General features: G+C 37.3%; 1 protein-coding gene and 1 long non-coding RNA gene across 4 annotated transcripts; one reads left to right on the forward strand and one right to left on the reverse strand.

Annotated features, from left to right (window-relative positions):
- Positions 1–9,062: 9,062 nt before the first annotated feature.
- Positions 9,063–17,286, reverse strand: LOC143443792 (uncharacterized). 2 transcript variants are annotated; one of them, XR_013113083.1, is made up of 5 exons: positions 17,210–17,286; positions 12,574–12,660; positions 11,131–11,225; positions 9,513–9,597; positions 9,063–9,415 (listed from the first exon to the last, which is right to left on the reverse strand). It is a non-coding gene; the product is annotated as an uncharacterized LOC143443792 (long non-coding RNA). The 2 variants fall into 2 exon arrangements; XR_013113082.1 differs by having other exon boundaries at positions 9,513–9,657.
- A 12,877-nt stretch (positions 17,287–30,163) lies between these two features.
- On the forward strand, positions 30,164–60,577 carry Zbtb41 (zinc finger and BTB domain containing 41). 2 transcript variants are annotated; one of them, XM_034513372.2, is made up of 11 exons: positions 30,164–30,271; positions 30,984–32,219; positions 38,454–38,661; positions 39,007–39,076; positions 41,002–41,149; positions 46,083–46,212; positions 47,597–47,692; positions 48,995–49,101; positions 50,629–50,734; positions 51,888–51,976; positions 55,993–57,734. In XM_034513372.2, exons 2-11 carry the CDS (start codon positions 31,103–31,105, stop codon positions 56,646–56,648), a joined length of 2,727 nt encoding a protein of 908 aa, XP_034369263.1. In that variant the 5' UTR covers positions 30,164–30,271; positions 30,984–31,102; the 3' UTR covers positions 56,649–57,734. The 2 variants fall into 2 exon arrangements, with proteins under 2 accessions (XP_034369263.1, XP_076797399.1); XM_076941284.1 differs by lacking the exon at positions 30,164–30,271 and adding an exon at positions 30,293–30,376 and having other exon boundaries at positions 55,993–60,577.
- The last annotated feature ends 565 nt before the right edge of the window (positions 60,578–61,142 follow it).

A 61,142-nucleotide genomic window follows, 5' to 3' on the forward strand; every position in this document is an offset into this window, starting at 1 on the left:
ATGGCAGGGGGGTGCGGGTATTCTAGAGGGGGTGACTGGGAGTGGGGGCAGCAATCAGGATGTAAAGTGAATAAATAAGGAAAAATTTAGTGACCCACAGGAAGGCAAGAAAAGAAAACAGGAAAAAAAAAAACAGCAAAAAGCTAATTGCAGACGTAAGTATATTAAGCTGGGCAGTGGTAGCGCACGCCTTTAATCCCAGCAGTTAGGAGGCAGAGACAAGTGCATTTCTGAGTTTGAGGCCAGCCTGGTCTACAGAGTGAGTTCCACTCACTGCCAGGGCTACACAGAGAAACCCTGTCTCAAAAAACCAAAACCAAAAAAAAAAAAAAAAATTAAGACCTGCTCATCCTGGGATATCATGCATGGCATTAGGAATATAGCCAGTTCCCAGGGCTAGTGAGGTACTGGGTCTTAGAAATGTCTACTACTGCCCCTTTCTAAATAGCAATAAATATATACTATGGAAAATTTCACACATCAATACTCGAAACACAATAATAGTAAGAAAATTAGAAATGAGGAAAAAATAAGCAGACATCAGTGAAACCGAAAATAGAAATTTGATGACAAGATCTAAAGTTTTCAAATCATCAATGTTGTTAAACGTCCTCCAAGATCTCAGGCACAAAAAGAAAGACATCAAGTGTGAATATAGGGAGGAGGTTTTAACTAGAGGCCCCAAGGTAATAAAGAGAAGAATGTAAACAACTGTATCCACAAATTCATTAACATACATCAAGTGGTCCATTTCTTTATGTACAGAAATCAGAAACTCACAGAAGCAATACAGAATAATCAAAATACACCTTGCGGTAATCTGAATCTTGTATTCACATTAAACACTCATTAAAGCGTTCGCCTCTTGTTATCCAATGTTTCCCTTTATTTCTGGCTTTCCTTAGCATGACGGGCATCGGTGAACGCAGCCCTTCAGGCTTGGACTTCTGAAACCATGAGCCTTCTCTTCTCTTATTCTTTAGTATGTGTTACATCACAGGTATTTCATTTTAATAACACAAAGATTAATTAAGAAAAGATACTGTCTGATAAAGAGAACTGTAATCTTAAAACTGCCTCCCTTTTTAACATTGAACAGAAAATTCTAGTCAGTACAAGAAGGCAAAATAAAGAAAATAAAAACTGTAACACACCAGACACAACAATATTTCTCAAGGTCACTCCACATGTTCATGGTTATTACAGTGCAGTTTTATTTTTCCCTAGTACTTTTGTTCTGGAACTCATAAGAACACACCATGGGCTAAGATTAAGAGTTCCATGCTTGTCCAAAGCCAACACTGGAGCAAAGATGACATAAGGTAGGCTATTCATATATAATGGGAAGATCAAGCCTAACCCGAATCAGACAAAAAGATCAAGATTTACCTGTGGTCTCAGTACTGTGACAAGAACACTCTTAATAGATGGTGAAAGGTTTTGATTTAAAGCCCTAATCGTTAATTTTTTTTTTTTTTTTAAAAAGTCTCTTCTTTTGAAGCAAATGTCTCTTTTATTCAACTAATTTTAGGTAAAATAAAACATAAGTAAGATCATTTTGTTATTTTTCTGTATTGTCTATTATCTGGGAGACAATAAGAGAGAGGTACCCAGAAGATATAACTCAGCAGGCACTGAGGTTATGGGGCTGCCTTGTATGGGGTGGAAAACACATTACTGTGAGTTTGTGTTTATCAGTGTGTTTCAGAAAAAGCTGTTTTTTTCAATGTGTGTCCAAGTATAAAATGAACCATGACGTCTAAACAGATGATAGGGAAAAAGCACTGGGTTCAGGTAAAAGGAATAAAGGATTGAACAAAGGTTCTCTCTCTCTTTCTCTCTCTGTCTCTCTCTCTGCCTCTCTCTCTCTGTCTCTCTCTCTGTCTCTCTCTCTCTCTCTCTGCCTCTCTCTGTCTCTCTCTCTCTCTGCCTCTCTCTCTCTCTCTCTCTCTCTCTCTCTCTCTCTCTGCCTCTCTGCCTCTCTCTCTGTCTCTCTCTCTCTCTGCCTCTCTGCGTCTCTGCCTCTCTCTCTCTGCCTCTCTCTGTCTCTCTGTCTCTCTGTCTCTCTCTCTCTGTCTCTCTCTCTCTCTGTGTTTGTGTGTGTGTGTGAGTGAGTGAGTGAGTGAGTGAGTGAGAAAATTCTGCCCATTCATTTCTTCCTAAACATACTGCTCAGAATGACATCACTTGCCTTTACTATTAAAAAAAAAAAAAAAAAAAAAAACTTGTGTTTTGTAAAAGTGAGTTTCCTAGAATTTAGAAGTCGTGTTTGACACATACATGATAATTGAATTAAACAATTTACTTACTCTCAGTGTCCAATGTGAGTCTGTTGCAAAGAAGGTACACAATAAATATTTACACAATAAATGTTGGCTAAGAGACTTTGAATCAAGGAATGACTTACTAAGAAAAAAAAATAATATCTAGAACTCACAAATGGTGGACAATAAAAGAACTTGTAGGTATAATAAAGATGGGAGGCAGAGTACTACATTCGGATGACATTTGGTTTAATTGCTAATGTATTTCCACTTTCTGGAAACGGTTCTTGGATTATACCAACTTGAGAAAAAGTGGTCATAGTGGGCTAGTTGGTTTCAAACTCCATTTCCTAGTTACTTCTCATTCACCCCTCTTTACAAATCTCTCTGAAACTTAGATACACACAACAATCATTTAATGTAAGATTTGGTGTTCTAAACCACCCCAGCTGATTTGACTGGCTCAAGCCTCCACTGTAGTCAGAGGGTGGTTTAGCTGGGCACTGTCAGCCTGAGTAATCTGGCTCATATGACTCTTTGGCAGCCTATTCACTAAGCCACGTGGCTAACCAGACCCTGTGTCTGCCCTCATCTCTCGAGTTAGACATGAACTCTATTAAAGATAACCCGAGGATTACAAAACATGCATGAAAAGCCACTCTGTATGGGCAATTTACAAGCAACTATGGTCTACTTTTCCATGATCGTCAAGTCTAATTATCCTTTTGGTTTACTGACTTTTCTCATTTCTCGATTGCCACTTGGAGACTTCAAATTGCTCAAATGATCACTGTAGCTTAATTACCAAGACCTGAGTGGAATTTCTTCTTTAAAACAAGGTCCACAAAACATAATCTGTGTCAGAAATGTAGGGATAGAAAGCTTAAGCTCCCTCCTAGGTCCTTATTTCCCTAGTAGGGACACAGTAGTGCATGTTATTATTGATTTAAAATATGTACTGTGTTTTGCAAAAGTATGTACTAATCATATCTGAGCTGGTTCCTCAGTTGTGGCTTCAACAAAGTCTTTCTTCTGTCAACTCTAAACCTACTTAGGCATGTAAGATAGGAAATCACTAGATTTCTGAAGCAGGAGCCTAATTCTGTGCCACAGAAGAATGAGTTGAACACAGCTATTACCCACCAACAATCTTGCTGATTTTCTCATAGGATGTTTTAAACTTATTCCCTAATTTTGTGAGGTTGGACACCTAGGACCAACAGTAGCTTCACTGGCTTTGGGAGATGAGAACCATGTTCCTGTGATTGTAAATAACTTTCCTCTCTACCTTCATGGTTTCTCCACGCTCACAATTACTGTATTGCTACTGAATTGGCTGACAACAGGAAAGGACCAAGAACATGACAAGTCACTCTCTCCGTTCAGTCCCTCTTCAGCAGTGGTGACCATTGAGAAGTATGACACTTATCATTTGTGGTATAAAAAATTTACAACACACTTAACAGCTTGAAACACCAATTATCACTCAGGAGTTAAGCATCAAGAGAAGAAGTCTCAGTCTAGAACCTGAGAGGTCCTTTTCAAGTCCATTGGGATAGCCTTCACCTATCATAGCATGGATTAGTCTAGTATTCCGCATGTATCCTCATAACAATGAACTGTATTCCCTGAAGAAAGTTATATAAGCAAGAATAGGAAGCCACAGTGCTGCTTACAAGCGAATCCCCAAAAGTGTTCATCACTTTCTTCTATTATTTTCATTAATATTAGGAGGAGGCTTGGGCTTTGTTTGTTGAAGACTGTATCAAAGAACTACTGGCAACTGAGGAATGCTGCGAGCAGGAGAAATAGTTTGCCCCAGGGTTGGCTAACTAATAACAGGTGATCAGCTCTGAGATTTCATACATATAGGTAACATTATATAGGCTGCTCAGGATGTGTATATATACATATATATATATATATATCACATAAATCAATGATTGAAAAAAAGAGATCATGGTTTTGAGAGAGAGCAAAAGGGGTTAAAGAATAAAATCAAAAGAATGGAGGCTTTGTAATTAAACCTAATTCCAAATATTAAAAAATGTGAAAAGCAAATATGGGATCCTAACTTCAAACATGCACACAATTGATACGAGTGGCACATATATCTTCAGGCTGTATACTGGGCTCTCATAGTTGTATTCATAGATTTCTGTTCTGTTTCCCTTACTCTGGCCACTTGGGTACCTCTGAAGAGGAGGAAGAGGAAGATGAGAAGGAAGAGGAGGATGAGGAGGAAGAAGAGAAGAAGGAGGAGGATGAAGAAGAAGAAGAGAAAATGAGGAGGAGGAAGAAGTGGGGGAGGAAGAGGAGGAGGAGGAGGAAGGGGAGGAGGAGGAAGAGGAGGAGGAAGAGGAGGAAGAGGATAAGGAGGAAGAAGGAGACAGAAGAGGAAGAAGAGGAGGAGGAAGAGGAGGAGGAGGAAGAAGAGGAGGAGGAGGAAGAGGAGGAGAAGGAAGAAGACAAGTAGCCTTGGGAACCTCTGGTGGTAAATAGGAGGTAATGGAAAGGTCATGTATCCAGGAAAAATAGAAGCTTGGAAGATTCTTGAGAGCCCCTACCATCTCGAGATGATCTATTGTGGGTCTGCCTGCAAACAGACCCTGCCTTAAATAGCTAAAAGAAGAGGGAGAAAGGGGGAGGGGGAGGGAGGGAGCAGAGAGAGACTGGGTAATTTAACAAGACTCTGCCCTAAATTAAGTAGCAAAACGATGGAAGAGAAGGAGGCAGATAAAGAGAAGGAGAGTTGGAGGCGAAGTTGGATGGCAGAGCACTAGCCTGACAGGCACTAAGCTCAATCCCAAAGGCCTTTTCCATTAGTTCTTCAGGTCCTTGTACACGTTCATTTCTTGTTGCTGCTGCTATAAACTGTTGTCAATAGTGGCTTGAAACAATTTTAAAAATATTCTCACATACACCTGGAAGGTATACTCCAAAATTGTCTTAATGGACTGAAATGAAAATGTTGGGACTATGTTCCTTCTGAGGCTCTAGGGTAAACACACTGATGCATTTGCATTCATCCACTAGGCCTTTGCATTCCTCCGACCCAGTCTTCCATCACTGAACCCCAGCTTGCATTGCCAAGGCTCCCTTTGATACCAATCCTCCTGAATCTGTTTTAAAGACTACTGTCATTCCCCGGGGCCACCCAGATAATCCAACCCCCTAAGGAGTATTTTGGCATGAAGGCTGTATAACCTCAGGTTCTAGAGACTAGAAGGTCAGCTTTGGGACTATTATTCCATTGCGCCTCAAATAGCACCTACTATTATCCTATGTGACCTACAAAAGAGGTGCTATTAAATGTTTCTGGGTCTCCGAGTAACATGTTCCCAACTGTGAACAGGAAATTTTCATTCTCCATCATGGACACTCGAGTCTTGTGGTGTACCCCATGCTTCCCCTGACCTTTTAGTCAGTTCTTTCATCTAGACGTTAATTGCTCTGTTTCTCTCAAGCTTACTCTGGATCAGTGCTTTCTCCTTGAAACGAACGCCAATCCCATCAGCAGGTTTTCACCATTTCCAAAAGTTCTTTCTAGGCTGTCAAATACTGGTGCGGCGCTCTAATAGTGGACTCTGTCCAACTTTGCAATAATCTTGCTTTGATTCCAGCCTCCTTGGAATCTAGCCCCATGCCGACTCTCCTGGCAAAGGACCAATGGAACACCATCTAAAGGAGTCTGGCAGCAGACAAATGGCAGCTGTGCTTTTCAAATGCTAAATGTGCTTCTTGAAAAGAATCAACACCAAGATGAAGGTGAGGCAGTACCGTTCAATATACACGGAGCAAACATCTCATTTGAGAGTCTTATGTATACATACTGAAAATATAAGTATTTATTTAAACTCTGTCATTGAGTTACACCACCAGCCCCATAAATTGTAGTGTTTAAGGTTGTTCTTTGGGTTATCATTCAAGAAATACCACACATTGAATAAAGCATTCCTCATGTTCCGTACATTGATTTGTCATGTTGTATTTTTGTTATCACGTGTACATTTTAAAAATGCTCTGTAGGGTGTCATACCTGAGGACCTGCTGAGTGACCTTCACACACCCTCCTGTTATATATATGGGATTCTGCTTCTATATGAAACGCTCAGGCCTCTCCCTTCTTCATCCTTACGTTTACCATTTTTAACTAAAATTGTTTTCTTGTTCAAGTCTTCCAGTGGCAGATGCTGCAGTGCTGGAGCTAGGCTCCCCATGGGTCTTTGTAAGTTATTCAGGTCCTGCATTTGACACAGGATTCATTAGTTATGGGAGTTGGGCTGTTGATAGGCAGGAAAACTGATCAGGGATAGCTTATCTTCCATAGTTTACATCATCCATACATTATTTTGCCTCCAGTTTTTCTTTCTTTTTTTTTATTTTTTATTTTTTTGGTTTTGTTTGTTTGTTTGTTTGTTTCGAGACAGGGTTTCTCTGTGTAGTCCTGGCTGTCCTGGAACTCACTTTGTAGACCAGGCTGGCCTCGAACTCAGAAATACGCCTGCCTCTGCCTCCCAAGTGCTGGGATTAAAGGCTTGCGCCACCACCGCCCGGCCCAGTTTTTATTTCTACTTAAGCACTGTCAGTGCTTTGCTCTCTCGGATTTCTGGATCTGAAGATTCTCCTTTGCTGCTTCAGACCATTTTGAAGATGGACCATGAAGACTGACAGGTGATAAGAGCAGAAAAGTAGAGTAGGCGCTGTCTTTTCTCTTGCACTTGAGGGCAAGCTCACAAGTGGGCTGCTCCCCTGGAGTATGGGGTGGAGTAAGAGAGGATATCAGAGATGAAGACAAGAGCCAAGGACCCTTCTCTCTTTTGATGAGAGATTGGGTTGATGAACATTCAGAACTCTAAGCGTTGTGGCAAGACTTCCCACTTCTCATGTACTATAGATGTGTCACCTTGTGCATATGAGTATTGAGTCTACTCAGTGAATTTGCTTTAGGCCTGAGAAATACATGGGTATTTTCAACAAAGTTGCACCTGGCAATCAGACCTAATACTCATTTTGTAGTTACCATTTCATAGAGGTTAGAAAGATCGTATTTGTGCAGTGGTAAATTTAAAAAATACTATTTTGGAAAACTTCTGAATCTGAGTTACTTACCTACTAACATGGAGGTGGCCTTTTATCTCATGAAAGCTACTAAGTAACTTAAATACTGAAATTGGTAAATTAAAACTGCTAGATTAAAAACTGATTTTCCTTATAAATTTTTTCCTTAAAAATTTAGGTAATAGTATTGTGTCAAAATCTTTTCTCATATTTTGTAAATGACTAAAACAATTATGAGACTAGTTTTAGGGAGGTTTATAATTTAAAAAATAATAAAGTAGAAATCCCATGTAATTACTCAGTATTGGAGAGGCTGCCTGAAATGCTCCAAAAACTTTTGTGAAGAAGCTATCAAATCTGCTCTTCTCTTAACAGGTACCAGAATCAGCTCTAAATTCTTGATAATATTATATTTTATAGTAGGTGTTGTCTATAGAGGCCAGAAAAATCTATTCATAGCAGCAAATACTTACTTGGAAATAGTAGACAAGTATTTTCCTTTTTATTGTCTGTTAATCTCCTAAATATGTTGTGGTGTGTTTATCTTAAGAAGAGAACAACATCACAGAGCTCACCTGCTAATCTGGACTGCTAACGCGGCACACATTTATTTCACTCAGGTCTGGAGGCTAGTTCATGAGCAAGTGTCCAGAGGGGCAGAGTTCTTGATGGGGTATGGTCCTTGGGTGATAATCTTGTTGTTGTTGTTGTTGTTGTTGTGTCTTTGTAGGTGTTTTTAGATATGGTGGCCTCGGTTATAATGAAACTTACTAAATGTCAGAACACAGTCGAAAGAATTGTGCCCAGTGCCTTGGAACCTGGGAGAGAGGCTCCAGGACAAAAGGCAGAAAGCTTCAGATGGATTTTTTTCTCCTGGGTTGTTCTTGGAAATGATTTCATGCCTCCTATGACAAACATTTACATTCAATTTATCAGACAGGTTTCTTCTTGTTGAATGTCAGAACATAGCTATAGAAACTAACTTGGTCAGTGTACCCTGAATCTGGATATGCCCTTCTGCCTTGCTTTCATGCTTTCTCAGACATAATTTATAGTAGATGACAGAAAAATGAGTTTAAATTGGTCAGTCTTTAGAAAGTAACGAGAAAGGGGCTCTGTTAGTATTTACTGTGTACAACTGATGTTTATTTATATGTTTTTCTGAACTCAAAGAACCTTAGTTGGATTGTTGCTTTCTTTGTTACATTTGTATATGAAAGTATACTGAAACTGAAGTGTGTCTACAGCTTGAGACTACCCACTCCATTCTTGCAGACACAGATCTGCACAGGTCAGTAAAAGCTGACACTGTGTAATCCAGTCTAGCCTGAAACTCGAGGCAATCGTTCTTCCTTGGTTTTGAAGTATTTGAATTATAGGCCCATATCACTATACACTGATTTTATAACAACACTAATCTCATCACAGAGATTCCATAGTCATGTTCTTATCTAAAATTATTTTACCTTCCACAACATCATCTCACAATGCTATCCCATTGGGGGCTAAATTCTCACCATATGGATTTAGAGGTAAGAAAAAAAAAAACCTCATCCAAAATTGTAGTTTTCTGTTGACAAAAGAAGAAATATAATCTGGCCTGAATTAAAGCATTTTAATAACTGATGTTTGATAGCTGATCACACTACCAAGGTTATCATTTCTTGCAGAACAACTTTTAAAATTAATTTTGAGCTATAGATGCGAATAAGCTTTAAAGAAAATTATTGTGCAAAATGAGAAAGCATATTGTTTATTTTAAAACATTAAAATTAAAGATATCTTATGATCTCATGGCAGAATCACTTCCCTTGAAGACAGCCTATGGTAAAGCAAGAGAAAATAGGCCCTGAAGCCTTACTTGGGTCTGTTGATAGAATTAGATACAGCTACATGCAACATCAAAATAGCAAGCAAAGACACGACCCCAAGCAAAACAAAAAAATTAAAATCGCAAAACCCAACAAAAAGAAAACCCTTTTTTAGATGATTAGGGTGGCAGAAATGTTTTCCCATCTTGCTTTCTCATTCTGTCCTTTTGTGCCAAGCACCAAGATGGCAGTTAAGCCCCAGCTGCTCTCCATCCCCTTCTGGAAGGCAGTAACAAAGGATGATTTGAAACAGGCACTGAAGGGGCACAAACCACATTTTTAAGGAGATTTCCTGGAACTCCCACATGACACTTACAGTGGACGTTTTATTGCCGGCTTGATTACGTGGTCATGCACAACTGAGATGGCGAAATTACTCTTTGACTCCGCGTGACAGGTTGCTGTAATAATATTGGTGCTCAAAGTAAGAAGGATGGAGTGTAGGCCAAAGGATATATGAGCTGTGAAAAAGAATATAAAACTAACTCCTTCTTCTAATTTCAACTTCATTATAGTTTATGTTAATTCTATTTTGTAGTGGGTGTGTAAATTCAGCTCTCTGTGTACTGAAGCAGCAAGAGCCATCTTTGTATTCTGAACAAATTCCAACATGTGCTATTCTTTTGAAGAAGTAACTGAAAGTTGGAGGTTTTTTTTAATGCTGTCGACCATTAGTGGAATCGAAATTAGCCATGAGTAGTCAAAGAACACATGCTTCATAGTGACCCACATAGGAAAAGAGATTTTAAAATGTTTGTTCTTCGTGAAAGGGGTTTTATAACCTGAAATTTTCTTCATTTTTCCTTCTGCTTAAAGCTATATGCGAGCATTTTTATTACAGTGTTGTATAAGAGGTAAATTGTATTGTTACAATATACAGTATTTTTTAATACTACTTTCCTTTTTACTGTGGAAGAATCAAACAAAAAATGATGAGTTAATAATAATCTGCCACAAGATGACTTCTTTATTTACAGGGTATCAGCTTAGGCCAAGCAGAAAATACACACACATGCAGATGCACCCATGCACACACACGCACACGCACATGCATGATATTTGGAAAGGTTATCTTTGGGAAACGAATTCACAATTTAAAGTGCCTACCTTTTATATCTAAAATAAACATTAAAATTATCATTTGAGCAGCATTGGTGGACATCAAGTGTGTTAACACAGTTGTTCAATGATGATGAAGTCTGGGCCCAGGGCCATGTCACCTGCATTGAACCCTGGTGCCATTTGGTATGGAGTTGGAAAATGAGTTCTCATTTTTTATTATCCATCTGTGAAATGGGGAATACGGTATCTACTCTATAGACTGTGATGAAGAGCAAGTAAATATCGGGAAAGTTAAGAAACATATAACTGCTAATAGCCAGTGCTCAATAAGTACTATTAGCAAAATTCATAGTTTGTGCTTGTAATTGTAGCGGGAAATACAAAAAAAAAAAAAAGCAATCCATGCTGTTGCTCGCAAGCACCGGCCTGTTTTCATCTCATAGAGACTCTCTGACTCCAGAGCTCCGAAATCTCTCCACCCAGCTCGATAAATTCCCACTGGCAGGTCGCTACCACTCCAGCCCCATGTTTCCGAATTCCCAAGGCCTTTTGGGTTGCACTTCTTGCAAACCCATGCTTTGCCACCGTACCTTTCTCCCTGGAACCCAGTTGAGTTGCTCCGTGAAGGAAAACACCACACAAACTTCGTTCAGAATCAACAGGTAACTAATGGCTTGGCGCAGCAACTAGCATCCTAATTTGTAAACTATACTAAATTTAACTCCTCCGGTGGCAAATCCTGGCGGATCCACCATGTAATCCAGGGGCCTCTTGTTAGCTACACATTGTCCTCTAACCTGTCCTCAACCAAAAGCATCTGGCTCCGGCCTCCCCTCTTCCGCTTCTACCAGAAAGACCCGCCTACTTCTCACCCAGTGATTGGCTTCTAGAAATCTCTATTCATTAGGGAAAGTTTCTCAGGAAGTCTCCAGAATACACGTGATTCACTCCTTGGCCCAGGCAGCTCCTGTGGGGGAAGCGGAATTAGCATCAAAATACGAAGAGCACCAGGGCTAGCCACAACATGTAATAATCTCAATACTGTTTTAGATATATATATAATAAAACTAAAATTTTCAATTATATGTGTTGATTAGCTTTATGTTTGTTTCATTCACATTTACTATTGGACTACATATTATTGGTGTAATAACGCAAAATTTATATCTTATACAGACTTTATAAAATACTCCTAGACTACTAAAGACAGCATTTATCAAAACTTCACAGTATTATAGGTGAGATTATACCAACATCATGGCTATTTTGTATGCATTTTATAGTATTGACCCTGAAATGCCTGAACATGGCATTCAAAAAATAATAAAAGAATAACAATTGCATTCAGTTTATAAATTACTTTATCCTAAATAAATTATGAGTTTTTTTTTTTTTTTTTTTTTTTTTTGTATAGGAAAGCCTAATTTCCAAGTGGTATATTTTAATTTATTTAAAGGTATGTGAAATCTGCTCAGTATTCTTGATTTGTGTTTTGGAAATAATCAGTTCTCCGATATCATTTATTAAGGTTCCTCATTATAAGAGCTATGGAAATGCTGATATGCTGGCAAATTGCACCCTCCAGTGGAAATAATGTTTATCCATAAAGATGAAACGTGTTTCTACACTGCTTTAACATCTGCAACTCTCCTTCTGGCCAAATCTAACAAGAGTATATATGACTCTTTTGTAACTTGAAAGAATTTACTCCTATCCACACTTGTGTACTTTTGAGGATCACAGGAATGGCTCTGAGTTTCAAACTGTACTGTGTTGATAAGATGCTAAACGTTTGAAAGGTAAAAGAGCATCAGCAATTTTTTAAAGAAAAATGTAGGATAAATTGGACACACCTCACATATTGAGCTTTTTAATAGAGTATAATTTTTCCATAGATTAAAATTGAATTATAAGGATTTTTCATTGTAGATCAAGTTCTTATAAGAATTTTATAATTATAAGAAATAATTATACATATATTTCTGTGCTCATTAAACAACAGAACCCCCCCAATAATATACTCAATTATCAATTTAATATGATAATATATTAGTGATGTCATACACTTATCAAGATTCCTGGCTCTTATGTCAAGGACATCTTTTGAAGTTGCTCTCTCCTTCCATCTTTATGTGTGTTCCAGGGATTGAACTCAGGTCACCAGGCTTGCAGCAACTTACAATACAATCACCCCTCTCCCCAAACTAAAGCTGATTACTGCTGCCTCTCTCTTTCACGACATGCTCTCCAAAAGTATCTACCACGCTCCATCTACATCAGGAATTACTTTACATACCTTTACATACCTTGCTCACCTCAGAAAAAGAAGGTAAAGGTGGTCTAGGTAGGCTGGTTTTTATTTGCATCCTCAGCATCGTTTTTTAGAAGACAGTGACCTTCCCCTCGTAGAAAATTAAGATAAGAAAAAACTCTTTATCTCATGTGATCACTTTCCATAATATTTTCTATTCTTGACAAGGAAGAAGTAAATCTTCTCAAAAAACAAGCATCCATAATAATTAGTATACACCTTTGCTTCCTAGAGCTCTTATAACCCATTGCCTAATTCATTCAGGACCATGTTGCCTTTCCTCCTTGCCTAGTAGTGTAAGCAGTCACTCAGCCACCATGGGTGATTTGCTCTTACGTTCGTCCCAGTTAAATGGCTTCTGATTCAGGGTTTTCATGTCTCTGGTTCTGTTGTATTTTTCCTTCTGAGCTCTTAACCTTTCTTCTAAGATTTATATCACATGTTTATATACTAATTTACTTAGTTTGTAGTTTCTTTCCCCCTGTTTTAAACGTGTAACCGCTGTCTCCTATACAGTTATCTTTGGACCTATGTTTTGGTTTTAATGAGAAATGTTCTTCACAGGCTCATGTGTTGAATACTTTGTCCCCAGCTGGTGATGCTGTTTTGAAAGGTTGTGCAGACTTTAGAAGGGAATTTGAGTGAAGCAAGAAAGCCTTCAGAAAGCACTGCTGGAAGTTATTCCTAACTCCCCCACTCTTGCTCTGACTCCTTTTAGGAACAAGGTATCTCCTGCCCCAGCCACGTTCTGCCACCACCTCAGCCCAAGAATCATTATGAAAATACTGATTTATAAGAGAGGAGCTGAAAATATTTGGAAGTGAATAAAATAAAAACATTACACTGTTCCATTACCCAGAGAAAAATTCTTGTCTATAATTTGACGTAACTTCTGTGGTCTACTCAGTGAGTTGTTTTCTACACCAGTGACTATATCACATGCCATATTGAGACACAGGTTAGCTTCTCACAGCCATCTGTCCATGGTAAACTACAAGATGGCGCCATAACCTCAGAACAAAGGAAACATAACTTAAATAGTTGCTGGTAGACTTGGCCAAGGTTGACAAGTAGCAAATCAAGGCAATATCAAAAATGAATGAAGATGAATGACCATGATGTGTGACTGACTTCCGTGGATAAACAGTGGCAACCATTTATGCAGTTGTGCCAAGAGGAAATGAAGAAATGTGTGAGGCATTTGAGTGTCAACTGGTTCATGCCTTGAATACTCAGAAAATTAATGAATCTTATAAAAGATTATGTCGGCGCAGCGGCTAAGACGCTCGCCTGCAGAGGGCGCGGGGCCCTCTGCCGTCTCTCTCTATCCGCGCGTTCGAATCCTGCTTGTCCTGTTTATCTCCGCCCGAGTCTCATGGGAAAAAAAAAAAAAAAGATTATGTCAGTCTTTGTCCAATTCCTGCCATACTTTTCATAAAAGGCCACTATATCATGCTGCTTAGTGGTATCTTTCTCTTGGATTTCTTTCAGTCTTGTGAGGTTTCAATTTTCTAAAATAATCCTACTTTTGCTTTGCTCTCTCCTATATCTATTTGTATTATTTATTTCTCACTAATACAAGAGAGTGAATACAGAAGCCACTGTGTTTTTTTGTGTCACTTTGGTGACAAATGATTTTCTGGCACCTCTCTGAGTTAAGCCCATCTGAGCTGAGAGAGGCTCCATTGCTCACATAACACACACACACACACACACACGCACACACATGCACACACACACACACATACTGTACACACTGTAGTGGTTTGAATATGCTTTGCCCATAGGAAGTGCTACTATTAGGAGGTGTGACCTTGGTGAAGGAGGTGGGTCACTGTTTAGGCAGGATTTGAGGGCTCCTAGTGTTCAAGCTCTGCCCATTATGGAAGAGTCAGTCTCCATATAGCTGCCTTCAGATCAAGATGTAGAACTCTCAGCTCCCTCTCCAGCATCATGTCTGCCTGCCTGCTGCTGCCATGCTTCCTGCCGTAATGATAGTAGACTAAACCTTGGAAATTGTAAGCCAGCCCCAGTTAAATGTTGTCCTTTATAAGAGTTGCCTTGGTCATAGTGTCTCTTCATAGCAAAGAAAACCCAAATAAACACACACACACACACACACACACACACACACACACACACACACGGTACGGGTCTGGCACAGCCATAACCACTGAAAACAGTTGAAGCCAGCACAGCTGCTTGACACAGTTCCAGCAAAGCTGTGCAGATTGCTACAGTCACTGTCCTCCTATCTCTAACTCTTGGGTTTTGGGCTCTGTCTCTTGCATTATTGGGGACTTTCTTCATTATGATTCAATGTATATCTTTCCTTGAGAAAAAAAACATGTCTGAGTCTTTTTTGGAAAAATCTAAAATTAATTTTATCTGGCTACTATTTGGAAGTCTTCCTTATACCCTGGGGATCATTAAGCATAGATAAGCACATAGCTAGATGAGGCATCTGTCCCTCAGCTAAGTCAAACAACATAATTTGTACCAGGTAAACAATTGACAATTGACAAACTGTGACTGGCCAGAAGAATAGGTTACACATTTAAGTTCTCTTTTTATTATAAGCTCAAAGGTCTGAAAATGTAGCTTAAAGATAGGGCTTCCTACAGGGTATACCCCTGGAGGGATAGAATTCAGTAAATAAGATAGATTGATTAAAATAAACTTTTCTTACTTTATAGCATAAATAATGAAACATATAGTAAAAGCAATTAGATATTAGTATTTGCTATTCATAAAAATACTGGTTCGGATATTTTCTGTTTGTCTGGAGTGCCTCCAAACAGCAAACACTGACAGCCTAAAAGCAGGATGTCATATATTAAATGTGTTTGCTTTGGAGGAGTCATTTATTAGATTCCTTATATTGGAGCTATCAGGCCGATAATAACAAGAATTATCAGTTCTGTTTGTATTTCCTAATTGTAACTGAACTTAGATCCCTGGGCATGTAATGAAAAGTCAAATCCATATTCTGTACCACTTGGATAATCATTAGTCTGTCTTTGCTCTGTTAAGCCTGTATAAAGAAGCACTTGAATGCTAGCCAGTCAGATAAGAGATTCCCCTGATCATCTCACCCATCTCACTTCCTTCTCCCCAAGGACTCTTTATCTCCGCTATGCCAGCCCTGTCAGCAGAATCCCTCTGATTCTCTTCTCCATGCTGGGGTCTTCTCCCAGCCTCCTGGCAGGGGTACAGTTAACAGAATCAAAAGGGCTTGATATTGACAGTAATGTGCTAGATAACCAATAGAGTTCTCCAATACTAGGTTCAAGACTCTGAAAAATGAACCCCTCAGGCAACATGTTAACCAAAAAAATTGAAAGCTTATGGAACAAACCACAGGGGAAGGAGAGCTCCTGCGAGCAGAAGAGAAAGGTGCTGTGACTAAGATCAATGGTTTCCAGAGCTCCCAATAGGTGTGGTCCCAAAGGTAGGTTTCCCTTGTCTGACTTTTTGTTTGAGGTTTTAAAAAAGAGCTTTTAGAAAAGAGAGGATAACTATGGCGAAATAGCTGTGAAATGTTGATTATCTGCCTCTGTGGGTTTTCAAGGAACCAGAATCTGTGGTGAGCACGTGCCTGTTCACACAGTAGTAGAAATGTTCAGGGTCACTAGGGCACTACCATACTGACTGCCTGGTGGGGAATCTAACTAGCTGCTGGCCTCACTGTATACGGAAGTACTCTTTTCCACACATATAAACATTTTGTAACCCATTACAACTTCTTTTTTTTCATTACTTTTGCTTTTATTGTCATTTTTAGTACTTTCTGTTTACATTGTATAAAATATAAGTAAATTGCCAATTCATTTGAGTACAAAGAAAATTTACATCCAGTTTTCATACATTCCACAGCCTAATTTATCTCTTTTAATCACTTTTGCATAAAAAGGCTTAACAAGTACTTCTTAGAGAATGCTTTAACAGCCCTTTCTCCATTAATAGTTGTGTGATCTGCTAAGGGAGACAGAATTTAAGAGCAAATTATAGAAAGGAAGAATAAGATTGAAGCCCATGTTACTTGCACTTAACCTTTTGCTATATATAAGAAAAGAATTTACACTGTCTTTTTCTAATGCTAACACATACAGTTATAGAAAGGTATATGATATGTCTATGTCCACTTGAGACAAGGGAAATAATTGAAAGTGACAGTATCAAATAGAATAAAACTTAATGAAGAATGGTTCTCAGATTCTTGTTGTAGTTCCAGTTTATGGTGACTGTTTAGTGTGATAAAATTGCAATTGGGTTGTTGTAATAATTATTTTAAAAAATCGGCCACTGGTCAAGCTGTCTAGGCTGCAGAGGCTCTGGCTAGCTTAGCTGTCATGTTCAGGGCCGGAGGCCTGTGGGCACTGCAGCTAGAAACAGCCAGCCAGAGACACCAGCCCTGCCACCCATGAGACCCCAGCGTGGGAGATGGCTCTACCGGTCTTCCATGATGTCTCTGCAAGGCTAGACATTGCCCAGACTATCCTGCCAACCACACAGATCAGTACAGATGAGACTCTAATGCTTAGATTATCCAAAGGCTTGTATATTTGGTAAAGATCAATAACAAGATGCCCATACAATCAGAAGTGTAACCCAATACCCAACATAGATATACCAACTACCTTTGACTGCTACAGACAAGTGAACATCTGCCTCCATGTTCCCCTCTCTCCTCTCCGTCCTAGCTCCTCCACTTCCTTCACCGTCTCTCCTTCCTCCTTCTCTTCCTCTCTTTAGCCCTCCCACCTTAGCTCCGCTTACATTGGGTACTCTTTAATTTCAAATACCTACCACTACATCAATAATCACTTTAGAGACAAAATTTTGTAGATAGGAACAGGAAACAAATGCATTGTGAGGGAAAGCCATACAGAAGGACTGCCCATTACAACTTCTTAAATATACTCTTATTGAAATAAACTATATAGTTTATTATATTAAAGTTCGGCAAGTAAAAATGTATAGTTCTGTGGCTTTCAGCATGTTTGTAAGGCTGAGCGCTCATGACCCCTCACGAAGTTTAGAATAATTTCACTGATTGTGTAGCCATTTCTTCTGTGTCGAAACATTTGAGGCTCCTTAGGAAGGAAGCAGAAATTTCACAGCTCAGCAACTTCATGAAATTTACCAGGTCCAGGAAGCTCAGAAAGTTACCTTCTCTATAAGGACCCTTCTTCCAGGTTATAAAAGTAGACTTGGCTAGCTGAAGACATTGTCCAATGTATATTCTAGCATGCAGTGCCAGAAGCTCTAGAGATCCAGCTTTTATGTGTCTTCACCAATATGAGGACGGGCTTTCCATTAATGCAACTGTCTTTGAGTCAACAATGTTCCTATAAGTAACTCAATAAACACATTAGTTCGGTAAACTAGACTTAGCTGCAATAATTTCCACAGTTTCTTGATGGTGCTCTATCTGAGACAAAGGGATGTTTATGCCTCCATGGCAAAAGTCAAGGAACACAAATGGTGCCAGACAAGGAGGACTCCCAAAAACAACCAAAGATGAGTTGAAGAGTGGTTGCATTGGTGCTGCAATGGGTGGTAAGACATGCAACTTAGGCCTAGCTGAGGTGGTGTTGGAGCATCACAGAATCAATCCTGGTATGGCCATGTTTACCCATCAGATAGTGTATGTCATTGCTGTGATGCTGATTGCCTGCTCTGTGTGATGAGTGGTATGACATGCAACCATGTCAAAGCCATTCCAGAGTAGAATATCCTTCAGGGGATTGTCAGGGTGGCTGTCTGTCTCTCCTTTTTTATGAATATAGTCTGCTATGTATGTATGCTGATTCTGGCCAAATGAATAATGGGTTAGGAAATACATTGTAATCCCTAGTAGTATATCAGGTATGAAATTGTAAGCAGGATGCAGTGGCAGTTGTGTGGCTTCTGTTGAGTGTGACAAGACATGCCACGGAAGCATTGTATTAGTCAGGGTTCCCTAGAATCACAGAACTTATGGAATGTCTCTATACATTAAGGGAATTTATTGGAATGATTTACAGTCTATAATCCAACTAACCCAACAATGGGCAGCTGTGAATGGTAAGTTCAAGAATCTAGTAGTTTCTCAGTCCCATGAAGCAAGGTGTTTTAGCTGACCTTCTGTATAAGCTGTACTCCTGAAGAAGTCGTTTCCAACAGATGTGCTGGCAAGTAAGTGCAAGCAGGTGAAGAAGGAATCCTTCCTTCTTCCATAGTCCTTATGCAGGCCTCCAACAGAAGGTATGGCCCAGATTAAAGGTGTGTACCACCAAGCCTAGATTTGGAACTTGCTCTGTCCCAGGCTGGCCTAGAATTCAGAGATCTGCTTGCCTCAGTCTCCTGGGATTAAAGGTGTGTAGTACCTTGCCTGGGCCTAAGCTTTTTATGACCCCTATGCCTCAAGATCTGGATCAAAAGCAATTGTCATCCTATGTCAAGATCAGGGTCAGAAGCTTGTGCCTTCCAGCCTCAAGATCTGGGTCACAGTGTGCCCTTCATTGCTGGATTGTAGTTCATTCCAGATGTAGTCAAGATGACAACCAGGAACAGCCATGAAAGGCATTCAGCTTTGATTTGTTGGGGAAAGAACAAAAAGGAAGCGTGAGAAGATGGAGATGTTGGTTTGCCATTTCTTATAGCTGGCAGGATACAAGGAGCAGTGAGTAGAAGTTTGATCTATTAGAATATAGAATATTTTGGGGGTCCTAAACCATTGAACTCATAAGAAGACTCAAACAGCATTGGGAGACAGACCAAGGTAAAAGGATCAAAGAAACTCCTTAGGTCTGACGTTCAGTACATGTATAACACATGCTGGCACTGGCATTGCTCTTTGGACAAATCAACTGATGAATGCGATTTTAAAAATAGTTTTCTGGACTTTGCTAGTATTTGTTACTCTTCCCTTAATCATCCAAGACCAATTGTGATTTTCTTGAGATAGATAATGATGGATCTCCAGAGATCCAGACCATCCTTCATAAGAAGTGATGCTCATTATATAATACCCATGGTATAGTATCTTGCAGAGCAAGTAGTTTGACATATAGCAAAAAAAACCAAAAAAAACCAACAAAAAAAACAAAAACAAACAAACAAACAAAAAAACCAAAAAACAAAAAAACAACAAAAAAAACCCAGTAGTAAGTAGTTTAAATGAAGGTACCCAGTATGAGAAACTCTCTCTCTCTCTCTCTCTCTCTCTCTCTCTCTCTCTCTCTCTCTCTCTCTCTCTCTCTCTCTCTGTCTCTCTCTCTCAGAAGCCACTAAAGTTTGGGTGAAATTCTCAATGCTAGGCATGAACTATCTTCCTGTAGCTTTTGGACACTTTGTGAGAGAGTCTTTACTGTGGAAACATAATACATATGTCCACTTATATCAAATAGGAAACTCATGAGAGATGAAAATAACTATTGTACCAAAGTCCATCTTAGTGAACCACTGAGTTTTTATTGGGGTTACCAACAGAAATATGGGTGAGGGAATTCTTACAGGATCACATGTGACTCAAAGTAGCTGCAACACCAATAAAGCTCCATCCTACAGAGGTAGGATTCAAGATAGCTACAACCCTGGATCTCTCTGGAAAATTTGTAAGGTTCTCAAAAGGTCTGAGAAATCTCCTCTGGGCATCTTGGTGGTCAGAGTCTTCTCCTCCTGAAGTCATTCACTGCTTCTGAAAGCTGAGCAAGGGTCTTTAAGAACCTTACAAGTTTCAGCTTTCCCATACATGAGAAGTTTGTTTACCTACTGATTTTCAAGATCTCTTGATCTCTGGTCTTGCTCCTGGACAGAATATTTCAATCTATAGGAAACCATACAGGATTTGATTTCTTCCTCAGACTCTTTTGTTCTGTAGCTAACCTTGGGCCACTGTGCCACAATAACTCATTTGCTTTCAGAAAGGTTCCTTCTTCCAGATGATACTAGCTTGTGTTAGGTTGACAAAAAAGAACTGATCAGCACATTACCCATTCATCTGATGGAGGACATTTAGGTTAGTTCCATTTCTTTGTTGTCTCAAATAAAATGGTAAACATAAATGTGCAAACTTCTCTGAGGTACAATATGTAGATCTTTGGGTAACTTCAGAAGTGGGTTAGCTGGATCATATAGTGGATCTATTTTTAATTTTTAGAGTTTATTATTTTTCTGTATGTATCTGTGTGTACATGTGCATGCATGAATGAATGCATACCACCTATATGCCAAAGAGTGTGCTGGATCCCTTAAAGATGGAGTTTCAGGTAGTTTTGAACTGCCCTGTAGGGTACTGGGAGTTGATCTTGTGTCGTTTAGAAAACCAATAAGAGCTCTCATCCAGTAAGCCATCTCTTCAGTTTCTATTTTTAATCCTTTGAGGCACCGCCAAGCCAATTTCCATAATGGCTGCATTAATTTTGCACTCCTACCATAGTGAATAATAATTCCTCATTTCTCACATCCTCTCCAACATTTGTTATCAGAATTCTTGATGGTAGTTATTATGAGTCAGGAGAGATGAAATCTCCAAGTAGTTTTGACTTGTATTTCTCTGAACACTTTCAAAAATAATTATTGACCACTTGTGTTTCTTCTTTTTAAAATTGTTTTCATTAGCTTGTTCTATGACTGGTGGTATAATAATAATAATAATAATAATAATAATAATAATAATAGTAATAAGTTTTTGGAATTTCTGTAGTTCTTTATAAATTCTGGATTTTAAGCTTCCTGTTTGAAATATAGTTATAGACAAATTCTGTGAGCTATCTGTATGCTCTGCTGTTTACTTTGTTGGTAAGATAAGACCATATGAAATAAAGTTTCTTCACTACTGTTCTTCTTTCATTGTCTACAATATGTGTTGGCTTTATAAAATTTCCATTGCCCTACTTCACAAATATAACATGGCTCTGTATCTTTTTATTAATCATCATTAGTCTTTAGGAAGGTATCACAATGGAAACTATGTGATTTTGGATTCTTACAAATAAATAAATAAATAAATAAATAAATAAATAAATAGATAGATAGATAAATAGATAAAATTTACATCTATACTGGATGTATTAATTTGGGTCGTCTAGAAAAAATACACACACACGTGTATGTGCACGTGTCCATAATTGTATATGAAGTTTATGAGAGTGGCTTACCAGATACAGTCCAGCTAGTCCAACAATGGTTGTCTCTTGCAAGAAGCCCAAAAATCTTACAGATTTCTAGTCTATGAGGCTCTATGACTCATCTGATTTTCCATATTCATTGGAATTCTTTGAAGTAGGCTCTAATACCAGTGAAGGAATGCCTCAGTGGCAGGATATATGAAGTTACCAGAGAAAATGAAGCCACACAGGCTTAGTTAGTTCCATGTGTAGTCAAGTTGACAACCAAGAACAGCCAGCACACTTGCTTAATACTAAAAGAGAAGTTTAAAATTATCCAGAAACAGTGTTATTATTACTTTTGGCTTTCTAGTGAGGTATGTTTGAAAAAATCAACTAGTTTATTTATATCAATGTGTTTACTGACTTGTCAGCATCTGGGCATTCTACTAGTTATTAAAAGACAGCAATGTAAGAGATTAACACAACTTGTCCTATATAATTTTTTGTCTGATGGGTGAGATAGACAATAAACCATGTGGTATAGTGTATTAGTTTCTTTTCTGGTGCTCAGATAGAATGCTTGACAGAAGCAACTTTGTGGAATGAGAATTTATTTTGGCTTACAGTTCCAAAAAGGTAGAGTCCATCGTGGTTAGACCAACATGACTGTGGTGGATTTGGTAGAATCACTATATCTAGATTAAACTTTGAATGAAAAACCCATTTTTCACTAAATCTAGGGTAAAACACTAGAATGAATAGATGTTTTTTGGAAGTACTTTGACCTTGAAGAAATCATTGTAGAAAATGGTGATTGTTTTCTGTTATCTATAGAGTCATTTTGTTGAAGGGGCTTTAGAGCCTTTGCATGACTTTGCTCACAAGACTGTCCTGGCAGACCTGGAATGCCTTATATATTGAGTACTGCACACAGTGAACAGTGAGAACTAAAGCTGCAGCAGTGAGATGTTTTCCTTCATGAAACATATAGATTAGACTAGAGGCTTTTGTATGAGGAACTGGTTTTATCTCCTACCCCAAACAACTTTTGAACAGCTGTTCGAGGTCCAGTGCACTGAGACTGTTCTGCCTTGCTGCCTGCAATGTCATATTTCACCCTGAAGTGACCTATTTTTTACTGTCCCATGAAACTCAGAACACTGACACATGACAACAGCTGTACAGATTTGGCAACAGGAGCCAGAAAATGGCTGATAACACTTCACTCACGCTAAAAATCAAGATGTATGTACTTATCTTTTAATGAAGTGTCTTTTCAAACATTTTCTTACTTTATAATCCACAGCTCTGTGTATTGTCATTTTCATTAGCTTTCCTTATACTATTCTAGATGTTGGTTCTTCTTCAGATGTATATTTATCAAATGACTTATTTCAATCTGTGTATTGTCTTTCAGGGAAAAATGTGAAAACTGTTGGTGGTCTAGGCTTGAGAAATGGATCAGTGGCTAAGAACTATTGCTGTTCCTGCTGAACACTTTAAGTTGGTAGCACACATGTGAAACAGTTTACAGTTGTCTGAACTACAGCTTTGTGGAATCTAGTGTCCTTTTCTGGCCTCCATATGCAGCTATGCTCATGTCTACAAACTCACACAGAGATACATAGGCATACCCATAATTTAAAAAGAAAAAAAAGTTGATTGATACTTAGGTTGTTTCCACAACTTGGCCACTGCTAATAGTTTTATTAAATAACAATGATGTGCAAGTGTCTATATGACATGTTGATTTGGATCTTTTGGATAAGGTCACGGAAAAGCTGGGGCATATGGTAGATCTAACTTTATTTTTTTTTTTTTTTTTTTTTTTTTTTTTTTGGACCAATATACTGAGTTCCATAGTGGCTATTTTACATTCTTACCATTATTATATAAAGATTTCTCTACATAAAGAAACATGTTATCTGCAGAAAGTGGATAGTAAGTCAGACTTAGACACATATTGTATGTCTTCTCTCATTTGTGGTTCCTAGATTTCAAATAGTGTCATAATGCACCAATGTCACATTAAGAAAAGAAATGAAAGCACTTTCCCCTTCGAGGCATTTAACCAAGAGTGAATTCAGATTCTATCTCATGTTCCCTGTGTCTTCTATCCTCTGTCCGTTGTATGAGCTTGACTGTGTCTTCCTAAAGGCCATATTCCCAAATCTGTTCATTGCTTTGTGCTTGTCTTGTATGTGTCTGTATGTGCTGTGTGCTTTCTCTTACAAAGGTCTTTGCTCTGTATTTATTGAACAACACAGAAGGCATCACATAGGAGAAGGAATGAGATACTTTTCATAAAGCTTTGAGTTTTACAAGAGATCAAGTTACTGGCTCCAACTGACTCCAAGCAGCAAGTTTTTTAAACCAATATTCATAAATTTTTCTCATTCTTTTTGGTAGATTTTAGGGAGATTCTTTCCATTTCTGTATCTGTTCTTTATAGCAAATGATGAAAGTATATTATTCTGGGTCAGGAAAATGAAGGAATACATAATTTAAGATTGCAGGTATACTTTAGCTTAGGCTGTAAAAGTTGATTACATGGGAAAGCCAAGGCAAATAAGTTTTGTTTTTACATTTTTCTCCTAAAGGCATGTAAAACAAACTATTTGAGTATACAGTTGGCTAGCAATTTTATGTGACTTAAACATGTATTATTAACATTGGCTGTGAGGTCTAGCAAAAATTCCAATCTCTTAGAATATAAGATATATTATCAGAATATTGTACTGCCACAGAGGAAGATGAAATAAATGGGAGAGCATGCAAGTGCTAGTAGGAATATGTTCTAAGTACTTTATATATTTGTATGAACATATTCTTATGTAACCTAGTACCATATATATACATATATATACATATATATATATGTATATATATGAAAGAGATCAACGTAAAGTCTAATTTACTGATGTCCTTGAATCTATAGAAATTTAAATACATCTTTGCAATATTTTCATTTCATGACCATGGTGAATGCCCCACCCCTTATTCACGCACTGAAATTTGTATCTCTAGTACAGTGATTGACATGAAAGCTCTGTCTTCATGGATGAACATGACTTAAAAGGGCTGACTGGAATATTTTATGACTTCTTAAAAGCCTTTATGTAATTTATCCCAAGAGCTACTCTCTTTTGTTAATCCCAAAATGGGAGTAGAAAGAACACCAAAGCAATCATCATTACCAAATTAAGTAAAGCAAGCAATTAATAAACAAGTCAGTCTTTAATCTGTAGACACAGTCTGCTTCCCCTTAAGGTATGGTTCCAGAGGTCAGCATTGGATGTGAAGAAAGCTTTTCATAGCTCAGGGGTAAGGGCCTTACAAATGGGGGCTATATCAGTCAAAATATAAAAATAGGCAGAGTTATTGGAGCAGAACATAAGCACAACAAATTACTCATAACAACCTCCTGAAACAAAGTCATAATTTCAAGATGGTCGTAACAAGGTAGTCATAAGAACTTTTTGAAACAAAGGTAGGGTTTCAAGATAGTTAAAAACAACTTTTTTGAAACAAAGTCATGATTGTCTTCCCTGGGACAGGCAGTACAGGGCCATGAGTAGTTAAGGCCACAGATGGAGCATAGCCAAATCCTTGAGAAACAGATTTAATCATAAACAGAAAAGATCCTAGTTTATCTTTACTATAAGCTGGGTTTTAAGACTAAGGTGGAGGTAGGCTGGTTCATCTTTCTAAGTAAGGATAGAGGGGGAAATGTGTCCCTATGAGACACTGAATGTCAAAACCTCAAGCTTGGGTTACCTACTGTACTAGTTAGGGTTTCATTGCTATGAAGAAATATCATGGCCAAGGCAACTCTTACAAAGACAAATATTTAATTGGGGCTGACTTCCAGCTGCAGAGGTTCAGTCCATCATCATGGTGGGTGGGAAACATGGCATCATGCAGGCAGACATGTGCTGGGGATACAAGAGTCCTACATCTTTTTTCTTTACCTAATTTATTTTTTTTAAAAAATTCACATTACATCCCAATCTCAGCTCCTGCCAGTTCCTCTCTTACAAATTCTTTCCTTCATTACCCTCACCGCTTCTTCTCAGAGAAGGTAGAGCCCCCTTGGGTACTATCCCATCCTGGTATATCTGGTCCCAGTAGGACTAAGCACCTCCTCTCCCACTGAGACCCACCTAGCATCTAGTAGGAGAAGGGGATCCAATGGCAGGCAACAGAGTCAGAGACAGCCCAGGCTCTAATTGTTTGGGGACCAAATAAAGACCAAGCTGCATATCTGCCACAAATGTGTGTGTGAGGGGTCTAGATCCAGACCCTGCATGCTCTTTAATTGGTGGTTCAGTCTCTGTGAGCTCCCATGGGCCCAGGTTAGTTGACTCTGTGGGTCCTTTTGTGGTGTCCTTGACCTTTCTGGCTCATTCACCTCTATCCCCTACTCTTCCACAAGACTCCCTGAGCTCTGACCAGTGTTTGGTCATGAGTCTCTGCACCTGTTTCCATCTGAAGTCACTCATGGTGTCACATGTGACTTCATGAAGCCTCTCAGTTGTGCCAGGTTCCTGTCTGCAAGCATAGCAGAGTGGTATTAATAGTCTTAGAGGTTGGCTCTCTTGAATAGGATGGTTTTCAAATTGGGCCAGTCATTAGTTACTTCAGTTTCTGCTCCATCTTTATCCCTGCACATCTTATAGGCAGGACTCATTTTGGGTTGAGGGTTTTGTTGGGTGGGTTGACTTCCTCCTTGTTCCACTGGAAGTCCTGCCTGGCTATAGTCTCTATATCTAGCACTGGTAGGGTTACCTCTGTAAACTCCCCATAACTTCCCCCCATCCTAGGTCTCCAGCAAGTTACCAGAGATGACACCCTCCGACTGATTTCCACTCTCACTCCCAGCCTCCTCCAGTTCCCCAACTCCCACATCTGATCACCATCCCTCTTCCCCTCATCACCCCTCCAACCCAATTCCCTCTCTTCATTCACCTCTGATAACTATTTTGTTTTCCTTTCTGAGTAAGATTCACACATACTCACTTGGGCCCTCCTTATTAACCTGTTTCTTTGGGTCTGTCAATTATAGCATGGTTATTCTGTGCTTTATGGCTAATGTCTAATTATAAGTGAGTACACACCACATGTGATATTTTAGGTCTGTGTTACCTCACTCAGGATGATATTCTCAAGTTCTGTCCATTTTCCTACAAATTTCATAGTGTCTTTCTTTTTAATAGCTGAATAGTATTCCATTGTGTAGATGCACCACATTTTCTTTATCCATTCTTCAGTTGAGGGACATCTAGATCGCTTCCAATTTCTGGCTATTACAAATAAAGCAGCTATCTCAGGGATGCAGTGATGGTTCAGTATATGAAAATTCATCAATGTGATCCACCATATAATCAAACTGAAAGCAAAAAAATCATATGATGATCTCAGCAGATGCTGAAAAAAGCTTTGACAAAATCCAACACCCCTTCATGTCAAAAGTCTTGGAAAGATCAGAGATACAATGCACATGTCTAAAAATAATCAAATCAATCTACAGCAAGCCAATAGCCAATATTAAATTAAATGGAGAGAAACTTAAAGCAACTCCACTAAAATTAGGGACAAAGCAATGCTGCCTACTTTTTCCCTATCTATTCTACATAATATTTGAAGTTTTACTAAAGGGGGATCCATGGGGAAAGGACGATGTCAAAGTGTTGATATTCATAGATGAAATGATAGTATACAGAAGTGACTCCAAAATTCTACCAGAGCTTTATACAAATGATATGTGGGCTGAGAAGGAAATTAGGGAAACAATACCCTTTACAATAGACACAAATAATATATCTTGGTATAACTCTTACCAAGCAAACGAAATATCTGTATAACAAGAACCTTAAGTTTCTGAAGAAAGGCCAGGAGGTGGTGGCGCACGCCTTTAATCCCAGCACTTGGGAGGCTAAGTCAGGCGGATCTCTGAGTTCGAGGCCAGCCTGGTCTACAGAGTGAGTTCCAGGACAGCCAGGGATATACAGAAAAACCCTGTCTCAAAAAACAAAAAAAAACAAAAAACAAACAAAAAAAAAGTTTCTGAAGAAAGAAATTGAGGAAAAACAATAAGAAGATGGAGTTCTCCATCTTGATATGGAGGCAGCCAGGAGAGAACTCTCTTCTGCAGTCGTCCTGGAAGGTTTCTTCCACACTTGGTAGAGCTTAAGCATAGACCCTCAAAAGCCCACCCCCACAGCGATACACTTCCTCCAACAATGCCACACCTACTTTAATAAAGCCACATGCCCTAATAGTAGCACTTGCTTGGGCCAAGAATGTTCAAACCACCACACTCATACTCTAGAAATATAAGAAATAAAATTATATTGTTTACAAATTATCCAATCTGGAGAGTTTGGTTATCCAGCACAGAGCATCTAAGAGAGCAGTCTTCAATTATTTGGTTGTTTGTTTTCTGTGTCTTAGAGGTCAGAGAACAATGGCCCTTGAGTCAAATCTAAACAATGTCTGGCCTTTGTGTAGTTTATGGTATAAAAAATATTTTTACATCCTATAAGTATTTTGAAATGCAGAAAGGAGAAAAGAAAAATGATTAATAACTGGTCTCAGAAACTTTTCTAGCCCAGTAGGAGAAAATTCGCATACAAATTGAACATAATTAAGATTGATTCCTAGACATGTTATATTTGCCATGTTATTAAAAAGCACATTTATTAAACTCAAAATGTTACAGTCCTGTTTCAATGTAATTGTTCTATGGACAATTAATTGCATAAATGAAAAAAATCCTTTTCATTTTTAGAAACAAACTCATGAAACACCTTTCAGGGGTGTTAAGACCATGACATATCAACAACATGAAGACACTGGAAATTTGTATGTGTGAGGGTTCTTTCTTCTTGGTTGTTCCTTACAAGCCCTGATGCAACTTCCTACTTTCTCCATGCTGTGTGAGTGAGGAAATTGTCAAGACATTGTTTTTAACGTTTGCTTCTTATTTTCCAGAGAAACATAAATAAGACCAAGAAGTAAGGTTGATAAGATTTAATTTCAGAAATTAGGTTACAGTTGTTTGGTCTCAAATTAGGGGCAAATGGCTGAGTTGCCTGTTTAATACATAAAAACAGATGCTGTCTGTTCGTTTCTAAGCACCTCAAAATATCTATTAGAAAGTCATTCTGACTGACCTACCTAGGCCTCTATCCTATATCTCTCCAGCCTCTGAGCTTCCTTTCCCTTCACCCAGCTTCTCTGATACCTATATACCATTTTGAGTACAGGATCTCTTGGCCTCTTGTTCTGTGGCTCTTCCTCCCCTTCTTGGTCTCCTGGACGGCTCATGGCCTCTTGGTCCTAAGCTCCTCTTTTAGCTGCCCTCTCTCCCCTCTCTTCCCTCTCCTTTCTTCCTCCCATGGCCCAGTTTGTTCTGGACCCTTCCAGATGCTTCTGGCTGTTCTTTCCCTTATATCTACAGTAAACTTTGTTTTTAACCATACCTAGGAGCTGTCGTCTCTTCTGTCTTTCGGACTGTAAAATCCACAGGAAAAGCCCAATAGGGTTGAAATTTTGGCAAGAGTTGATGATCCAGTCCTCACTCTCCATTGTTTTGCGGTGAAAACACAGGAGGGAAGAACTGCTTATCTATCTTGGCCAATTGATAGGACGGGCACAGCACATTTCTAGAGAGCTATCTACAAATAGGCCTTTTCAGAACGTCTATAAAGCACCCTCACTGCAATGTCTATCTATGCAACGGAAACAAAGTTGAGGCACCCCCCCCCCCCCACCACTTCTCCTTCTCCTGGGTATGTCCTGCCTGGTATTTTCTGAGGGGGTTAACCTTTTCAGATTCAGAGTTATGAGGAGAGTGGAGTTAAAGGTAAAAGGGAAGGGTGGTGGTGTTTATTTGATTTGGTCACAACCTTTGTATAAGTTTTTCTTAGGTTTGCACAAACAAGCTCCAGAACCTTCATCGCTAGACGGGCAATATTGGTCCATTGGGCATTCTGTCGGAGATGCAACACGTTAGGCAGGGTCTCGCAGGGGCTCGGAGGCTCTAAGTCTCTTAGAGGTTTGGTTGTCATTTTCTCAGCTTCACACTTACATGAACATCTGTTCATAGTAAGTTAATAAAAACAGCCCCCACAATTTTACGTGGGCTTACATTTTACGTATTTGTAAGTCTTGGAAAGCCACACAACTGCTTCCAGCCCACACTTGGGTGTTTGCCACCGTGGACTGGGGCAGGCTTCCGGAAGAGGTGGCCGTTTGGTGACACACTGGAAACACACCAGTTGTCACAGCGCCAATTCCCCCCAACTCCTCACCACAGCTATTTTCGTTTCCCCTCCTTCAGCCAAGTTTTTCTGGTTCTATTAACGAGCACCCCTAAGTCGCCATGAAAAGCGGGTATAACGGGGACTTTGGTAGGGCAGCCAGGGTAGCAATGAAAGCTCACGGAGCATGCGCGAGGCCGGAGGCGCGCGCATGCGCTCTAGCGGACGCCCGGGCGTGCCAGCCTCTCGCGGCGGCTGGGCGGCTGTGCGGCTGCGCGCGGCTGACGTGCCTGGCGAGCGGCGGCGGCGGGACTCTGCGAGGGGAAGGAGCGCCGCCGAGGTGGGTGAGGTGGGGGGCCGGACCCGGAAGTGGGTGGGCGCGGGCGCGAGCGCGCGGGGATCGGAGCTGGGCGGCCCCGAGCCGGCGCGGGAGCCGGGGTTCCCGGTAATGGGCCTGTGGGGCGCTTGCCCGGACAGCCTGGGAGGGAAGGGTCACGGGCGAGCGCGGTCTCCGCCGACCCGGGCCTGGGAAGACTCCGCTTCCTGCGGTCGTCGCCCGTGCTGACCCCACTCTCTGTGCCCCTCCTGGGGCCGCCCTGCCTAGTGGCTTTCGGAAGGTCTGTCTCTCAGGAGCCTTGCCGCGCTCGCCCGGGGAAAGCATGCTAATGGAGACTTGCTTTTCGTGGCCGCGCTGGCCTTATTGTCACGGTCCCAGCACCCAAACCGCGACTGCAGTCCGGGCCGGCCAGTCTGCAAGGTTTGCAGCCTTGGCGGGATCGTGCTGTCTGTGTTCCGTTCTTTCCTCCTTATTCGTGAATCAGGCCTAGAAGGTGTGCTGTGCCTTCACTTAACACTATTCTTTTGTTGGTTGCCTTTTCCAAACCCAGCTTTCCTGGTTCTCTGCCCTAAAAAAAAAAAATCTTAGCAGCTAGTGAATGCAATGTCGACTTTGTAATTTAGTTACAGTGTAGGAAAGACTAGTTGACAACACCTTTGGTTATTTAAGGTGGCTATGCTGTGGAGCTCTTACGTGATTCTCACTGTTTTTGCAGACCATGAAACGGTGGGGCACGCCCCTTCAGAAGCTGTTGTTCAAGACAATCTAGTTTTGTTTCATAAATCTCTCGTAAGTCACTTATGAAGTTTCTTGTTCAGAAATTGCCGTACTGCAATGAAGAAAAGGAGAAAGGTTACTTCACATCTTGACGAGAAGATCCATCTAGGTTATCATAAAGACTCACCGGAAGAAAATGCTGCAGTGGAGTATGGCCAAGTGACCTATACCCAGTCTTCAGAAAGACCAACCCCTGAAGCTCTTCAGTGTTGCCAAGAACTTCCTCCCTCTCCAGATCAGAGAAAGCTTTTGAGTTCTTTGCAGTATAATAAGAATTTGCTGAAGTATTTGAATGATGATAGACAGAAGCAGCCGTCTTTCTGTGATTTACTGATCATAGTAGAAGGAAAAGAATTTAGTGCGCATAAAGTAGTAGTTGCTGTTGGTAGTAGTTATTTTCATGCGTGTTTGAGCAAAAATCCAAGCACCGATGTCGTTACCCTGGATCATGTAACACATTCAGTTTTTCAGCACTTGCTTGAGTTTCTCTATACATCAGAGTTTTTTGTGTACAAATACGAAATACCTCTTGTTTTAGAGGCTGCAAAATTTTTGGACATTATAGACGCAGTCAAGCTGCTGAATAATGAAAACGTCGCCACGTTCCAGGCAGAGCTAACTGAAAAGTCATCACCAGAAGAAACACTAAATGAATTAACTGGAAGACTATCAAATAATCATCAGTGCAAATTTTGTAGTAGGCATTTCTGCTATAAAAAGTCCTTAGAGAATCATTTAGCTAAAACTCACAGGTCCCTGCTACTGGGGAAAAAACATGGGTTAAAAATGCTGGAGCGAAGTTTTTCTACCCGGAGGTCAAAGAGGAATCGGAAGTGTCCTGTTAAGTTTGAGGACACCAGTGATGACGAACAGGAAAGTGGGGATGGGTCAGACAATTTGCATCAAGAAAGTTTTGATAAGGAGAGGTCTGATCGAAATGATTCTGAGGATCCTGGAAGTGAATATAATGCAGAAGACGAAGAGCTGGAGGAGGAAGTGTCAGATGAAGAGTCTGACACTGAGCAGAGTGACAAAGATAATGATGCAGAAGAGGAACCTGAGGCTGGCGACTCTGCAGGAAGCATCCATGAAGGGCTAGCTCCCGTAATCATTCAGAACAGCAATAAGAAAATCCTGCAGTGTCCCAAATGTGATAAGACATTTGACCGGATAGGTAAGGCAAGCCTATCTCTAATCATTTAACCATTGTGCCCCCCCTGCACCCCGCCCCCCACCCCATGGTAATCATTAAAAACTAAACTTTGAAAGAAACGTTTAAGAAGACGTTCTGAAGTAGGGAATGTGCTCTGATTTTCAGCATATAGTTTACCTTGTTATTTTAAATTTGTTGTGAGTCAAAAATAATTTGGTATTTACCCTTTTGTGTTTTCTTCATTATGTCTTAACAGGGTAAATACAGGTTCTGTATTTGGGAGAAAGACTCCAGAATATCAGCAGTTATTCTGTATAGCTTTGTCTTATATACCTTTTTAATTTTAGAAGTCCTAGTAGTTTTGAGTTACATGTACAGTGATTATGATATTGTTAAGTACATTCTGCACATAAAATGATTAGAACAACTTTAGGTAATCTGACCTTGTAAAAGAAGTCATGCAGTTTGATATATGACTGTCTTGTACTGGGTATGTATGCTATTTGCATAGGTTAAAATTTGTTTTATAAGATATTTGTAATTATTTGCTATCAAAGTAGGTATAGACTGAATTTCCAGTGACTTTTTTTTTTTTTTTTTTTTTGCTTTTATAATACCTTTTGAATGTATTTCTAAGGATACTTTTCGGAATCCAATTTAATGATTATTAATAATTTTACTCTTTCATACACAGAAATGAAACAACTTCTGAATAACTTAGTCAATGGGAAGAGTGTATGTGCACAAGAAACTTGTCAATCCTGATAGCAAATGTCTCTGTAGTCCTATCAGTATGAGGATATACACAGAGAGCAGCCTTTTTGGGGCTGAGGTACATGGGAACATTTTATCTTGGAATATTTATCTTTCCTATTCATCTTAGACTTTGTCCTCCCTGCTTATGGTATGTACAAACTTTAATTAGCCTGATTTGACTTGGAAATCAGTGAGCAAGGGTCAGTTCACTACAGGCACTGAAGGTGTAGCACATGGGTCTCAGACTGTTCCCTTCAACAGTCAGCTTGTGAGGTACTTTGTTGAGAGAGTGCTTTGAACTCCAGTAAGTCTGGAAGACTATGACACAGTCTATTTTAATGCAGTTCTTTAATAGTACTAGAAATATAGTTAATTCTTGAAAATCTAGCTTTTCTTCAAGTCACTTTATAAACAAGTTACCTTATGAATGCCCTTTGCATGCCCCCAGGAAACTTTAGTTTTATGCACATGAATTCAGGAAATACTACCTATGCTTGAAGCTTAATAAACCAAGAAGTTTGCAATTTTTTTTCCCAAATTAATTTCCTCTATTATTAGAATCAGTAGGTTACAATCTAGGGTTATTTCCAACTTAGTTTTCAGAATGAATTTTATGTTTCACTTCTTGCCCTTCTGTTGCTTGACCACACTGGGGCTTTGTTCACTTGTTCTTCCTTATGGCCATTACATAAGCATATCTCTGTCTGTCTGTCTAGTACTTGTTTATATTTTCATGTTGATTGAAAAACTTGAGATTTTATAGGATCACATTGCTGGGTTTTAAAATCTAGACCTAGCATGAGTTGTTTAACTTGTATGGGGTTTTCCTGCTCATTAATTAAATGAGATGATACTGTTGTGCTGTTAACATCTGAGTGTTGTGAATTAAATGGATGGTTCTGGGAAGCCACTTAAATACTACAAAGAATGTTAGCTGTCCTTAGTAATCATTAACATTGCACGCCTGCAAGCACTGTTAAGTAGATATGAAATGATGTATTCTCTGTTCTCAAGTATCTGAGTTCATGTAAAAAGTTATCCTAATACAATAAAGTTAATTTTATCAGGATAAATACAGATGATCAGGGAAATGATGAGTAGCTTCACAGAACTAGTAGGATTGGCCCTTAAACATACAGAATAGGGTGGCATTTACAAGGTAGAAGAATCCATGTGTGAAGGCATTGTATGTTGTAGAAATTACTAAGGTTTGAGTGTCTTTCAGGTAAGTGAAGAGGCAGAGAAAAAAATGACAGGTACTAAGAGTAGTAAGCTTGGGAATGGCTTAAATGCTATCCAGAGGGGCTTACCTTTTATCTGATGAAACTGCAGGGGATGGGGAGCTTAAAAAAGAGAGAATGACAGCCAATGAGTTACAGCCAGATCTTGGCTTCAGTGTGAAGGTAGGTAAGGAAATGAGAAAGCCAAGGAGGCAAGAAGGAAGCAGAGAGGCAGAAGCATGATGCTGCTTGGATTTGGAAGAAATGGCATCTGTAATGAAAAGTGGGGTAAGGGTAGCACAGTGTTTGTCAATGGAGCATCTGGCCGCAGCTAGAATAGAAATAGTACACAGAAGATACACTTGGAATGTCTTGTCTGCCTAATCTCAAAACTGTTTATTGGCTCTTCTCCAGTCGTTCTTATGCCATGCTCATTTCTTTTACAGAATTTTACAGTTGTCCATCTTAGATTTTTGATTATTATTCTGCTAGTCTAAATCAAGGCTGACTCAGTGTGATTTGCATATTTTAGGTTATTAATATTTGCCTGTAAGCTCTTACTGATGTAAACTAAGTTTGAAGGATGCTACCTGGATTTACATTGGCTTGTGTGGACCCGGTAAGGGTTCTTTATTATCTCCTAACTTTACAGCAGTAGAGTATGTTTATGAGCGCAAGGGATAAGCACAGAGACTCTGCTGGAACTATTAGCTGCACAGTACATAACCCAGAGATTTGATTCCATTACTTGGCTCTTTATTCTTTCTGGTGCTGCAAGTAGCACTCCAGATCTAGTTATGTCTTTCCATAGGCTACCAGCTGTCCATTCCTCATCCAATTCTCATGTAAATATAAGTCCTTTGACCTTGCTGCCCCTGGTACCAAAAACCCACTGGGTAAAAAGAAAACTGGAGAGATGACAGATGGGGTAAGCGAGAAATTTGGATAATTTATATTTTTTGTTTCCTGTAGAGAACTAAAATCTTTCTTTGGAGTAAATCACAATCTTCTCTAGAGACAAAAATGTTTTGTGTCCCCTCTACCTCTTTATTAAACATGAGTTCATTTGGTCTATTTAGATAGGGGTTCTGCTTGGTTCTTAGCTAATTGTAACACTGCTGTAATTCTCTACAACTAAGTATTTTGTTTCTGTACTCTTTAGGGTATGCTGTATGAATAGCTGTAATTGAGAGTAGTGATAGGTTAGAAATATCTGCAAGCTAATTTAGTGATACTTCACAAAAACTGCATATAAAATTTGAAAAATAATTTTTACTGAGACACGAAGAATAAACTTAAGAAGCACATCAAGACAAATTTATTCATGTGAAAACATCTTTGATTTACTACCACTTTGAGACAGTTTATACTGAGATTCAGTTCAGAAAACTACAGTATGCAGTTTTTTACTGTAAGATGTTTTCTGGTTTTTAAATAGAGACTGATAAATGTGAAGAGAACGTGCTAATTTTATATATTGTTATTGTAATGTCTACCACGCAAAAGTGAAGAAATGAATATAGATGAATATGAATGTAAGTTGCTTCTATTGAGGAGTGTCCTTTTCACACCTCACACTCTGCCAGTTGCTTTAAACATGAGATTTATTGGGGGCTTACATTTTTCTTTTTTGTTTTTGTTTTTCTGTTAATCTCTGGAGCTATTTAAGTTTAATCTTTTTAATGGTCTAAGAAAGTGAATAATCATTTCTTAAGTAGTCAATTAAAATTGTAAGTTTAACTGTTCCTATTTAATGGTTTTAATATTCAAAACATCTTGGATCTTCTGAGGCAGGCTTTCCCTCAGGCATGTCTGTTGATCTTGTTCAGCATTTTAAATCCATGGATACAATAGGCTCTGCAATATGGATGTGCAGAAACCTTGAGTTTGTAACTTAAGTTTTCCATTTCTATGATTCTTAATGTTATAAGAATTTTTCTTGGTCTCTTATCATCATTACATTTTTTTATTTTTTCCTCTTTTTAAATTATTTAAATCTTATTATAAAAATCTTACAAATTAGAAAAAAAATCACAATTTACTACATTTCCATTTTTTTTTTTTTTTTAAATTATTAGCTTTGGGAGATGTGGAAAAGACTCTGCAAATATGAAGACCAGCGGCCTTCTATTGAGTCCCACATAAGAAGGCGTTGGGAATAGCTGTGTGTGCCTGTAAGTTCAGAATTGAGAGACAGAGACAGGTGGAGGCCAGCAATTGGCTGGCCAGCCGATTAGTAAAAGGCACATTTATTGTTCATTTAGAACCTTATCTCAAGACAACAAAGAGGAGAGCCTTGAAGAAGACACTCCGTGCTTTATTCAGGTCTTGGTGTGTATACACATGGACAAGCAAGCACCCCTCCCTCCCTCCCTCCCTCCCTCCCTCCCTTCCTTCCTCCTCCTCCTCCTCCTTCTCCTCCTCTTCCTCCTTCTCCTCTTCCTTCTTCTTCTTCCTCCTCTTCCTCCTTCTTCTTCCTCTTTCTCTCTCTCTCTCTCTCTCTCTCCCTCCCTCCCTCCCCCCCAAACACACACACACACACACACACACACACACACACACACACACACACACACGCTCTGTTGTGTTTGTCTACTTTGAGCTATTTAAGTTTAAACTTGTTTCTTTGAGCAAACTTTGAGAAAATTGTTTTCCTTTTTTGTCTACTTTGAGCTATTTAAGTTTAATCTTTTTAATGGTCTAAGAAAGTGAATAATCATTTCTTAAGTAGTCAATTAAAATTGTAAGTTTAACTGTTCCTATTTAATGGTTTTAATATTCAAAACATATCTTAATTTTTATTTCAAAATAGAAAAAGTCTTGACTTTAGTGTAATAAAAATGCTACTAATTACTAGTATAAGATCTTTACAGCTGTAATAATGTTTATAGAAAGTTAACAGCTGCTGCACATTTTTTCTTATACCTCATATTTTTAGATTACTCTTTGTGTTACATTTGGGACCAAAAAATTAGATTTATGCATTTGGAAGTTGATAAATTATTTTTTAATCCTGTACTGAAGAGGCTAATAATAATAATGGATGACATTTATTAGTGTTTACTAGGTACTAGAATGTTTTAAGTAACATGTATATATTAATTCACTTATTAGATACAGTTCCATAAAGTGCTACTAACTTGTGTACTGAGAGGCTAAATTTTTAGCTTAACTAGAACGTAGCTAACCGAGGGGGTGCCCAGTTACAGCTTTCTGGATACATGCGTGTACAAGAGGACAAAGGTCATTCTGTAGAAAATTTCATACGTATATTTTGTTTGGATAAGGAAGATTTGAATGAGAGAAGTTATTTGTTCCAGGTCACACGTTCTGCTATCTATGGTGATCGCCTGTGGTGCTTTTGCCTCTAGTGATGTAAGAATTTTATGCTAAGTAAGAATATAAATAAGCTAAGGCCATCCATTGATCTATCTGTTTCTCTTCTGCTGTCCTTTTCTTGTTGAGCAGTCTGGGATACAATTTCTTGGTCATTTCTATTAGAAATATCTGTATGATAGGGTCTGAGTAGATGGTGCTCGTAGGCACGCGTTTCACGTGGGGGACTCGGACTCTGGCTGCCTTTCATGTCTGTTCGTTTTTTACTTGCTCAGATTTTACCTGTATGTGCAGGATTTAGCATTTCAGCATTAAGCACACAGTCATACTTTATTTATTTTTGTTTCTTAAGGAATTTGTATATAAATACTCATACTATTAATTGCTAATTTATTTTGCGTTTGTAGCATTCTTTCTAGAATGTCTTTTGTGAAAAAAAGTAAACATTGTTTTTTTCTTTATGATATTTGAATAAGATCTACCAATCATGAACACTGAGTTTGTGGATCTTCCTAGGAAAAACAGTTGTGGATATAGTCACCGTGAAATGCTGAGTAGATGTTTGGTAAAGTTAGCTTTACATTTGAAAATACATTGAAAATTTAGAATTTGTCAGCACTTTTTTCAGAAAAATTTCAGCCATTAAGATTTTAAAAATACCTGAATGAGTAATTTTTATTTATTTATTTATTTATTTATTTATTTATTTATTTTTAACAACTTAAACATTTGAGGAAAAGTATACTTGTAAACACTAAGCTCAAAGTGCTGGGTCTTTGAGTTTCATTTAGTTAGAAATTCAGGTAAGTAATTTTCTTTTTAGTTCCATATGTGAATTTGGGTATATATACTAAGTTTATTAAACCGTGCCTTTTCATTGCACTGTGACGGTTCAGTCAAAGCACAGCAGATATGATGACTTCAATTTTCTTCTCCATTTTAGGGAAGTATGAGAGCCACACCCGTGTACACACAGGTGAGAAGCCTTTTGAGTGTGATATTTGTCACCAGCGTTATTCGACAAAGTCTAACTTAACTGTTCACAGAAAGAAGCACAGTAACGAAGTAGAGTTTCATAAGAAGGAGCACAAGTGCCCTTACTGTAATAAGCTGCACGCAAGCAAGAAGACACTTGCCAAGCACGTCAAGAGGCAAGTATCCTGCTTCTGGAATCCATATCATTGTGCCTTCTAATGTAACACAAGGAACAACGAAACAAGAGCAATATTAACTCTAAAAATTAAAAAACACTGAAAACACGTAGATTTTGTTTAACAGTATATTTAAATATACTCTTCTTATAGAGTCAGACCCCTGTATTTACAAACCCAAAGGTAAACAAATCATACCTTGTTCTTTGTTTTTTGAAGCAGAGGTTTGGCTTGTAGTACAGGCTAGCCACCAATGCTAGATACTCTAGCCTCAGCTTCCTGCGTGTGAGGTGTGTGCCACACTTATTTAACATATTTTCTCAATGTTTCTTTTTTTTTTGATAGATTTCATCCTGAAAATGCACAAGAATTTATTTCCATCAAGAAGACTAAGAGTGAAAGTTGGAAATGTGATGTAAGAATTTGTAATTTCTATTAGAAAATCAAAGTAATTGGGTTTTAAAGTAATGGAAGTTCTCTTACTTTTAGAGTTTATTAAGTAAAGTTAATTGAATTTTTTTTTTAATGTAACCTGTAATGTGTTAGTTTTCTTAGACTTCAAAAGTGGAGATTCTGTTTTTGGTTGGTAGTTTTCCCAATCTGCCCCTGGCATAGGATTAGCAAAATTACTGTGCTGTGTATTATTAGCTATGTATGACAATCTCTAGTATTACTTTGGCAGAATATAAAGTATTAAACTTAACTCTCCATTCCTGGTTGTCTGTTGCTGTATAATCAACCATGTTGAAGTTGAAGGGTCCTTAAACTGCTATTTTTCCTGTTTTTCACCTTTTTGTAGGTTCGGAATCCAAAGTAGGGTCAAGGCTTCACTTGGTATTTCTTTGGTTCTATGTGATGTCAGTCAAAGGAACTCAGTTGTTATCAATTACTGGACCATCTTGTCTGGTTTGGGCACTTTGACAGCGATTTACTCATATGGCTGCCAACTCAGTGATGCCTGATGGCTAGGGTTAGCAAAGATAGGTCAGTGCCTAAGAGACACTTTTCTGTTTTCTGTGAAGCTGCTGGGGATTTCTATACACTTCTAGCATAGCAGCTAGGTTCAGAGAGAGGGAGAGGTGGGAGAGGGAGGGAAGGGGCAGGGGCAGGAGACTGGGGGTTGGGGATTGAGATGGAGCCAGGAAGCATAGTCAAGGCCTTTGTGGTCCAAGATCATAACTTCCCCTCAACACTATGGGTTAAACCAGTCTGTTTTAGAAAAGAGTTGGGGGAGAACAGTTCAGCTGTATTTCTCTGTGGGAATTGTAGCAAAATATTTGTGTTTATTTTGTCTCATAAGGATTTTTTCATTATTTAGTTGTATATAGTTTTGTATTTATCATTGATTGTTATTTACATTTTATTCCAAAAACTAACTTGTGTATGTAGCACCCTTTTAGAATCATTCCTGGTTCTGATTGTGGCTTTAAGAAATTGAGGTTAATTTCTTTGATTCTCTACAACATAATATCTTCACCTTATGAGGTTTTATCGTCAACTCTAAAAAAGATGATATTGATAGTTATGTATGCTCTGTTGGAGTTTTTGAGCTTTAAATAAAATAATCTTGGGATTGTGCCTGATTGGTCCTGCTACCTGTTGCTGTAAGAGCTTCATTCTGTATCAATCCTAACATACATCACATTTTTATATACCATCTTTTCTTACTGCTGAAAACTTCAAGATAAACATTGAGGGATTTTTTTTGTGATTTAATTATAATTCTAATTAAATAATATGATAATAATGGTAAAAGTCATTTTATTTCTGACGTAAATTCCTTAAGTAAAATTTGGCTTTATTTTGTGGTTTAAAAAAATTGATATTCAGGGCCTAGCGAGGTGGCTCAGCAGTTCAGAGAGCACTGGCTGCTCTTGCAAATGACCCAGAGTTTGTTGCCACCTGCATGGCATCTCACAATCATCCTAAACCAGTTCCATGGGATCCAATGTTCTCTTCTGACCTCCATGGGCACCAGGCATGCATGTGGTACACATACATACATGTATGTAAAACACTTACGTGTATAAATAGATCTTTTTTTGAAAAGAATTTGCTATCTAGAATTAAGATACTAAGAATATTTTATAGCCATGTTAAACATAGAATCAAGTGAAATTCATCAGTCTTAGGGTTAATGTAACATAATTCGAGTCTATAATTCTAGTGTTTCTTATTTTCCCCCTTTCTTAGCGCAGTTAGAAAATTGATTATCTTTTGGTAAGTTCTTTGTTGGAAGATATTTCTCTTGAACTTAAATGTTTTATCCTTGTTATGAGCTTTGTATTTTAATTCAGTCTTAAACTAAGGTGGTTAAATTTTGTATGTACTTTCATTTAGATTTGTAAGAAATCTTTTACTCGAAGACCACACTTGGAAGAACACATGATTCTGCATTCACAAGATAAACCTTTTAAATGTACCTATTGTGAAGAACATTTCAAATCCCGGTTTGCAAGGTTAAAGCACCAAGAGAAGTTCCATCTAGGTAAGTTATACTTTTGTAAAGTCGTCATCTACTTACTGATTGTCTGACTCTCAGATCACTCCTATTAAACTGTACTTTTTCCTCTTAAAGATCTTTATTTTTGGAGAGAGGAAAGAGAAATATAAAATGAGTTAATTATAATCTCAAACATATGTTTTTTTTGTTCAAAAATAATTTTAGGTTCATGACAAAATTAAAAAAGTGCAGATAGCTATTGTACGGACAGCCTCTACAGACAGCATCATCTCTCATCAGCATTCCCAACACATGGTTACCAGCCTCTGTGCATACACAGCATCATCCCTCATCAGCATTTCCAACACATGGTTACCAGCCTCTGTGCATACATAGCATCATCTCATCCGCATCCCCATATGGTCAGCCTCTGTGTGCATATATAGCATCATCCCTCATCAGCATCCCCACATGGTTAGCGGCCTCTGTATAGCATCCCTCATCAGCATCCTCACCACATGGTTACCACCCTCTGTTACATGCATAGCTTCATCACTTATCAGCATCCCTACCACATGGTACGTTTTAAAAAACAATGAACTTCCAAGGTTTGGTGCTTAATTGTAAAATGCTTGTAACTACCTGTTTGCAAGTTTTGTTGATAAAAACCTAAGAACTTAAAAAAAAAACCTTTATTGGATTGTTGGAATGTGTACAGTTTGTCTTCTAATTATCTTCTCAAATGGTTGTACCATTTTGAATTCTCACCAGCAAGGATTAAAGCTTTGTTATTATAGTATCTAACATTTAGTATTGTCAGAACTCTGTATTTAAGCCACCATAATAATTGCTTGCTATATATATCGTTGCTCTTATTTGTATTTTTTCTGGAGATGTTGTGTGGAATATCTTTTTTTTTTTTTTTTTTTTTTTTGGTTTTTCGAGACAGGGTTTCTCTGTGTAGCCTTGGCTGTCCTGGAACTCACTCTGTAGACCAGGCTGGCCTGGAACTCAGAAATCTGCCTGCCTCTGCCTCCCAAGTGTTGGGATTAAAGGCATGCGCCACCACCGCCTGGCTAACAAACACTTTTTACACAAAGGCATGGTCTGAACCAACAATGAACTGACAAAACCAATGTAGATTTAAGCTGTATTAGTAGTGTATATTTTTCAGAATTAAATTAGTAATCTAGTTTTGAATTGATCTAGAAGATTGTACTGGGTACTATATTTAAAATGATATTGACAAATATAGAAATGAGTAGCTTGGTTTATTTTCAATTTTATTTTTGTGTTTTTGTTTTTTGATGAAATGATGTTTTAAAATTTTGTTGGTGAAAAACTGTTAAAGGACCTTGAACTGTTATTGACTTGATCAAAGTGTATGTCTGTTGTCAGGTAACTTTAAGGCTTTATTGTGTTTCAACGCATATTTGATTTTTGTGATTATAATATAGAAGGAACTTATTGCTAGAAGGTATAGTATATGTTGTGGTTTTTGTATTTTTTTAACCTTAATTTTTTCTAAATTTTTTTTTTTTGACTAAGTTCAATCTTAGCAATTCTAAAAAGCCATCATAGAAACAACTATTAAATTTATTGAAGTTCTGGTTGGAGACACAATGATTACATGTTACATGTGGGAAAATTAGTTTTATACTTTATTCCAGGAATAACTGCTTTGTGTATGTACTTGTACATTTGTGGTTGTATATGGTGTATGCACATATATATTTGCAGGTGTCACTCATTTTGTGCATGCACAGGCCAGAGGAAGGTGCTGTATATCCTGTACTATCATTCTAACATATTCCCTATAGACAGTATGTTTCACTGAGCCTAGACCTAGGTGACCAGCAAGCACAAGCCAATCTTGTCTTTGCCTGCCCTGTAACACTGGAATTATAGATGCACTGTCCATGCCTGGCTTTTGACCTGGGTTCTGGTGATTTGACTGTAAGATGTCCATTCTTATTCAGGAAATGTTCTTATTCATTGAGCCATTATCAGCCCAGTGCCTGCTTGTTATTGGACAACTAGTGATTTCTTTTTGATTTGAAAACTATAGTTGATGTGTGTGTGTGTGTGTGTGTGTGTGTAAAGGTAATTTGGCAAAGAGATTTTTTGATTCTACCTCCATTTCTGTTTCTGATTGTCTATTTCAATGTCAATTAAATGTATCATTTAGTAGTCACTGTTTGAAATATATCAAGTTCTAAGTTATAAAGTTAGTCTACTATGTATTCTTAAAGCTTAAAAGTTTTAAAGTAACCTGTATTATTCTTTTCTATCAGCATATGCTGAACTGGCTAACTCTTAGAACAGGATGTTTCTAAAGTAATTTGTTGTTGTTGTTGTTAAACTATTACTTTTCTATTATACCTACTCTATTTAACCTAGGCTCAGTAAGGGAAGTGTTACAGAAATGGTAGTCAGTGAAGTTTAATTAATCTGTTAACGCTTTAGTTATAAAGGTAACTGAAAAAATAGTTTAGGGAAAGACTCTGAACATTCAAAGTAGTAAACATTTATCAAACAGCTGCTAGCTATGTAACAAGTTCTTCCTTACTGTCTAGGGAGATTATGGCGCTTGATTGAGGTACAGTGCAGCACATAATCAAGCAGGTCAATAAATCATAATTCTCTGCTCATGCATGCTTAGTTACTATTTATAATTTCTATATGAGGTGACATTTACTTATAAGTCTTATAAGGAAGAACTTATAGGTATGGTATCATGTAAAGAGTAAGACTTCATAGTGAAGCGGTTTTCATTGTCATACTCAGCCACTTTGGCTGCTACATCTCTCCTTCTCCCTTAGCTCCTCCTCTTCCTTCCTCTCTTCTCTCCTCTCCTCCCACATTAGCTCCTCCCAAATTACCAAGTTTTATTGTAAAATGTAGCGGGGCAAATATACTGCTACAAAATCTCTCTCAGTTGTGCTCTCCATATTTGGATCTTAGTTAATCAAAAGGTCATTTGTAATAGGTGTTGAGTTTGTATTCTCTTTCTCTGAATATGTGTTATTTCTAGTACTATGAGTTTATGTTTTTTTCATTATATTTAAGAAAAAGATTAAATATAGGCTTGAGTATTTCTTTTTTCCCTCCCTTAAATGAGGATGCTAATGGATGGTGCTGGTGATGTGGCTAGTACTGGAGCAGACGCATGGCTTGGGAAGGCACAGGGTCCATCCGTAGCTCCATCAAGACAATGAATACACAACAAAGGCAATGTCCAGTGACATGGAGGAGGCCAGTTTTCACCCTTACCTACACATCCATTGCTGTGAACTGTGGTAAATGTCAGATGAGTGATTCCTGAGAATCAGAGCACCTGAAGTGATTGTTGAAACGGCTTGGTCCTTGATCACTGTCTCCAGAGTACTTGCTCTAGAGGTCTTGTCTACTTGTCGTATGCAATGATGGTGCTAGTGATGACAACTTGTGTTGTAGTCAAAACTACATTTGCGCTATCTCTGTTAGGATTGTATGTCCTGTTGAGCTAGAGAGAGACAGACAGAAGGGGGAAGGGGAAGAGAGAATGTCTTAATATCTAAGGAATACAATTGGAACAGTTAAGGGAAAGCTTTTAATACATCTGTGTTTGTAAGAGTGCGATACATAGTCAGATAATCTAACAAAAAGTTCAGATCTAAAAATTCTGTGTATGGAGTTAATCTAGCTGATGGTAAGATTCTAGCTTACTGTCAAATAAAAAGTTGAGATAAGCTGCTTACATGCGAAACTGAGTATCCAGTATGGGAGAAAGTGTACAGAATGCTAACAACGCATAAGTAACAAGAAGGTAGATGCTGTTTCTTTATCACCCTGCAAAACAGCATCTAAAAAGAGTCTACAGGATCCAAGAACTTTATGAGCAGATGGTTGATGCTTCACTTAACTCATGCTTGCTGTATAGACTCATCTTGGCTGTACATCTCATGGTTTTATTTTAAACTGCACAAATACTGCCTTTGCTTTCCCAAAGATTTGAGATCTTTTCTTTCCTCAGTGCAGGCATGGAGGAGGAGGTTCTCATAGGACTTAGAATGAGTCAATAAATACTTGCTGAATGAGTTAATAAGTAATAAGTTCAAATCTCATTTTCAAAGAAATATATATATATTATAAATAAGAATATGTTTAGCATACTTAGTAGTAATATAGCTTTGAAGTCTTATCTCATTTTGAATGTAGAAATGTCCTATGTTCATGGACCAGATTTGTTTTAACTAGTTTCTGAATCCATGTCCAAATTTTCAATCTTGTCCTTGTCCTTTTATGATGAATTCATTGTAATTCCTACTTCAGTTTATTTTTGCAAATTGTGAAATACCTTCCTTCAAACAGTTTCCTTAAGCTGTGTCTGCCACTTGCTTTTCGCAGTGCTTTTATTTTAGCTTCACATTTGGTAGAACTTACTGTCTCCAGTTACATTTTCAGTAAATAGTAACATTCAGAACCAGGTAAGGTCATTGTGTTATGGTGAGTCACTGTGACAAGTGTGGGTTTAGTTTTATAAGAATGGGAAGAAATTTGTCACAGCGTTTTCTCAGTCTTGTTGACAAATTGTTCTGTGTGAACAGTAGGTTATTTCCAAATCATGAACTGTACATTTTTTAATATTTTTCAAAAGTTTCCATTGCCGCTTTATATAGAAATTGTTTTTATAGTATTTTCTATTTTGATTCAGCCTAGTTTGAAACTAGAAATTGTCCATTTCAGTTAACGAACACATTAGAATACTCAAAAATGATATATTTGTTTGGATGTAAAACTTTGTGCTTGGCCCTAAGATCTAGAAATGCCTTTCAGGAATAAACATCCTAGAGGGGAAGAGAATGTAAAACATACTTTCAGACTGCTAAAGATTCCGCCTCCACGCCCGATGGTGGTAGGAACAGATTTGTGGTACTTCTAGTGAATAATTGAGTCTCTGTCTTTAAATTTCAAATACATGATTTTTTTTTAAAAGGACCCTTTCCATGTGATATATGTGGTCGTCAATTCAATGACACTGGAAATTTGAAACGCCATATAGAATGTACTCATGGTGGAAAGAGAAAATGGACTTGCTTTATTTGTGGGAAGTCAGTACGAGAAAGGTAAAGTTATCAACACTCAGAAAGTTGAAGCACTTACATATGATATAAATTATTAATAAGGTTATAGGAATTAGATAACTTAGGGAGTAAGGTACTTGAATTATAAAAGATAAGAAAGGCAAGTAAAAGACAAGAAAGAAATTACAGAAATCATACAGAAATCAGGATTTGCAAATTTAGGTGTTTGGCTTACTATATATTTATTTGTTTGTTCATCTGCTGGCCTGTCAGGATGGCCTTGTGAACTCTTAAATCTGCAGATGGGTTCTATCTACAGGCCCCCTTGCTACCTTTTGGACAGTGTCAACATTTTTAAGACTATGCTAGCAACTCAGCTTTCAAAAGCCAGTGCTGCCTTGTATAATAGAGTGTGAGAAGAAAAAAACAGAAAGCCATGGTAAATATAAGTGGTTGTTTCTGAGGAGAGAGGAGAATGTGATGAGCAAGACGTTTGACAGCATGGCAGCATCCAGTTCTTGACTCGAGCATATGCTTAATGCTGTTTTTGAAGAGCAGACATAGCTTTTGTGTATTTTTGAAGTCAAGCTTAGTGACACACATCTGTAACCCCAATGCTAGGAAGCCGAAGCAAGATGCCTATAAGCTTGTTGTTACTGGAATTACATTGTGAAACATTATGCAAAAATGAAAACCTTTAGTGTAATTAAGATTCATGGCCTACACTTTAGAAGTAGAAATGGTGATTTAATAATATGAATTATGAGTATGGTAGGGAGTTAGGAAATCATTATGCTACTTAATGTAAAGTCATCTTTACAGATTAGAAAATTATAAACTTATTTTCCCCTTATAGAAAACATATAAAAACAAGAAGTTAAAAGTCAAAAAAGAAAAACAATAAAATGAGGAAAGATGCTTTTCTGTTTACTCTAGCTGTTTTCATGCAGAAGCTTAGAATCCTTTGCATTTTTCCACAGAGCTGGGCACAGTCTCCTTTCACTTGTCAGGTGTCAGTGGCTCTTGTAGACTAGCCCCGTCTGCTGGCAAAGTTCCAGCTCATGGTCTGCCTTTTGAAGTCACCTGATAGGGGATTGACCAGAAGACCAAGTCAGAGTGGCTGAAAAAGGCAGCAGAAGTCAGGAGCACTTCTCTCTCCCTCAGTCATTTTGCCCAATTTTCCTTAGCCCATAAAGTGTGTAGAAAAATTCAGAAGTTAGAACTACAAGATTTCTGGGCAGGTGCCTACTGAAGTAATGGTTAAACTATAACTCCCCATTGTAGTAAGGGGTTTGATATGTACATGAGCATTACATGTACATATTACAATATGAGCATTAAAAGAATTGAATATAATGTATGTATCTATATTATGTAAGATTAAGGACTCTGGAATATATAATATGTAAATCTTTTTTAAACACAGAACTACTTTGAAAGAACATTTGAGAATACATAGTGGAGAAAAGCCTCATCTTTGTAGTATCTGTGGGCAAAGTTTTCGTCATGGAAGCTCATACAGGTAATTTAACTTACCTTTCCCTGTATTAAATGAGATAATATTACAGACTGGCTTTAGTTCTATTTTACTGTAAGTGATTTTTTTCAGTTAAAGCCTTTCTTAGACTTAGAAGATGTAGTTAAAGCACTTAACTGACTAGAGTTTTGTTTCTACAACTTTAATATCTTCATTCTGCATATAAAATACTGAATTTTCGTTATTATTAACTTGATCAAATCATTTATTGAGCTCTCATTATTTAAACATTTAATTATTTGTCTTTGAGTGAAAGTAGTATTAAAACTGTGGTGTTTCAAGTTTGTGTATTTTCTCATCCTTTGTTATAGAAGAATGGATTTAATGTGGAAATAGGATAAGATTAAGGACTCTGGAATTCTCACTGTTAGATGACCATATGTGCATTGTTACTTATTTAATTCTTTTATATCTGAATAACCATAATTGAAGGTTTTGAACATATGGAAATTTTCCTCTAAATAGGTAGTATTTACTAAGAAACATGCATAATTTTAACTTTTATTAGTGAGCTCTAGAATTGTAATCTTTTGGCTTTAATCGTCATAGTTTCATTTGTTGTCTCTTTAATCATGAAGAGATTATTTTCTTTTTTGATTTTGTTGGCTTTAGTTAATGTAAAACCAAGACTTGCTTTAGAGACTTAAGACTTAAGGAAAGCTAGTCTTTTTATTTTAGTATACAAGAACTTTGTGGGAGTAAAAATGATTCAAACTAGGTAAAATTTAATAACCTAAACCTTTTGTTGTTTATCTTTGAATTTGAAGTACCATTCTTTAGTGTAAAAGAAAGTAATAAAAATGCAATTTTGATAAGTCAGAGGTCTTTTGAAATACTGTGGTTTATCAGCTATCAATTTATGGTATCAGTTTTGCAGAGGAGTATAATCACGTATTTGGTTGCTGTCAGTAGCTGTCATTGTTGTGTACTTATCTGTATCCATTCTAATTCCTGAAATATGTCTTTGAGACTCAGACCAATAGCACCCGCAAACATTTGCTGGAGTTGGTGGTATAGATCTAAGATACAAATACTTAGGAAGTGTCTAGAACTGATATGGGATATGCAGATTTCCAAGTACTTTTTCAGAAAGGTGAATAGAAACCCAGAGGTCTTTGTTTAAAAGATGGGGCAGGACTGTAAAAGTCATTGATGTCTAAAAGCAAATGATACAGGAGGGTGGTTGAGTAGACAGCCTAATTTTATTCTTTTTCATCATTTATTCAAAAAATCAAGTGTTTTCTTTCTATAGCAGTTTCAGGAGTTTCTGTTTCTTTATCTTTGTAGGCTTCACTTACGAGTGCATCATGATGATAAAAGATACGAGTGTGATGAATGTGGGAAAACATTTATTCGCCATGACCACCTTACAAAGCACAAAAAAATACATTCAGGTACGTTGTACCTTGTATTGCTGTTTCCTAAACTGTTTTGAAAAACACTGTAGCCGGGCGGTGGTGGCGCACGCCTTTAATCCTAGCACTTGGGAGGCAGAGGCAGGCAGATTTCTGAGTTCGAGGCCAGCCTGGTCTACAAAGTGAGTTCCAGGACAGCCAAGACTATACAGAGAAACCCTGTCTCGAAAAAACAAAAAAAAAAAAAAAAAAAAAAAAAAAAAGAAAAGAAAAACACTGTAAAGAACATTATAATGCTTCCTGTTTATGCTAGCTATAGTTTTTAGTAGTTTGACATTTGTTGATCATAGCTTCATAATTCTGGTTTTAATTCCTTTCTGTAAAAGCATATGAAAATAGGGAAATAATCATGATATCATTACTGAAATTTTAAAGTTTAGTTTTGAATAAAGTCTCATTTTATAATTTGCATATTATGCTGATTAATGTACCAATCAATACTGGAGAAAGAACCACATTTCTCACTGTGATTATATTTGAGAAGCAGGTAAAGGTTTAGTGTCTTAAAGGGACATTATTATAACTGGGTGTTAACATTTTTTTTGTACTGGATTTTGAGCCATATGTTTGACAAAGAATACCTTTATAATCCTGACCGATTTTTCAGATCTTTACATTATAATTTTTATACTCTGGGGATTTTTCATCTCAGATTGATGTTCAGGAAGTGTTAATAGATCCAACTATGTGAGTGCAGTGATGGATGTAGCCATCTCTATGAGCACAGTAGAACAGGTGATTACCATCATTATTAAAACATTCCTTAAATATGAAGTGTGGAGACAGGTTTCTTAATGATCACAGCCAGGCAAATTGTAGCCATCATTACTTCTAAGAGATTAAAGCTCTCATGACATTTTAATTGCAATTACACATTTTTATTTCAGGTAAGGAAAGTCTAAATTTTTAATTCTAGAAGTCACATACATTAATTGCATATTGGTACTGAGACAGTGATGTTTAAAGATGAACCTTTGTTTGGATATGTAATAATATAGATAACCAACTAGATTTTCCTTTATATTTATATTTTGGTTCATTGCAAATTTAAGAAATCTCCAGAGATGAATCTATCTTAAAATACAAAGATCTAAAAAATGTTCAGGTCCTTTTTCTAAGTAGTCAAGTGGTTCATCTGAATTTAATATATGTTCATTTGAGGTATTTTTTATCTAGATAATATATTTCTAATCAGTACCTTAGGTTTGAAGTAATTTTTATCTTGTTCTGTTATATTGAAAGGAAAAGTTAGATGTCTATCACAGAAAGTTACTAATTTCTTTTCCATGTGATCAAAACATCCACATCATAAAATTAGGCATAGGTTCTTTGGGAAAGATACTTGTGCAAGTGATATTTAGGAATGGTCCAGAGTAAAGAATAGCTTTATTTTCTGGTACATTTCCTATCAAATCATTTTACTGTTTGGTCATTATTTCTGTAGAGAAGAGAAGGAAATAAAGCTTAAGTGCTTATTATGATAAGGTGTGCGGGCCTTTGTTTCAGGTGAGAAGGCTCATCAGTGTGAAGAGTGTGGAAAGTGCTTCGGTCGCAGGGATCACCTCACTGTTCATTACAAGAGTGTGCATCTGGGAGAGAAGGTGTGGCAGAAGTAAGTGCACCAGCCCCTCCTCTTCACTTCATTGACAGAGTCCCCGATGGAGGGCATTGAGACTTTTCTGTTGTTCTGGTTAATTTAGTCAGGTTAATCATCTTTGTTTCTTTGGCTGACATATTTCTTTAAAATCTTAAAGACCTGTCCTTACTACTTTCTCTTTCTGTACCTGACTCAAAGGCTAGGAAGGGATAGGCATTAGATTTCACTTAAATGCTACTTATTTCACAGATGGTATAGTCCTGACAATTACAGTTTGAATTTAACATTAACTTAATATTTATTAAGCATTCTACTGTGTTGTTAACTATGTTTACTTTTGGGCCAATTATAGCCTTACTTATTTGTGTTTGTAGTAAAAACAAAGGGTTTATATTTTATTTTTTTTTATTTAGGGATAAAGTTTACTTTATTTTTAATTTCTAGTAATATTTGTTAGGTGAACTAATGAGAGCCATGTCAACTTGGATGAATGCAGACACTGAGATTATTTTAGTTTCTTTTAATTAGGCTCAGCATCTGTTTCCTTAGTTAACTGACTTAATTTACTTAAAGTGAACCTCACTCTTTTTTTTTTTTGTTTTGTTTTGTTTTTTTTTGTTTTTTTGAGACAGGGTTTCTCTGTGTAGTCCTGGCTGTCCTGGAACTCACTCTTGTAGACCAGGCTGGCCTCGAACTCAGAAATCAGCCTGCCTCTGCCTCCCAAGTGCTGGGATTAAAGGCATGCGCCACTGCCCGGCGAACCTCACTCTTTTTAGTGTATATTTCTACAGTCTAGTTATCATCACCAAAAGAATGTAGAAAATTTTATTATCACAAGTTTTGTGCCCTAGCCCTTTTTGTCATTTAGCTCAGTAATGATATAGTTTTTATTCTTTTGCCTGTATTCTTTCCTTTGTATATTTAATGACTGATTAAAAGTTGTGTTAAAACATTTTGAAGTTTTATTCTTACAAGTTTTTTTATTTTTTATTTTTTTAAATTCTTTAATTCAATATAACTGGAGAAAGAAGCTCTGGATTTAAAAGTACTGTTATTCCTCCAGACCTGTGTGCTTTACTGTTATGACAGTTGTCTGTATAGTTACAAATGTTGTCAATTATATTTATTGTTGCTTAAATTTCATAAATGAACCCATTTACTTTCTTAGATATAAAGCAACGTTTCATCAATGTGATGTTTGTAAGAAGATTTTTAAGGGAAAATCAAGTCTGGAGATGCATTTTCGGACACATTCAGGTATTATTTAAGGGTACTTGATGCTGATCTATGTGTAGTTATTAATAATGAAACATCTAGGTGTATTAATTTTGACTCAAATTTTTATATACAGTTTTTTTTTAATTCGTTAAAATTCATGTCATGAATAAGCAGTATTTTGGCTTTCTTCTTAATTTCTAAGATTTGGGAAATTTTTTTTGTAGAGAATCGGCCTGTGCTGCAGTACTTTCTTTTCTTTTGCTCTATGGTTCTCCAGTGTGAACTTTGGAACGTTTCCTTAGGCTTCTCTTATCATTATTTTCTTCTTTTAAAAGAGTGGTACTTGTATCTCATGACTCATTAAGTCATAGAGGAGCGTGTAACCTTTAGCCATTTATAGTAGAAAACTTTGCTTTCAGTGTGTGCCACTCACTTTCCAATAAAGTATAGGGTACGTTGATTTCATTTTCCCTCATACAGAACATTTAAAGTTTTATTTTTTCTTAAATCAAGAAGTTTGTTTATGCACTTAGAATTGCTTTGTTTGATACAGTGTCTTTGTACTCTGTACTTTTAGAGCTGCTACTCTGATAGAAACAACTAATTATATTGTGAATGTTAGAATGGAAATAATTTGGGTAATTTAAAAACCAGAGTTAGTAAAGTTACCATGATGCTGCTAAAAACAAAATTACATGCTTCCAAATGCTTCAGATTGTCTCTTCCCCTTGTTTTCCCATCATAGCTACAGTAGTTTTACTCTATGATGGAATGGAAGGACATCTCTAATTCTAATCAAGTGTGAAATAGCCAGATACAACTCTTATCACTGAAAAAGTCTTAGGAGTGCATCCATAGGAGTGTAAACTGGAGAAACTCTGTTAATGGTGTCTTTTTCATATTAGTTATAAATAAAAACCGAATAGAACTTGTGAATTGATAGTGAGCTCACAAAAAATTAAACTGAGATGATTGATGGTTTAATTCATAGCAATCAATTTTGATTAGTGATAAGAATTAGAGGTGTCCTTCTACTCAGTCACAGAGTTAAACTACTGTAGCTATCTATGATGGGAATACAAGGGGAAGCAACAATCTGAAGCAAAGGTCAGCATGTATTATAAAGAGATAACAAGTAGATAACAGACTTCTGGTCATAGTCACATAACTGTTGCTGTAGGCATTGTTACAAATTAATGCACTTGTGTTCAGTAAAACTATAAAAGCAGCCATCAGTCTTGATTTGACTTACTGAAACCTCAGTAGGACTTGACAAAGTGACTTTTCCAAAAATTGATTAGTTTCTCAGCTCCACATTCCAATTTTGTCCATACATGAGTGTTAAAAGTGTTTATAGTTCATGATGACCATTGAAGAAAAGACGTTATCCCAAACATCAGCTTATCAGCTCACAGTCCAGAAATCAAGATTTTTGTTTACTGGGTAGGACATCCTTATCTAGGAAATTTATGTGATGAGGAATTGCCAGTTACATAGTAATTTTATAGTATGATTTAACTAGGAGACGGTGAAGAATATTGAATCATCCTCATTGAGGTAACCAGCAGTGCCCTTTTGGTGACCAAAAAATTTTATTGTCTTGGCTGAGGAGATAGATTAGATGGTTATGTCCTTGCCATGCACGCAGAAAGACCCAGTTGTCATTCCAAGGACCCATATACAAAAGCTGGTGTGGTAGCACCCACTTTGTCATTTTACCAGGCAAGATGGTTTTGGGGAGGTGGAGACAGGCAGGCAGGTCCCTGGAGCTTGCTTGCTAACCAGCTTCGATTATTTGGAGAACTGAATTTCGGCCAGATACTCTGTCTCAAAAGTAGGTTAGACACTTTCAAAAGTTTGTGTACACACCTGTACCCACATGAACATGTATGTGTGTGTGTGTGTATGTTTGTGTGTGTGTATATATATAAAAATATATATATATATAATCAGCAGTTTTACTCTCTGAATTTTTTTCTTTAGTCTTAAAATATTTAGTGTATTACATGTTATTGCGTTTTGGAATCTTTTTACTTTTCCTGATCTGTTAATACATCATTTCTGTAGATAAGGTACAATATAAGTCATTTTCAGTTTGAATTTATCATTCTTTACTATAAGTTACTTCTAATATAAAAATCAGAGAAATTAGTAGGGAAGTCCCTAGGATTTTCTTCTACAAATGGATTATTCTCAGCCATTTTGTTGTATATATCCTCAGCAGTTGCCTTAATTCACATAAAGATGACAAGCTGTTAGGGATCCATTTCCTCCCTCCCTCCCTCCCTCCCTCCCTCCCTCCCTCCCTCCCTCCCTTCCTTTCTTCTTCCCTCCCTCCCTCCCTCCCTCCCTTTCTTCTTCCCTCCCTCCCTCCCTCCCTCCTTCCCTCCCTCCTTCCCTCCCTCCTTCCCTCCCTCCCTCCCTCCCTCCCTCCCTCCTTCCCTCCCTCTCTCCCTTTCTTCTTCCCTCCCTCCCTCCCTCCCTTCCTTCCTTTCATAGTTCAACATAAATTGTTCTTGCAAACTATTTTTATTTACAGTAGTTTATAAAATGCATAAATCTTATAGAACTTCCCAGTCTTATTTTTATATTAATCCATCAAATAATAGAACAATACTAGGATGTTGGAATCATCTTTCATCACTGCTCCTTGTGGTAACATCCTTGAAAGACATGGCTGGATATTTTGATTACATTACCAGAAGTTACTTTTTCCTGACTGAACTTCATATTATGGAATCTTAACTATATTTATTCTCTTTTCTTTTTTATGGTGATAATGAGTCTAGCTTTTTTGGCTTGTTTTCCAGGGTTATTTTTTTTCTATATTAGTGTCTACTTTCTAAGAAAAATAGATATCACTTTTCAGGACACTGACATGCCTTATAATGTCTCTTTATTCCTTACCTATGTTGTGTAGATTTTAATTTTATAGCTATTTTAATAGTGCATATAACAACTAAGGTGTGTGTGTCCCTTGGAATTGAACTCTGGGCCTTGGCTTGCAAAGCAAGTGTTGTACCTCTGTTACATCTGGAGCCCAAGTTTAATTACTGTTAGTATTTGCTTTTCTCCATCTCTGTGATGCTATTCTCCACCTCCTGCCTAATAAATGCCTGATATCTTCATTTGTGGCTTTTGCCATCCATTTTCAAAGCCAGTAATTTGGAGTTAGTTCTACTGTCACATCTGACTTACCCTTTATGAATTATCAGTCACCTTTTAAGGTTTCCTGTAGGTATTTGGTTCCTTTGATAATCCAGTTAATCTGTCCATTTCAAAGTCTTAACCTTAAACACACTACAAAGTCTCTTGTGTGAAGCAATATAATCACAGTTTCTGTGGATTAGAACATACATATCTTTATGGGGTTACTATTCTTCCTAGCACTTTGGCTGTGCACTTTATGTTTGTTGGTTTAGTTGTGTTTTTCTTTTTCTTTTCTTTATTAAAACAAATAAACAAAACCAGAAAACTACAGTGTAAGCACCCAGTCGCAGAAGAATCAGACGACTTGGCCTTCGTACTCATTTCCCCAGTGACCTTTAAGAGTTTTCATCTCTTGCTACTTTTGTTCTAATCCTTAAAAGATCAAGTTAATCAGAGTTGCTGTTTTGGTTTTTAAATCTTTGTAGATAGATGAAAATGAAGTGTTTCAGTTTAGTAAACCTTTCATGTGTCCTTTTTAGTAGTGATAAAGTAATAGTGGTAAGGAGGCTTGCCAAGTACTTAACATTGTACTGAAAATAGGACTAAGCAGTTATTTAACCCTGTTTTTATTTAAGTTCACTTCCTTATGTAGGAACTATAGTTGTTCTACATTGCAGGAGGGGAACCAGGCTTAGAGGTTTGTCTAGTAAACTGTTTATCCAGGACTTAAGCCCAGATCAGTTTAATGTTTAATTCATTAGCTTTGTGAGTTTGATAGGCTGTCTTCATTTTTGATAGCATAAATAAATACTACTGTTTTTACAGGTATGCATGTGATAGATATGCCACTTAAAATTTGCCATCTTATCAAGTGTACATTATACATTTTATTTTTGTTCACACAGGTGAAAAACCATACAAGTGTCAAATTTGCAATCAGTCGTTTAGAATTAAGAAAACTTTAACAAAACACCTGGTTATTCACTCTGATGCCCGGCCTTTCAATTGTCAACACTGTAATGCAACATTTAAGCGGAAAGACAAGCTGAAGTACCACATTGACCATGTTCATGGGATAAAATCTCCTGATGATTCTCTCAGTACTTCTGAGGAAAAACTCATTTCTTTACCAATAGAGTACTCATCTGATGATAAGATCTTTCAAGCAGAAACAAAACAGTATCTGGACCAGCCCAAAGTTTATCAGTCAGAAGCCAAGACTATGCTACAGAATGTGTCTGCGGAAGTATGTGTTCCAGTAACATTGGTCCCAGTTCAGATGCCTGACACATCCAGCGACCTGGTGCCTCATTCCACCACACTTCCCACAGCGTCCCATGAAATGCTGCCACCACAGCCACAGCCAACTGATTATCCTCGCGCAGCAGACTTAGCATTTCTCGAAAAATACACTCTGACTCCTCAGCCTGCAAATATAGTTCACCCAGTCCGACCTGAACAGATGCTAGATCCTAGAGAACCATCTTATCTTGGGACACTACTAGGCCTTGATAGCACAACTGCTGTTCAGAATATGTCCAGTAGTGAGCATCACTCATGAGTCAACATTCCATAGACCTTTTGATGCCTGTAAGCTGACAGCCAGAAGCTACTGGCTTTTGAATTAATAGGGCTGCTATTCTTTTCCCCCATTTTTTTTTTTTTTAATTTTTCAAGTCTTCACAACAGCAAATCAAGAAAAGTTTATTTCTATTGACTGAATACTTGGACATATTTTGACATAATATTTGAAGTATGATTTTTTTTTAAAAGATCATTTAGTACTAATTTTGAAATTTTTAAATTTCAGATTATTAGCTGCTGACAATGGTGGAGGTAATTTTTTAAATCATCAGTGGAATTTTTTTCTGTTTCTTTCTCTCTCTCTCTCTCTCTCTCTCTCTCTCTCTCTTGAGACAGGGTTTTAGTTTGTAGCCCAGGGTAGCCTCAATTTGTGACAGACTTTCTGCCTTAGCCAACCAATTACTAGAATTACAGGTGTGAGCCCTAAGCCAAGTTTTACTTTGAATCATCTATTTTCTCTGTTTCCCATATTGCTATGAAGTTTTAAGAACCATGTAGCCTATAATAGGAAGTAATGTAAACATATGTCAATAATGGTGAAATTTTAATACATTTCATTCAGATTTTCAAAGTTGAGTTTAGAGACTTACTGAAGTTTCTTACATATTTTTGTAAGAAAATCTTGATACTTTGAGGTTGTCATCTATTCATTATTTTTGTCAGTATATTTGGGTTTCTCACAAGCCAAAATCCAAGAGCTAACAAATACAAGATTAGCATGCTAAATGAAATGTAAGATTGTTATTTTAATTCAGATAATTGGACCTGTATTCAACTATGATAAATAATAAATACACATTTAGATCTAGGCATTAAATTATCTAATTGAGTATGTCTTAATGAAAATATGTCAGTTTCACCTACATATCGTCAGTATACATGTGGATTTTGTATTTGGCCACTTACTCCACATTCACAGTATGTTTCAGCATCTACAGATGATTAAATAAGGGACAAGTGTAACTAAATTGATGGCAGTTCAATTGAATAATGTAGTTAGCACTTCACTTACCATGTTTGGCTGACTGAAACAGGGAAACAGAACCTAGATATTTTATCTTTAGTTATCAGAAAAGGTGCCAAACCCATTCTTAAATTCGCCCTAACTTCACATGATGCTCTTCAGATGAGTGCACTACTATTTGTGTATAGATTGACACTTAAACCAGATCTTTATTTTGCTTCTGTGTGAGATTTGTCTCTTTTCTTCATTCTTGTTTTTGAATGAGGCAGTAGTTGAAGTCTTGGGTGAATGGAAATAGGAATTACAGCAGCACTTCACAGATTAAGTGAAGAAAAAATCTGCTGGAATTATGAGATACCTTCAGAGATGTGCACTTTGCATTTTTTCAACTCAATTTCATCTTGATGTAGGATGAGGTTTTCCTTGTGGGATTGCTGATGTGACCAGGCAGGGTTGACTTACTGTTAACATGCAGTTTGTATGTAAACTACTGGAAAAAATAGCAGTTTTTAAAATTTTTCTATTTCAATTTGTTTACACTCCTAATTGCTTTTAGCACTTTTTTTTTTTGTGTGTGTATGTATGTGTGTGTGTAAACTGTAACGTCTTGCTTGGCCCTTATGGGTTTTGAAAACATATCACAAATAAAATAATGAACTTTTAGTGAATAAAATGTAATCAATAAGGAGGAAACTGTTTAAGCACTTAAGAAATGAAGGTACTTTATAGGAACAGTTGCCATATTAATGTTCAAAGAGCATGTTGCAAATTGAGGCATTAACCAAAGTAGCTACTATAAATAATAAAGATAACCTGAGTTTTGCCTCACTTATCAAAGTTTGGTTGTTGTAATTGTCTTTGGACTAGTGAACTTAATTTTGTACAATTTCTTATTGCTAAAGCATTTGTATTTACTTAGTGTGGAAGTGTTCTGTGGGCACTAATGATGGAGCTAGAGTCTGAGGCACTTTGAGTCCTAGACTTATAAATCAAGTGTCAAAAGTACAGATTTGTGATTTTTATCCTAAAGGCAGATAAGATTCTTAACTAAATAGCTTACTGAAATGAAAACATCATACCTAGAAATGTACTTTGCTTTAGAGATAAGCTAATGTAGAAAAATTTGGGTTTATCAAAAAGGCAAATGTTATATATGTGTTTATGTGCATGATAAATTGTATATTTTGGCAGAAAAGGAGGATACAACATTTTCACAGTGGAAATATATTACCTTGGGTTTTGAAGGTGTTTAAGGTTCTTTCAATAATGAAACTCAAACACTTTAAATATATGACTTAAGTTTAGGAATTGGTTTACATAGGACTTTTAAAGACTATAGCTCTCATGTAAAGTGGCATACAATTGTATAACTGTACTTAACTATTATTGTAGAAAAGCTGGAATAGTGTCTGTTATCTAAAATATTTTCACATGTTATTTCATTTGAACCTCGTAAGCAGTTTTGAAATAGAAAGGAAATGATGTATTTCCATTTTAGAGAGCTAGGACTCATTTTGACTCTACTCTCATGGCAGAATGGACTTTAGTGGAAGGAGGAGATGCATAGCATTAACAAATGCTTACTCTGTGTGAGTCCTGCGTTCTCCTGTTCCTAACGCCGTCTGGAGGTAGACAGTATAAGATGTAGGAAGACGTTAAGTAAACCTACAACAATGAAAAAAATTACCTGTTCCCCCTCATTTCCAAAAATGTAAAAACGTGGATTTGAGTAAGCTGAATGTATATTAGTATTTTAAGTTGGCACAAAAATTATAAAATGGGCCCCACTCTTCTTAGTTGACCTTATTATGGCTCTAAAATCATTATTTTGTAACTATGGTTACAACTTTGAATCTCACAAGTAAGTTTAGCCTCATTGTGAATATTTTATTTTGTGAGTATAATTTATTGTTTTAAATTAATTTTGATAGATACGTTAGCACTTAATTTGTAAATTGAATAAGTTATTGAGTGCAGAAATTTATTAACTTACTGTCTCTGACTTAATGCACCAAAGATTTTGAGTAGGTATTGAATAGTTTTAAAAAAGTTAAATTCTTTGTTGTTTGACTATATATTTGTCCAAAGAAGCACAGCTGAAGTCCTTGGATACTGAATTTTAAAAATTGTTAGTTTGAATACTGAGATTAAGTATTAAATGTTTGTTTATATGTATAAAATAAGTAGAGGAACATACTCTGGGAACATTCATACTGACCAACCAGTTACAAGGGAGTATACTCATTTCTTTCAGTTTAGTTGAATACAGTTTTTTAATGAACACTATTCAATAATCTTACATTTTACACTACATTATAAAAATAATTTCTGCCTTAGGGGTTTTTCTTGTTTTGTTTTTTAGATCAAGTCGAGGTTATTTTTTTTATAAGAAATCCCTTTGGTTTTGACAGCCTAAAATACCACTTAACCATAGGGTTTGTTCCTCTTGCCAGCAAGATACCTTCAAGCTACTACAAAAGTAGTAAAGTTTGCAGACTTTTCATTTAGAACTTTATTGCTGGACAAAAGAGGAATAAAAATACCATTTTAAACTGGTGCTTTAATAAACTGCCTTTTAAGTGATAGTAGCAGAAAAGAAGTACACTAATTTCTTTCAACCTTAAAAAGTGTCAAAAACACCTTTATGGGGTGACTGAAGCATTAAGGGCTAGTCAGTGCCACGCATTGCTGTTCACTTGATCACAGGTTTCCTAGACACAGCTAACCCGGTATGTTTATGAGCTCGAATGTTCTTCCTACAGTATCACTCTAATTTATTATTTATCAAGAGATTTTGAACATTAGTTCTTTAAGAGTGTTCTTCTAGACCATCTTTTCTGAATTAAATACTTTGTACTTTTTCAGAGATGTGTAGTTGTGTAGCATTTTTCTCTGTTGCCTAGATTGTACTGGTAAATAAATGACTTGTTCATTTTGTTTTATTTTTTGGTTCTGAGTCTTAATATTCCTGTTGCCTGCTGGCTGGGCAACAGCCTTTTATGTTTTATGCCAACTTAGGAAAATTGGCATTCAGCGGTAGTGTGGACAGTGGTCTTTATAATTTACATGTCTTCTTTTAAGTTTGTACTGTGGCCTTGATAGCTACTCGAGTCACTCCTCAGCCTATCTAGATGTTTAACAGAATCTGACAGAAGAAATAGTATGTCTGCGCCTCATGTTACTATCTCTGATTGTTCTTAAGTAACTTGTTACCAAGAACACACAGCTCTGCACTGAAGACTTAGTTCACGTCCCCTGAACTGAACATGGTTGGTGGCGTGAGAAGAGCTGCTGTTAACTGGCAGCAGCATCCTAGTCAACACCCAACTTGAGTTGATGACTCAGGAAAAAGCACGACTTTTCAACAGTCATGTTTGGACATACTTAGTGCCAAATTTAAAAAGACTGAAAATAGATTATTTAATAAGGAATAAGTACTGTTTCTAAAATCTTAAGTAGAATTATGTTAATGTTACCTGCTATTAGTGTGAGTAATGGATTGAGAAT

The sequence above is a fragment of the Arvicanthis niloticus genome, chromosome 10, assembly GCF_011762505.2.
Source record: "Arvicanthis niloticus isolate mArvNil1 chromosome 10, mArvNil1.pat.X, whole genome shotgun sequence".
NCBI classification, from domain to species: domain Eukaryota; kingdom Metazoa; phylum Chordata; class Mammalia; order Rodentia; family Muridae; genus Arvicanthis; species Arvicanthis niloticus.

Excerpts from the sequence above, each read along its gene's own strand:
- Zbtb41 (XM_034513372.2), top strand. The coding sequence starts at position 31,103 with ATGAAGAAAAGGAGAAAGGTTACTTCACATCTTGACGAGAAGATCCAT. Across the intron at positions 39,077-41,001 it reads GTGAAAGTTGGAAATGTGAT|ATTTGTAAGAAATCTTTTAC; the intron begins GTAAGAATTTGT and ends ACTTTCATTTAG. Across the intron at positions 49,102-50,628 it reads GCACAAAAAAATACATTCAG|GTGAGAAGGCTCATCAGTGT; the intron begins GTACGTTGTACC and ends CCTTTGTTTCAG.